The 72,089-nt window shown below is 39.4% G+C and overlaps 1 non-coding gene across 1 annotated transcript; it reads left to right on the top strand.

The window, feature by feature from the left end:
• Positions 1 to 70,888: 70,888 nt before the first annotated feature.
• On the top strand, positions 70,889 to 70,995 carry LOC148579699 (small nucleolar RNA R71). The gene has a single exon (XR_015896952.1). It is a non-coding gene; the product is annotated as a small nucleolar RNA R71 (small nucleolar RNA).
• The last annotated feature ends 1,094 nt before the right edge of the window (positions 70,996 to 72,089 follow it).

Below are 72,089 nucleotides of genomic sequence, written 5' to 3'. Positions count from 1 at the left end.
GATTGAGATTGAAACAGAATTTCTTCAATTCTCAAATCCAAGATCCAAGACAAAAGTAAAATGAAATCGAAAGCAAATGAAAACAAGAAATTAAAGTTCACTCAGTGACAAAAGCTTCCCAAAAACTCTTATGAAAATTCTAAAAGGAAAGCTCCCCTCATAACTTGAATTCTATCCTATTTATACACTTTCCAAAATGATCTTCAAGCCTTGAGTTGGGCCTTTGTTCCTGGTGGAATTGGGTTGAAAGAGGCCTTGGTTGATTGCTCTTTGAAGATTGAAGAAGAACCGAAGTGACCCAATTGAACCGGAAATGAAGTTGGCCAAAGATGGTCTCAACGTTAGGGTCAAAGTTAGGGGTCTAACTTTGCCCCTAACTTTTCATAGCAGCAAGCTTGATTTCCTGGTTTGGACGTTGGTGCCAACGTTAGGGGTCTAACTTTGACCCTAACGTTGGCAATGCTTGGTGCTAGTGGCGCCAACGTTAGCCTCCAAGTTAGGGGGCTAACGTTGGCGCAAACGTTGGCCTTCCCTCTTTGTGATTCAAGTGCCAACGTTAGCCTCCAAGTTAGGGGGCTAACGTTGGCGCAAACATTGGCCTTCCCTCTTTGTGATTCAAGTGCCAACGTTAGCCTCCAAGTTAGGGGGCTAACGTTGGCGCAAACGTTGGCTTTCCCTCTTTGTGATTCAAGTGCCAACGTTAGCCTCCAAGTTAGGGGGCTAACGTTGGCGCAAACGTTGGTGCCCAGGGGAGAAACTCTCAAGTTCCAACGTTAGCCTCCAAGTTAGGGGGCTAACGTTGGAGCTAACGTTGGCCACCTCCAGAGAGTGATTTACATGCCCAACGTTAGCCTCCAAGTTAGGGGGCTAACGTTGGGGCTAACTTCATGCAACCCGGTTCAATTTTCACTTATTCCATTGTCCTTTCTTCACTCCTAGCCATTCCTCTTTGCTTCAACCTTTCTCCAAGCCTTCTTCACCTATCATTGATCAACCAAACTAATCAAAGCTTTGCTCAAAATCATGAGGTATTCAATCTTCCACAATATGCAACAAATATAGCACAAAACCTCATGAAATGGCATGAATTCACATATGGTTGGTTCAATCAAGGGAAACATGAAAATCTACTCAATTAGCTTGCTTGTAGCTCAAGAAAGTGCACAATTCTAATGAAAACTAAAGAAAAAGACTAGCTAAAATGGGCTAAGATGACTTGTCATCACAACACCAAACTTAAAGCTTGCTTGTCCCCAAGCAAGAAATGAATTATTAAGAAGAAAGAATGAAATGGAAGAGGAAGTTCATGCTAGTAGAGTGTTATTGATAGTTCATGGGGTTTTATGTGGATATGCAAATGCTCACTTCTTATTGACTCCTAGGCTTAGAAAGTCTCCTTCAAGCTTCAAGTGACATACTGCTATGACCTCTTATTATTCCTTTATCCTTGGCTTTTACTTTATTCTCAAGCTTTATTTGAGTGTCATGTGTAGCAAGTTCATTTTCTTTTCTTTCTACTTGACACATTATTCACCATAGACACTTGGCTCACATTCCTTCTTAAAACATTGATGCCCAGCACCTCTTTGGGCTACTAAATGTTTTGTAGTTAGGTTGCTCTTGATAGTGGATTTTCAGCTGATGATCCCGGATTAGTTAACCCAAGTCATCAAGTGTTGAGGCACTCCTAAGAGCTTACTAATCCAAGCAGATCCTAGTACAAAAACATCACAGGCATATATTTCAGAGTTCAAGCTATTGGTGTCCAGCTTTGTTTCTTTTTGTTTTTCTTTTGTTTTGCCACTTTTTAGCTTTCTTTGTTCTTTCTTTCTTTTTTGTTTTTCTTTCTAACCAAGGAATTCTATTCAATTGAGATTCATAGACAGTAGGCCACTCTCTACTTAGAAGGAGATATCCTAGCTCTTTATTCACTAAAAGTGAGCTATTATACAATCACACACATACCACCACTTACTTTTATTCCACTTCTAACTAACAGAGACTATTATTCTTCACATTCAAACTGTTCTTTTATTGAAATAAAAGATGCAGGGGATAACATATGCTTCTTGTTAAGTGAAAGTGAACACACAAGCCAACATGAAAACCAGCCTTCTTAAAAATACAAAAACATAATTGATGCATACTACACTAACAGTTTCTATTAAAATGGGCATATTCACACTTCCAAATTAGAGCAATTTAATACTGATGGAGTTAAGTGACAATACAACCTCTTGGTGGCTTCTTCTTCTTTCATCTCAGCTAATGGTGAGTAGTCCTCCAGAAGAGTGATTGAATTTCTGCAGTGTTAATGGAAGTTGCTTGTTTCTCAAGCCCTTAGATGATTTGTTAGTGTGCAAGACTTTCTTGTAGGCGGTTGAACTTACTTTGGTGTGTGAACACCAAACTTAGTCTCTTGCCATGTTTCTTATGCATAACCATATGTGAAAGCCTAAATCTTTGCTAAAGGTAATAAAACTGAAAACTAGAAACAGACAATGCTTAAATGATTTGTCAGATTGCTTGGAGCTGGTAACTCTTTATATAGAAAGTGAGAATGTGTTTTTAAGTAAGATTTTGGTGGAACACCAAACTTAGAATCCTTCATTCTCTCTTAATATGTTTTGGTGTGAAACACCAAACTTAGCTCCTTGCAATACATACCACTCATTTAACCTTTTTATTGAACTAACTATGAAAAGAAAACTACCTCAGGTTGGGTTGCCTCCCAACAAGCGCTCTTTTATTGTCACTAGCTTGACATCTTTCAATTCTTTTTAAGAGGGCTGTAGGTGTTGAACCTCTTTTTCCTTAACCCATTGTCCTCCCAAGTACAACTTTGCTCTGTGACCATTTACAGTGAATTGATTCTTTGTTGCCTCATCTAGCAGTTCAATATTCCCATAGGGAAAAATCTTTGTCACCAAATATGGGCCAGTCCACTTAGACTTCAGTTTGCCAGGGAAGATTTTAAGCCTCGAATTATACAGGAGCACTTGTTGTCCTGGCTTGAATTCCTTCTTTGTGATCTTCTTGTCATGCCACTTCTTAGCTTTCTCCTTGTATATCTTCGCATTTTCATAAGCTTCCAGTCTGAATTCATCCAGTTCATTTAGTTGTAACAACCTTTTTTCTCCTGCAGCTTGGGGATCAAGGTTGAGGAGTTTAGTGGCCCAAAAAGCTCTGTGTTCAAGCTCTACAGGGAGGTGGCAGGATTTGCCATATAATAGCTGAAAGGGTGACTTGCCAATAGGAGTTTTAAAAGTTGTCCTATACGCCCACAATGCATCCTCTAGCTTTCTAGCCCAATCCTTTCTTGTGATTCCCACTGTTTTCTCTAGGATCTTCTTTAATTCTCTATTTGCAAGTTCAGCTTGGCCGTTAGTCTGAGGGTGGTAGGGTGTGGCTACTTTGTGAATTACTCCATATTTGTGAAGGAGTTTCTCCATTTGTTTGTTGCAAAAGTGACTACCACCATCACTAATAAGACTTTTAGGCACTCCAAACCTAGTGAATATGTGCTTTTTGAGGAATTGGAGGACGATCTGTGCATCACAGGTGGTTGTGGCTATAGCTTCTACCCATTTTGAGACATATTCCACTGCTACCAGGATGTATCTAAAAGAATAGGAAGGAGGAAAAGGCCCTATGAAATCAATTCCCCACAGATCGAACAATTCTAATTCCAAGATAAAATTTTGAGGCATCTCATTCCTCCTTGTTAATCCTCCTGCTTTCTGGCATTCATTACATTGGTGTACATATTCTCTGGCATCCTTGAAAATAGTTGGCCAATAGAAGCCACTCTGCAGTATTTTTGCGGCTGTTTTTTCTGGGCCAAAGTGTCCACCATAAGCTGAACCATGACAATGCCACAAGATGTCCCTCACTTCACTTTCAGGAATACACCTCCTGATCACTCCATCAGAGCATCTCTTGAATAAGAAAGGTTCATCCCATGAAAATTTCCTTGCTTCTTTAATCAACTTCTTCACTTGTTGCTTAGAGAATTCTTGCGGTATCTTCCTTCCCACTTTGTAATTTGCTATGTCAGCAAACCAAGGTGCTTGCTGGATCTGCAGAAGGTGCTCATCTGGGAAGCTTTCATTTATGGGCTGGGATGCTTTTTGAATTGTTTCATGTGGTAGTCTTGACAGATGATCAGCGACCTGATTTTCAGTGCCCTTCCTATCTCTTATTTCAATGTCAAATTCTTGTAGGAGCAGTATCCACCTGATGAGTCTTGGTTTAGCATCCTGTTTTGACATCAAATACTTAAGTGCAGCATGATCAGTGTAAACTACAACCTTCGATCCTATCAGATATGATCTAAACTTATCAAATGCATAGACTACAGCTAGCAACTCTTTTTCTGTTGTAGTGTAATTTCTTTGGGCCTCATTCAACACTTTACTTGCATAATATATGACATGATGCAAATTCCCCTTCTTTTGCCCAAGTACAGCACCAATTGCAATGTCACTTGCATCACACATGAGTTCAAAAGGTAATCCCCAATTTGGGGGTGTGATTATTGGTGCTGTTGTGAGTTTATTTTTTAAAGTTTCAAATGCATGCTGACAGTTTTTATCAAAAACAAAAGGGTTATCAAGCATTAACAGATTACTTAAAGGTTTGGCTATTTTTGAAAAATCCTTGATAAACCTTCTGTAAAATCCGGCATGCCCCAAGAAACTTCTAACAGATTTCACATTAATTGGTGGAGGGAGTTTTTCTATAATCTCAACCTTTGCCTTATCAACCTCTATCCCTTTTCTTGAGACTTTATGGCCAAGAACAATTCCTTCGGGTACCATAAAATGGCATTTCTCCCAGTTTAAAACCAAATTAGTTTCTTGGCACCGTTTCAAGACAAGAGTTAAATGGTTTAGGCAAGCATTGAAATTATCACCAAAAACAGAGAAGTCATCCATGAAGACTTCTAAAAATTTTTCGACCATATTAGAAAAAATGGAGAGCATACACCTTTGAAATGTGGCAGGGGCGTTGCAGAGCCCAAAAGGCATCCTCCTATACGCAAAAACTCCAAATGGACATGTGAAGGCAGTTTTCTCTTGGTCCTTGGGGTCTACCACGATTTGATTATACCCAGAATATCCGTCCAAGAAACAGTAATAGGCATGGCCGGCTAACCTTTCCAGCATCTGATCAATAAATGGGAGAGGGAAATGATCCTTCCTGGTGGCATCATTCAATCTTCTATAGTCTATGCACATTCTCCACCCAGTCACTGTTCTAGTAGGGATCAACTCATTCTTCTCATTAGTGATGACTGTCATCCCTCCCTTCTTTGGTACAACTTGAACTGGGCTTACCCATGGGCTGTCAGATATTGGGAATATTATCCCTGCATTCCACAACTTCATTACTTCCTTCTGGACAACTTCCTTCATTGTAGGATTTAGCCTTCTTTGTGGTTGAACCACTGGTTTGGAATTATCTTCCAAGAGGATCTTATGCATACATACTGCAGGGCTGATTCCCTTCAGATCATCAATGGTCCATCCTAAAGCATCTTTGTGAGCTTTGAGTAATCAAGAAGTTCTCCTTCTTCCTTCTTTGACAGGGATGAATTAATGATTACTGGGAAGCTCTCCGATGTGCCAAGGAATGCATATTTGAGATGGGTGGGTAAAGGTTTCAATTCTTGTCTTCGTACATCTTCTTTCTTATCTTGCCTTTCATATTGCTCAGTAAAGGTCTCAGCCACTTGTTCCTCTGTTGTTTCTTGATTTCCTTCTTGCTCTTGAAAATTTTCTTCCAAAGTTTCTTCCACCAAACTATCTATCATATCCACTCTCACATAATCTTCTTGCTCAGGAGCGTTTTGCATTGATTTGAACACATTTATAATCATTTGTTCATTATGGACCCTGAAGGTCATTTCTCCCTTTTCAACATCAATGATGGCCCTTGCTGTGTGTAGAAATGGCCTTCCCAGAATGATTGAGTCGTTTCCTTCTTCTTCAGTATCCAAAATTACAAAATCTGCTGGGAAGATAAACTCCCCAATCTTTACTAACAGATTCTCCACAATTCCATTAGGTGTCTTGATTGATCTGTCAGCCATGACTAGCGACATCCTGGTGGGTTTAAGTTCTTCTATGGCAAGTTTTCTCATCATTGAGAGAGGCATTAGGTTGATGCTGGCACCCAGGTCACAGAGGGCCTTGTTGAGAATTATCTTGCCAATAGTGCATGAGACTACAAAGCTTCCCGGATCCTTAAGTTTTGGTGGAATACCCCGTTGGATCACAGCACTGCATTCCTCTGTGAGTAATATGGTTTCCCTTTCAAGCCAACTTCTTTTCTTGTTGATAAGATCCTTCAGAAACTTGGAATACAGAGGCATTTGCTCAAGTGCTTCGGCCAAGGGAATATTGATTTCCAGCTTCTTAAAAATCTCAAGGAATTTGTGAAAATGCTTGTCATTAATCTCTTTGTTGAACCTCTGAGGGTAAGGCAGTGGAGGTGTGACACTTTTTCCTCTTTGTTGCTGCCCCTGAGTTACTTCCCTTGAGCTATGTGGCTGGTTGTTCTTCTCTTTGAGTTTCTCAGTGTCTTTGTTTGGCATCACATCTTGCTCCTTATCCTCATCTGCCTTTGTTTGATTCTTATCCTCTGTTGGTTCTTTGATGTTCTCTTCTTGCTTCCTTGTAGTGTCATTGTTGCTTGTCAATGCTCTTCCACTCCTTAATTGTATTGCCTTGCATTCTTCCTTGGGATTTGGAATTGTATCACTGGGCAGTGAGTTTGAAGGTCTCTCAACAGATACTTGCTTGGAGAGTTGCCCCATCTGTCTCTCTAGGCTCTTTATAGAGGCTTCCTGATTCTTGGCTACCATTTCTTGGTGTTTCAACATTTTGTCTATCATGGCTTCCAAGTGAGTGATTCTTTGGGCTTCCGGTGATACTTGAGGTGGGTTATGAGATGTAGGTGGTAGATGGTAGGCATTTTGGTTGGTGGGTTGGTTATTAGATTGGTATTGGTTGAGGTTGGGGTAGTTGTTTTGAGGTTTTCTGTAGGGGTTTTGGTTAGTCTGCTGCTGGTTGTGATTTTGGTTGTTTCTTGGGTTGTGTTGGTTTGAGTTTCTCTGCCATGGTTGTTGGTTTTGGGTATGGTTATCTCCCCATCTGAGGTTTGGGTGGTTCTTCCAGGATGGATTGTATGTATCACCATACACTTCATTTGGTCCTTGGTTGTGCATATACTGTACTTGCTCTTGTTGTTGTTCTTCTTGAGTTTCTTCACTCTGTCCCCATGTGGTTGATGGTTGGCTAGTGTTGACTGCTGCAACTTGGAGACTATCAATCCTCTTGGCCATTTGCTCAAATTGTTGTTGAATTTGCTGCTGCATCATCTTGTTTTGAGCTAGGATTGAATCCACTCCTTCTAGCTCCATAACTCCTCTCCTTTGTGATGGTTGGCGGCTTCTTTGATGAGCAAAGAAATATTGGTTGTTGGCCACCATATCCACAAGATTCTGAGCTTCCTCAGCAGTTTTCATCAGTTGTAGTGAACCTCCAGCAGAATGATCTAATGCTTCCTGAGATTTCAATGTAAGGCCTTCATAGAAATTTTGCAGTACATCCCATTCATTGAACATCTCTGGGGGGCATTTTCTGATTAAGGCTTTGTACCTCTCCCATGCTTCATACAAGGATTCAGCATCTAATTGAGTGAATGTCTGCACCTCGGTTTTCAGCCTGATGACTCTCTGGGGTGGATAGAATTTGGCTAGAAATTTAGTCACCAAGTCATCCCAACTAGTGATACTTCCTTGGGGAAAAGTTTCAAGCCATTGTGCAGCCTTATCCCTTAATGAGAACGGGAACAGCAGAAGCTTGTAAGTTTCAGGATTCACGCCATTGGATTTGACAGTGTCACAGATCCTTAAGAAGATAGATAGATGTTGATTTGGATCCTCCAATGGTCCTCCTCCAAATGAGCAATTGTTCTGGACCAATGTGATGAGTTGTGGCTTCAATTCGAAGTTATTTGCATTGACATTAGGGGTGAGAATGCTGCTTCCACAATGTCTAGCATTTGCAAAAGTATAGGAAGCCAATACTCTCCTCTGTTGTGGTGGATTATTAACTCCTCCTCCTGGATTAGATGTATCTCCTTCCATCTCGTGGAATTCTTCGTCTGATTCTTCTTCTCCAACAATACTTTTCCCTCTTTCGGCTCTTCTTAACCTCCTGAGAGTTCTTTCGTCTTGTTCATGAAAATTGGGTATGGCTCTTCTTGTACCTGACATACAAGCAGAACATAAGAGCACACAAACCAGTGATACTTCAATCTACTGCTAGAATGAAGTTTTAGTTAGCTTAAGCAAAAATTCAAACAGTTAGTGGGTTAATCAAAGGTTAAAGAAAAATAAAGAAAAAGTGCTTGATCTAGATCACCACCTCACTTAATCATTGTCAATCTAATCAATCCCCGGCAACGGCGCCAAAAACTTGATGAGATATTTTGGTGAGAAACGAATCTCTCCCAAAACACCCACAACTAACCGGCAAGTGTACCGGGTCGTATCAAGTAATAAAAACTCACGGGAGTGAGGTCGATCCCACAGGGATTGAAGGATTGAGCAATTTTAGTTTAGTGGTTGATTTAGTCAAGCGAATCAAGTGTTGGTTGGGTGATTTGTGATTTGCAGAATGTAAATTGCATGAAATTAAAGAGAGCAGGAAAGTAAATTGCTGAAACTTAAAGAACAAGAAATTAAATGGCAGAAACTTAAAGTGCAAGAAATGTAAATTGCAGAAACTTAAAGTGCAAGAAATATAAATTGCTTGGAATGTAAAGGGGTTTGGGATGTGGATTTGCAGAATTTAAACAAGGAAAAACTAAATTGCATCAAACAGAAGAAGGAAAGGGAATTGGGATTGAACCGGATCTTGAAGCAATAAAGTAAATTAACAGAAAAAGCAATAAACAGAGAATTGAAATGAGAAATTCAGATCTCAGGACCCAGAGACTAGAAAACCAAGTCTAGATCTCAATGCCTTCCTAGATCCAACAAGAACAATAGCAAGGAAATTGTAAATTGCAAAGAAAAGAGATGATGAACAATGAACCGGAAATGGAATTCAATTAAGCAGTAAATAAACAGAGAGATCCAAGATTGAGATTGAAACAGAATTTCTTCAATTCTCAAATCCAAGATCCAAGACAAAAGTAAAATGAAATCGAAAGCAAATGAAAACAAGAAATTAAAGTTCACTCAGTGACAAAAGCTTCCCAAAAACTCTTATGAAAATTCTAAAAGGAAAGCTCCCCTCATAACTTGAATTCTATCCTATTTATACACTTTCCAAAATGATCTTCAAGCCTTGAGTTGGGCCTTTGTTCCTGGTGGAATTGGGTTGAAAGAGGCCTTGGTTGATTGCTCTTTGAAGATTGAAGAAGAACCGAAGTGACCCAATTGAACCGGAAATGAAGTTGGCCAAAGATGGTCTCAACGTTAGGGTCAAAGTTAGGGGTCTAACTTTGCCCCTAACTTTTCATAGCAGCAAGCTTGATTTCCTGGTTTGGACGTTGGTGCCAACGTTAGGGGTCTAACTTTGACCCTAACGTTGGCAATGCTTGGTGCTAGTGGCGCCAACGTTAGCCTCCAAGTTAGGGGGCTAACGTTGGCGCAAACGTTGGCCTTCCCTCTTTGTGATTCAAGTGCCAACGTTAGCCTCCAAGTTAGGGGGCTAACGTTGGCGCAAACGTTGGCCTTCCCTCTTTGTGATTCAAGTGCCAACGTTAGCCTCCAAGTTAGGGGGCTAACGTTGGCGCAAACGTTGGCTTTCCCTCTTTGTGATTTAAGTGCCAACGTTAGCCTCCAAGTTAGGGGGCTAACGTTGGCGCAAACGTTGGTGCCCAGGGGAGAAACTCTCAAGTTCCAACGTTAGCCTCCAAGTTAGGGGGCTAACGTTGGAGCTAACGTTGGCCACCTCCAGAGAGTGATTTACATGCCCAACGTTAGCCTCCAAGTTAGGGGGCTAACGTTGGGGCTAACTTCATGCAACCCGGTTCAATTTTCACTTATTCCATTGTCCTTTCTTCACTCCTAGCCATTCCTCTTTGCTTCAACCTTTCTCCAAGCCTTCTTCACCTATCATTGATCAACCAAACTAATCAAAGCTTTGCTCAAAATCATGAGGTATTCAATCTTCCACAATATGCAACAAATATAGGACAAAACCTCATGAAATGGCATGAATTCACATATGGTTGGTTCAATCAAGGGAAACATGAAAATCTACTCAATTAGCTTGCTTGTAGCTCAAGAAAGTGCACAATTCTAATGAAAACTAAAGAAAAAGACTAGCTAAAATGGGCTAAGATGACTTGTCATCAATAACCGGCAAGTATATAGCGGGTCGTATCAAGTAATAAAAACTCACATGAGTGAGGTCGATCCCACAGGGATTGAAGGATTGAGCAATTTTAGTTTAGTGGTTGATTTAGTCTAGCGAATCAAGTGTTGGTTGAGTGGTTTGTGATTAACAGAAACTAAATTTGCTTGAAACGTAAAGGGAGAAGGGTAAAGTGCAGTAAATTAAAGAGCAGGAAAGTAAATGTGCTGAATCTTAAAGAACAAGTAAATTAAATTACAGAAACTTAGATTGCAAGAAATGTAAATGACTGAATCTTAAAGTGCAAGAAATGTAAATTGCTTGAATGATAGAAGGGAATTAGGAAGTGGAATTGCAGAAATTTAAATGAGAACGAGTAAATTGTAACAAACAGAAGACTAAAGATGAATTGAATTTCAAGTAGATCCAAACAGAAAAGTAAAAATGCTTTGAGAATTGCAAAGACAGAAAGGCAGTGCTTAATTTGCAGCAAATGAAAAGAAGTTGAAGATCTCAGGAGTGGAAGAGACTAGATAACAAGTCTAGATCTCAAATCCTTCCTTGATCCAACAAAAACAATTGCAAAGAAAATAAGGAAAAGTAAATTGCAGAAAGAGTAGAGGAAGAAGAAGATGCAGTGAAGTAAACAGAAATGAAATTCAATTATGCAGAAATGTAAACAAGAGATCTCAAGGTGAGATTGAAATAGAAGTTCTTCAATTCTCCACCCAAGATCCAAAGCAAGGAAATTAAAGAGTACTCAAGCAAGAACAAGGAAGAAGAGAGATCAATTCTCCTTCCCAATTCTCTGAAAATAAAAGTTCAAAGTTAAAATGTAAGTAAAAAGGAAAATTCCAAAAAATGAAGTCTAGAGGTTCTCAAAGGTAAAAAAAAAGAGAAAAGGTGTCCTAATTACATCAAACTAACTCCTATTTATACACTTTCTATTCTTGGATATTGGAATTTGGATGGGCTTTTGATTTGGTGAAGGAATGAAGTAAGTTGGAATTTTAAATTTCAATTTCAGCCCAAATGCATCTCCCAGGGGAATGCTCAGCTCACTTTGTGCCTTGCATAGCGTGTCTTGTTGGTTGGGAAGCATCAGGGGAGAGCTCAGCTCACTTTGTGAGCTGAGCGCTAGTGTCTTGGTGCCAATTTTGTGCGCGCCTTGTGCTCCCAGGACCGTGTCAAATGTTGCGCTTCATGCACCAAGGGCCTTGTCAATTTGTTGCGTGCCTCACTCCCTTGCCGTGTCAAGATGTGCCCCCATGCATCAAGGAGTAGCGCTCAGCTCACTTTGTGAGCTGAGCTTTGGTGCATCCAAGGAAGGGTCCTTGGTTCGAAACCCATGGGAAGCATGCGCTACCCTTTTTCTTGGTTGCCTTGCTTCCTTGCTTCCTTAAGGTGTGGGGTTCGATCCTTGGGGAGTGCATTTGGCCAATTTTGGCTTATTTTTCCATGTGAGTAGCGCCTCCCCTCTTCCCTTTGGTCATGGGTTCAAGTCTTGGAGCATGCATTTGCAAAACATTTTCCTTGAATTTTTCCTCTAGCGCTCTCGATAATGCTCACTTTGTGAGCTGAGCTTGGTTCCTCATTTCCTTATTTCTTGGCCTTGTGTTGTGCTCAGCTCACAAAGTGAGCTGAGCTTTGTGCCTTGGTCTCCTGGGAGTGAGTGTAGCACTCACTTAGTGAGCTTTGGAGGAAGCTTCATGGTTCTGTTGCACCACACTTCCTCTTTTCTTGGCCACACTTTTTCTTCTTTGAGCCACATTTCTTAGGCCATGCTTTCTTCTTTTCTTCTTTTCTTCACCTACAATTAATCAAAACAACCAATCAAAATATCACCAAATTCACAAGGTCTATTAATCATTAAAAATCAATTAAATTTAGCTTAAACCTCATGATTTAGCATCAATTTCATGGTGGTTGTTTGATTCAAAGAAGTCGTGAATTTTCATTCCAAATTACTTACTTAGAGTGCAAGAAAGTGCATAAAACCAAATGAAAGATAAAGAAAAAGGCTAGTAAAACTGGGCTACGATGACTTGTCATCACAACACCAAACTTAAAACTTGCTTGTCCCCAAGCAAGAGAAGAATTGTGCTTAAAAGTTCTTTCAATTAAAATGGATTTGAAGAATAACATGTACTATCCTGTGAGTGAAGTGATTAAGTGACAGTGGGGTGAACTCTAAATTATATGCTCATGCAAGGGCTTCAGTGCTTACTAGTCCCTACATCTTGGAAGTCTTAGGTCTTAGGACTTTCATCCAAATGATATCATGAAGATTTCTCTATAGGTAATCACCTTGAAGCAGCTTATGATTTGTGTTTTGGCTTTGACTCTAAGTGTCATGTCTCAAAGCGGCTCTTTAGATAAGCTTTCAATCAATACTCCTAAACCAGTTGGTTTTAAGGTATTAGGTGTTGAAGCACCCCTTAGGATTTACTTGCTCAAGCCTCTCTCTTTGACACAATTCGATCACAAGCATTTACTAGGATAACAACTCTTTGAGTTTTTATTTCTTCTTTCTTTTCTGCCTAGTAATTGATGCTCAGAACCTTGGGCCATGTTCTTTTTGTTTTTATGTTTTCTTTATTTTCTTTTGGTTGCTGCTTCTTGGATCAATGAATGTTTGAGAATCTCCACAATACTTCTTTGAACTCTATGTCCTGCCTATGAGCTCCCATGCAAGTTTTCATAAGCATGCAACCTCAATGCATAATCATACAACTAGAACCACCACTTCTCTTAATCTTTTGCTTGCCTCAAAATGGTTTAATTCCTCAATCCTTTTTTTTCAAAGAACTGTCATGTGGTGTCCCTTTTTTTTTTGAAATCTTGAGTGCATGCAAGTTTGAAAAGTGTAGTGTTGTGAATAATCAAACATCTTAATTATTGAATTACAGAAAAACTATACTATGCAGACAGACAGGGGTATTATATCACTTTCAATCACAGCAATGTCTGATGCAAAATAATCACTTAATAATATAACCTTTTGGAGTTTACTTGCTTTCCTCCTCCTCATCATCGTTATTGCTGATTTTAGCATTCCTCTTTCATTTCTTTGGGTGATGATGCTTAATCCTTCCAAAAGCTTGTATGACACTCTGCAATGATATTGAAAGTTGCTTGTTCCCCAAGCACTTAAAAAATTTGGTTAGCATGCATGATTTATTTGTGGGCCTTTGAACTTACTTTGGTGTGGAAACACCAAACTTAGTACCTTGCCAATGGTTCTCATGCATCAGATTAACCATATGTGAAACTCTTTTTTTTTTCAAAAGCAATAGAACTGAAAACTAGGAAACAACAAATTAGTTAACTAGTTTATCTAAATACTTGAAGCTAGCATTATGCAGAAGGTGAAAGTGTGTTTTATGATGAGATTTTGGTAGAACACCAAATTTAGAATCCTTCATTCTCTCTTATATTGTTTTGGTGTGAAACACCAAACTTAGCTTCTTGCAATATAGATAAAGCTAATTAACCTTTTTATTAAAATAGCTATAAAAAGGAAGTTACTTCAGGTTGGGTTGCCTCCCAACAAGCGCTCTTTTATTGTCACTAGCTTGACATCTTTCATCCTCGGATCATGGAAGTTGAGGCTTCTGTTGCCTTTGGTTTCCTCCTCTCACTATGGGCTTCCTTTCCTCTGTTTCTTTTTGTGGAATTCCTCTGTGGTGTCTTTCTTTGATGATTATTTCCTTTTCCATAGCCTTCTCACTTTCTTCCCTAACTGCTTTCCCTTTCAACCCAGCAGCTTTTTCACTGTTCTTTGGGTCATCTTCAGTGGCCCTTAGGGATATATTTGCCTCTCTCTCGCCCAATTCAGCAAGGTTTTGAACCAGTTGTTACAATTGCCTTTCAACTCTTCTGAGTGAAGCCTCTTGGTTCCTGCTTATCATCTCTTGATTTTTCCTTATTTCTTCCTGTTCTATTGTTATCATTTCTTGAACTTTCATGAACCTCTCCATCATCATTTCTAGAACATAGAGTCTTTGAGAGTTTGGAATTGCTTGTGGTTGTGTCAACTGTGATGGTTGATGAGAGTCATTTTGGGCGAGTGGTGAGGTAGGACGGGGTTGGAAGTGTGTGTATTGGGATGGTGTGTGATGATTGTTGTTGTGGGGGTGGTTTTTATGTTGGTTTTTGAAGTTGGGGTTGTTGCAGTTGAAGTCCCTTGGTTTTTGATTTTGGTTTTTAAACCCCCTCCAGTTGGATTGAGTTCTCCAGGGTGGGTTGTACACATCATTCTGAGTCTTACGTTGGAACATGCTTGAGGAGCTGTCTGGAGAGTGTGATCGCTCATAACTTTGTTGCTCATAGTTAATTACTCCAGAACCTTTTTCAAGTTGATTCCAACAATGAGGATTTTGAGGTGAGTTCTGTGCATTTGCCATAGCATGTTGCAGTTCCTCTATTTTTCTGTTAATCAGCTCCAATTGTTGCTTAAGCTGTTGATGTATCTGCTCGCTTTAGGCCATGATTGCACGAATACCTTCAATTTCTTTCTCTTGTGCGAATGGTTGCACTCCTGTTTCTGGTTTAACAATTCCCTGAGGTGGTTTCAGCTTGGCTAGGAGTTCACTCATTAGTTCTTCCCATCCTACGATGTTTCCTTGTGGGAAAGCTTCAAACCACTGAGCAATGTCGTTCATGGTGATGAGTGGTTGCTTATCATCTAAGGTGGGGATATTACTCCCCTGCTTACTGGAATTCGTTGAGTTCCCCTCCATGATCTGCACAATCACAAACTGTCCAAATGAAGATTGAATATATTCATGCCCCAAAATGTCATCAGAAAATTAGCTGACACAATGTATCAAACAGTTGATAGGCTTGAGAGATTAATAAAAGAAAATTGCTTCTCTCTTATATTCAACAAGCAAAAGCATAAGAATCACACAAAGCCAGAGAAACCAGGAAAACTTCAATCTATTGCTAGAATGAAATTTTAGTTAGCTTAAGCAAAAATTCAAACAGTTAGTGGGTTAATCAAAAGTTAAAGAACAGAAAATAAAAATGCTAGATCTAGATCTCCACTTCACTTAATCATTGTCAATCTAATCAATCCCCGGCAACGGCGCCAAAAACTTGATGCGCGAAAAATTTTCTTTCACGTATAACCGGCAAGTATACTGGGTCGTATCAAGTAATAAAAACTCACATGAGTGAGATCGATCCCACAGGGATTGAAGGATTGAGCAATTTTAGTTTAGTGGTTGATTTAGTCTAGCGAATCAAGTGTTGGTTGAGTGGTTTGTGATTAACAGAAACTAAATTTGCTTGAAACGTAAAGGGAGAAGGGTAAAGTGCAGTAAATTAAAGAGCAGGAAAGTAAATGTGCTGAATCTTAAAGAACAAGTAAATTAAATTACAGAAACTTAGATTGCAAGAAATGTAAATGACTGAATCTTAAAGTGCAAGAAATGTAAATTGCTTGAATGATAGAAGGGAATTAGGAAGTGGGATTGCAGAAATTTAAACGAGAACAAGTAAATTGTAACAAACAGAAGACTAAAGATGAATTGAATTTCAAGTAGATCCAAACAGAAAAGTAAAAATGCTTTGAGAATTGCAAAGACAGAAAGGCAGTGCTTAATTTGCAGCAAATGAAAAGAAGTTGAAGATCTCAGGAGTGGAAGAGACTAGATAACAAGTCTAGATCTCAAATCCTTCCTTGATCCAACAAAAACAATTGCAAAGAAAATAAGGAAAAGTAAATTGCAGAAAGAGTAGAGGAAGAAGAAGATGCAGTGAAGTAAACAGAAATGAAATTCAATTATGCAGAAAAGTAAACAAGAGATCTCAAGGTGAGATTGAAATAGAAGTTCTTCAATTCTCCACCCAAGATCCAAAGCAAGGAAATTAAAGAGTACTCAAGCAAGAACAAGGAAGAAGAGAGATCAATTCTCCTTCCCAATTCTCTGAAAATAAAAGTTCAAAGTTAAAATGTAAGTAAAAAGGAAAATTCCAAAAAATGAAGTCTAGAGGTTCTCAAAGGTAAAAAAAAAGAGAAAAGGTGTCCTAATTACATCAAACTAACTCCTATTTATACACTTTCTATTCTTGGATATTGGAATTTGGATGGGCTTTTGATTTGGTGAAGGAATGAAGTAAGTTGGAATTTTAAATTTCAATTTCAGCCCAAATGCATCTCCCAGGGGAATGCTCAGCTCACTTTGTGCCTTGCATAGCGTGTCTTGTTGGTTGGGAAGCATCAGGGGAGAGCTCAGCTCACTTTGTGAGCTGAGCGCTAGTGTCTTGGTGCCAATTTTGTGCGCGCCTTGTGCTCCCAGGACCGTGTCAAATGTTACGCTTCATGCACCAAGGGCCTTGTCAATTTGTTGCGTGCCTCACTCCCTGGCCGTGTCAAGATGTGCCGCCATGCATCAAGGAGTAGCGCTCAGCTCACTTTGTGAGCTGAGCTTTGGTGCATCCAAGGAAGGGTCCTTGGTTCGAAACCCATGGGAAGCATGCGCTACCCTTTTTCTTGGTTGCCTTGCTTCCTTGCTTCCTTAAGGTGTGGGGTTCGATCCTTGGAGAGTGCATTTGGCCAATTTTGGCTTATTTTCCATGTGAGTAGCGCCTCCCCTCTTCCCTTTGGTCATGGGTTCAAGTCTTGGAGCATGCATTTGCAAAACATTTTCCTTGAATTTTTCCTCTAGCGCTCTCGATAATGCTCACGTTGTGAGCTGAGCTTGGTTCCTCATTTCCTTATTTCTTGGCCTTGTGTTGTGCTCAGCTCACAAAGTGAGCTGAGCTTTGTGCCTTGGTCTCCTGGGAGTGAGTGTAGCGCTCACTTAGTGAGCTTTGGAGGGAGCATCATGGTTCTGTTGCACCACACTTCCTCTTTTCTTGGCCACACTTTTTCTTCTTTGAGCCACATTTCTTAGGCCACGCTTTCTTCTTTTCTTCTTTTCTTCACCTACAATTAATCAAAACAACCAATCAAAGTATCACCAAATTCACAAGGTCTATTAATCATTAAAAATCAATTAAATTTAGCTTAAACCTCATGATTTAGTATCAATTTCATGGTGGTTGTTTGATTCAAAGAAGTCATGCATTTTTATTCCAAATTACTTACTTAGAGTGCAAGAAAGTGCATAAAACCAAATGAAAGATAAAGAAAAAGGCTAGTAAAACTGTGCTACGATGACTTGTCATCAAGGATTACTTGACACAAGAACACCACAAGCATGTGACTAGGAAAACAACTCTTTGAGCTTTTAATCATGTCTGACCTTTCTAGCCATTGATGCTCAGAGCCTTGGACCTTGCTTTTATTTTTCTTTTGCTATTTCTTTTGCTTCAAGGATTAAACTTCCATTAATTTCAGAGAAATCATAATAATTCTCTAAATTCATGTTCCTTGTACATCAACATTCTTTGATTCAAATTTAAATATGCACTGTTTATGTCATGCATTCAGAATCACAGAAAATACCACCACATCTAAGTAAATAAGACTATTCTTCAATATAAACTCACTTTCTCATGCAATACATCACTTTTTTATTTTTTTTTATTTGAATTCAAGCTCAGTGAGTAATACATGAGACATCTTTTCGGAATTAAAGCAATTAAGAGAAAACTAAATTAGACCAAGAATTCTAACTAATAAAGGATCATGCAACAAACGAAGCAAAATAGCAGAAAACCGGAACATAATATAGTAAAAGTGAGAAGGAATATAGAATGAAAGGAACTCAACCACCTTAATTATCCTAGCGATCGTTTTATTCTTCAAGTTGTGCTCCTTCGTGAAGATGATTCGCCTCCCTTTTGGTGCCATATAAATAAACAGAAAACTCATAAGCGAAGCGTCAACACCAAACTTAAAGGTTTGCTTGTCCTCAAGCAAAGAAGAACTAAAAATAGAAAGAGACAAATATTATGATGAAAGAAAAAGAAAAGGATAAAAGAACAAGAGAGAATTAGGATTGGGAGAGGGAGAAAGAAAATTAAATATGGGCGGCGAACTAGTGTAGTTGTGTGGCGAAGGCGACGTGTACGCGTGCGGCACGCGTACGCGTGGGTCGCGAAATTTTCTTAATGACGTGTGAGCATCAGGCATGCGTCCGCATTCCCTTTGTTTTGTGCGATTCGCGCGAAGCCAGCCGCGCGCACGCACAACTCTCTGTACGCGTGGCTTGGGAACCAATAATTTCATACGACGCGTGCGCGTCATGCACGCACACGCGTCAGGGATGCGTACGCTTGAACAAGTTTTGTGCTTCTAGCACACTTCTTGCCCCAAGCCAGCATAACTTTCTGCCCAAATACTCATTGACGCCGATTTTCAAGGTCACGCGTAACCGTCGATGACACGTACGCGTGGATGGCTAAAATCACAAACGACGCGCACGCGTACGCGTTGGCGTGTTTGTGCGAAAGGCATCATTCCTACGCCACTCCCGCACAACTCTCTGTTCACTTTTATTTTTCACGCACACCCATCTGATGCGTACGCGTTGTATGCTCTCTTTTTTTTTGTGTTCGGCTCCTGTTCTAATATAGCTGCTGCATGATCTGAAAACAGTAAAAACATAGTAAAAATCAAATAAGGAAGAAAACTACTACTACGAAAATAGCTAAGGATACGAAATTATCGGGTTGCCTCCCGACAAGCGCTTCTTTAACGTCACTAGCTTGATGGTCATTTCTGCTAGTTCAGCAGATGAGTGGACCTCTGGCGATCAATCTCGCCTCCAAGATAGTGCTTCAGCCTCTGGCCATTCACTGTAAATTTTCTGTCAGAATTCTCTTCCTGTATTTCCACATGACCATATAGTGAAGCTCTGGTAACCACAAACGGTCCTGACCACCGGGATTTCAGCTTTCCGGGAAAGAATTTGAGCCTTGAATTATATAGAAGCACTCTCTATCCTGGCTTAAAGACTCTGATGGCAATCTTCTTGTCATGTAGTAGCTTGGTTCTCTCCTTATAGAGCTTGGCATTCTCATAGGCTGAATATCTGAATTCATCAAGCTCATTCAACTGAAGCATTCGCTTAATTCCTGCAGCTTCTGAATCAAGATTCAGATATCTTATTGCCCAGTAGGCTTTGTGCTCCAGCTCAACTGATAAGTGACAGGCTTTCCCATAGACCAACTGATAAGGGGACATGCCAATGGGAGTCTTGTACGCTATCCGGTATGCCCATAGAGCATCATCAAGCTTTCTAGACCAGTCTTTTCTTGAAACGTTGACGGTCTTCTTTAGAATCCTCTTAAGTTCCCTGTTGGAAACCTCAACCTGTCCACTTGTCTGAGGGTGATAGGGAGTTGCCACTTTATGATGGACTCCATATCTATACAGAAGAGAGTCCAGCTGTCTGTTGCAGAAGTGGCTTCCTCTATCACTAATGAGTGTCCTTGGGACACCAAACCTACTAAAGATATATCTCTGAAGAAAGCTTATTACCACATTGGCATCATTGGTGGGTAGAGCTACAACTTCCACCCACTTGGACATATAATCAACTGCCACTAGAATATAGTTGTTTGAATATGAGGGTGAAAAAGGTCCCATGAAATTAATACCCCACACATCAAACAATTCAACCTCAAGAATCCCTTGCTGTGGCATTTCATGGTTGGCAGGGAAATTCGTGACTTTTGCACATCTGTCACAGTACTTCACAAATTCTTTTGAATCTCTGAAGAGAGTAGGCCAGTAGAACCCGCTCTGAAGGACCTTTGTAGCTGTCCTTTCACCACCAAAGTGGTCTCCATATTCAGAACCATGATAGTGTCAAAGAATCTACTGTGTTTCTTCATCTAGGACACATCTCCGGATGATACCATCTGAACACCTTTTAAAGAGGTATGGTTCCTCCCAAATGTAGTACTTGGCATCAGTCAGTAGCTTCTTTACTTGTTGCCTGCTGTACTCCCTTGGGATAAAATTCATGGCCTTATAATTTGTAATGTCTGCAAACCATGGAGCTTGCTGGATGAGGAACAATTGCTCATCTGAAAATGTCTCAATCACAGTCGTGGGTGGTTGTACTCCTGCTTCAGGCTCAATTCTAGAGAGATGGTCAGCTACTTGATTTTCTGACCCTTTCCTGTCTTTTATCTCAATATCAAACTCCTGAAGGAGTAACACCCATCTGATTAATTTTGGTTTAGAATCCTGCTTGGTTAGAAGGTACTTCAAAGCAGCATGGTCGGTATAAACAATAACCTTAGAACCAAGTAAATAGGACCTAAACTTATCAACAGCATACACAACAGCTAATAATTCCTTTTCTGTAGTTGTGTAATTCTTTTGAGCATTATTTAACACATGACTGGTATAGTAAATGACATGTACAAGCTTACCATGCATCTGTCCTAAAACAGCTCCTGTAGCAAAATCACTAGAATTACACATTAATTCAAATGGCAAGTCCCAGTCAGGAGGAGCTATAATGGGAGCAGAGGTAAGGTTTGCTTTCAGAGTTTCAAAAGCATGCAGACAATCAGAATCAAAGACAAAAAGAACATCAACAACCAACAGGTTGCTCAATGGTTTCGCAATTTTTGAAAAATCCTTTATAAATCTTCTATAAAATCCTGTATGACCCAAGAAACTCCTAACTGCCTTAACATTAGTTGGTGGTGGTAATTTTTTAATTACGTCCACCTTTGCTCTGTCAACCTCAATCCCCTTACTTGAAATCTGGTGTCCAAGAACAATGCCTTCTGTAACCATAAAATGGCATTTTTCCCAATTTAAAACAAGGTTTGATTCTTGACACTGTTTCAAGACAATAGATAAATGTTTAAGGCAGGATTCAAAAGAATTACCAAAAACAGAGAAGTCATCCATAAATATCTCAATAAACTTTTCAACTATATCAGAAAAAATTGAAAGCATACACCTCTGAAAAGTTGCTAGAGCATTACAAAGTCCAAATGGCATTCTCTTGTAAGCAAATACTCCAAAGGGGCATGTGAATGCTGTTTTCTCTTGATCTTGAGGGTCTATTGTAATTTGATTATATCCAGAATATCCATCTAGAAAACAATAAAAAGTATGACCAGCTAACCTCTCAAGCATCTGATCAATGAAAGGAAGGGAAAAATGATCCTTTCTTGTAGCAGTGTTGAGCCTCCTGTAGTCTATGCACATTCTCCATCCTGTGACTGTTCTTGTAGGAATAAGCTCATTCTTTTCATTTTTGATCACTGTCATCCCTCCTTTCTTGGGAACTACCTGCACAGGACTTACCCAAGGACTGTCAGAAATAGGGTAAATAATACTTGCTTCCCATAATTTCATTACCTCTTTTTGGACCACCTCTTTCATAGTTGGATTAAGTCTCTTTTGTGGTTGCACAACTGGTTTAGCATCATCTTCAAGGAGGATATTGTGCATACACTTGGTTGGACTAATCCCCTTCAAGTCACTAATGGTCCATCCAAGATCTATTTTATGGCTCCTGAGCACTGAAATAAGCGCCTCTTCTTCTTCAGGCTTCAAAGAAGAGCTAATAATCACTGGATATGAATAATTTCCACCTAAGAACACATATTTCAGAGAAGGAGGTAAAGGTTTGAGCTCAAGCTTGGGGACTTCCTCCTCTTTTATTGGCGTGTTCATCAGCTCCTTTTGGGGTGGTGAATCATCAACTTCAACTAATTCATACTCAGAAATAGGATCCAGAACATCATCAAGTACCTCAGCTTCCAGTACTTCTTGAACAAGTGGTTCAATAACATCTATTTTCATACACCCCTCAGAATCATTAGGGTGCTTGAGGGCTTCAAAAACATTTAGGACCACCTATTCTTCATTGACCCTCAAGGTTAATTTACCCTTTTGCACATCAATCAGAGCTCTACCTGTAGCTAAAAATGGTCTACCAAGTATAATAGAGGGTTTTACCTCCTCTTCCATGTCTAATGTAACAAAATCCACAGGGAAAATAAATGGTCCTACTTTAACAAGTAAATCCTCAACCACACCCACAGGTAATTTAATAGAAAGATCAGCAAGTTGAAGAGAAATACGAGTGGATTTTACCTCCTCAATTTGAAGCTTTTTCATCACTGAAAGTGGCATGAGGTTGATGCTAGCTCCAAGATCACATAAAGCTCTCTGAATGGTGACATCTCCAATGGTGCAAGGAATGACAAAACTCCCTGGGTCTGGCATCTTCTCGGGAAGGTTGTGTTGAATTATGGAACTACATTCCTTGGTTAACACCACTGTCTCTTGTTCCTTCCAATTCCTCTTGTGGGTCAACAATTCTTTTATAAATTTAGCACAGAGAGGCATTTGCTCCAGAGCCTCTACAAAAGGAATGTTGATCTGCAGCTTCATGAAGACATCTAAAAATTTAGAGAATTGCTTTTCTTTGGACGCCTTCTGAAGCCTCTGAGGATATGGAATTTTTGGTTTGTATTCAGGACCCTTTGACAAGGTGGGATAAGTGTCAAGAGAGTCAGGAAACGGGTTGTCTGCACGTTTAGGAGGGGTGTGTTCTACATCTCCCTTCTTCTCCTCTGGAGCTTCCTTTTCAACTAGCTCTTCATTGGCCTTGGTCTCAGAGCCAGCTACTTTACCACTTCTCAATTGAATAGCCTTGCAATCTTCTCTTGGGTTCACCACTGTATCACCTGGAAATATACTTGCAAACCTCTCAGGTATTTGCTTGCTTAGTTAGCCCATTTGCACTTCTAAGTTTCTAATGGAGGCTCTGGTTTCCTGCATAAAACTTCTCATCATCTCCCAATTAGAATCTTCTTAGGACTTAGAGTTTCCCTGCTAAAGTGGTTATTGCTGCTGAGACTGAAATTGGCGGTTATTGTAATTGTTCTGTTAGAAATCGCCCTAAGAACTATTGTTGAAGTTCTGAGGTCTCTGAGGTTGGTCCCTCCATCTAAAATTTGGGTGATTCCTCCACCCCTGATTGTATATCTTATAATATGGATCATTGTTGGGATTCCTAGGATTACTCCCCATGTAATTGACCTGTTCAGAAGAGAGTTGAGCATAATCATAATTTTTATTTTGCACAAAGTTACCTGCCATGTCATAAGAGACTTCTTGAGGTGGATTTTGTGTGTTGATAGCTGAGACTTGCATGCCGCCCATCTGTTGAGTAAATAGATTTATTTGCTGAGACATAAACTTATTTTGAGCAAGAAGAGCATTAACAGCTTCTACTTCCAACACGTCTCTCTTCTGAGAGGTTTCAGAGTTCACATGATTCTTGTTAGATGAGTATAAATATTGGTTGCTTACAACCAGTTCAATCAGCTCAATAGTCTCCTCTGGTGTTTTCTTCTTATGTAGTGAACCGCCTGCAGAAGTATCTAAGCTCATCTTGGACATCTCACCCAAGCCTTCATAAAAGATATCTAATTGGGTCCATTTGGAGAACATGTCCGGAGGGCATTGCCTAGTCAGTAGCTTGTATCTCTCCCAAGCATCATAAAGAGTTTCACCCTCCTTCTGCCTGAAGATCTGAACCTCCAACCTAAGCTTAGTCAGCTTCTTTGGTGGGAAAAATTTAGTGAGAAACTCAGTAACAACCTTTTCCCAAGTATTCAAACTCTCCTTTGGTTGGGAATCTAGCCATAGCTTTACTTTATCCCTCTGAGAAAACGGAAAGAGCATGAGTATGTACACCTCTGGGTTCACTCCATTTGTCTTCACAGTATCACATATCTGTAGAAAATCAGAAATAAACTGATTTAGATCTTCATGAGGAAGTCCATGATATTGGCAGTTTTGTTGCACCAGGGTGACCAGTTGTGGTTTCAACTCAAATTTGTTCGCAGTTATAGGAGGCACCACAATGCTTTTTCTATAAAGATCTACAGTAGGGGCAGAATAAGAGCCAAGCACTCTCCTTTGTTGATCATCCCCATTCGGATTTACCACATTGGCATTAACAACATTATTATTATCCATAGTGGACTCTGCAACCTTGTAAAGTCTTGCTTGTTGTAAACGTCGCCTACAAGTCCTTTCAGGTTCAAGATCAAAGTCTAACAGAGGTTCCTTGTCCCTGTTCCTGCTCATAAACAGACAGAAGACAAGAAAAGATGGGATTCTCTACGTTAGAGCGCAGAGAAGTCCCCGTGAGGTAACCTGTGTAAAATAATAAAATAAAAATACTAAATAAAATTAAAAAAATTCGAAAATTCAGGTCGAAGTAAAAAAAATTCCAAATTAATAAGAAAATTAAACAGTAAAATTTAAAATAAAAATAAATAGGGGACACCAAACTTAAATTCAGAAATTAGAAAAAAATTACTAGTACTAAATTCGAAAAATAATAAGGTAGAAATTAAATAAAAAATTAGATTTATAATGCCTAATCTAAGCAATCAAGCAACTAATAGTTGTTAATCACAGTCAATCCCCGGCAACGGCGCGAAAAACTTGGTGCGAATTTTCTAACCACAAACTAACCGGCAAGTGCACCGAGTCGTACCAAGTAATACCTCAGGTGAGTGAGGGTCGATCCCACGAGGATTGATGGATCAAGCAACAATAATTGAATGATAGACTTAGTTAGGCAAACAAAAAAGAGTGTTTGAAGATTCTAAGAGCATTAAACAATCGTGCAGAAATTAAAATAGTAAAGTAAATGGGTTGGGAATAAAATATGGAGAAAGCAGTTAAGGTTTTAGAGTTATCTATTTTTCCGGATTAATTTTTCTTACTAACTATTTTAATCATGTAGGATTTAATTTATGGTAAACTATATGTGACTAGACCCTAATTCCTTAGACCTTTCTAGTCCCCTCTAAAATTCATCAACAGCCAATTCCTTGGTCAATTAATTCCAATTAGAGGGTGATGATCAAATTCCAGTTTATAGGCCACAAAAACTCTAATTACCCAAAAATAAAAGGATTATATGTCACGTATCCCATTAAATCCAGATAATTAAAATTTAAGAGAATGTGTTTTCAAGCTGTTGTTCAAGTAAAGAGCTTTTCCAAGTTATATAAGAACTCAAATATAAAGAGAGTCATACTTCTGTTCCACCCAAATTCATAAGATAAAGAGCGAGAACAATTCTTAAATTATAAATCCATACATGAATTAAAATAGAGAAAGCAATAAAATTAATTCATACAAATAGACAGAGCTCCTAACCTTAATAATGGAGGATTAGTTGCCCATGGTTCAGAGTAGAAAACTAGGATTGTGGTAAACTGTAAATTGGAATCCCCAAAAGAGAAGTTTCTTTTCCCTTTTATATCAAATCCTAACTAATTTAAAATATATTATCTAAAACTAATAATATCTTTTTCTAAAATTAATATTTGAATTTAAATTAGAATTAATTAACAATTCTTCAGTTGATGGATGGGGACCACTTGTTTTGTCCATTCTACAGCTTCTAATATGTGTTTTCTGGGCTGGAAACTGGGTCTAAACAGCCCAAAAATCGCCCCCAGCATTTTTCTGCTTCTTCTGCACGTGGCGCATGTCACGCGTACGCATTAGTCATGCATACGCGTCGATGGTCTTCTTTGCGTGTCACGCGTACGTGTCGCTGAGTGAATCTTCAAATCACGCGTACGCGTCAGTCACGCGCACGCGTCGCCATGGAAAGCTCCAATTCACGCGCACGCGTCAATCACGCTTACGCGTCGCTCCTCGCTGCCATCTCCTTTGATTCTTGTGCTGTAGAAACTCCATCAAATCCAGCTGAATGCTACCTAAATAAACAGAATTTGCAAAAGACTCAAAGTAGCATCCATATTGGCTAAAAGATAATTAATTCTTTATTAAACTCAACAATTTAGATGCAAATTCACTAGAAAAAGATAGAAAAGATGCTCACGCATCAAATACCCCGCACAACCATGCTATTAGTCCTAGCATGGCAAAGACTCTAAGAAAGAACCTGGAACTAAGCTTGCATGCCAAACGGATAGTTGAGATCAATGATCAAGCTGGTGTTACAATAAGAAACACCTATCAAAGCTTAGCAACTGCTGCTGGTGGCTATGATAAATTAACTTTTACTCAAAAAGATCTTCGAAATCATGTAGCAAGAAATGTCAGAGTGATAGAAGAAGATGGGGATGCACAATCATTAATGCAATATTTTCATAGGATGCAAGAACAAAACCGCAACTTCTTTTACGAAGTTAAATTAAACGAGCAACATCACATAAAGCATGTTTTTTTGGGCTAATGCTAGAAGTCGTGTTGCTGTGCATGATATACTGAGTTTGATTATGTACTCTTGTTTTTACATATATTTGATGTATAGATAGGTACAATAGAATGATTTTGCTACTACTGTGCATGTTATACTACGTTTGATTATGTACTCTTGTTTTTGTATATGTTTGATGTATAGGAATAGGTACAATAGAATGAATTTGATTATAGGTAGAATAGAATGAAACTGAGTTTGATTATGTATTCTTGTTTTTATTATAGGTATGATATGCCTTTTGGCACATTTGTTGGGGTTAACCACCATGGCCAATCATTGCTACTTGGTTGCGCTCTTCTTTCATGCGAAGAAGAGAATTTCTTTGTTTGGTTATTTGATTGTTGGATACGATGTATGGGTGGCAAGCTGCCTATTGGCATATTGACGGATCAATGCAAAGCTATGCAGAATGCCATTGAAAAATCGTTGCCAATGACACGATATCGATGGTGTATTTGGCATATCACGAAGAAAATTTCAGAAAAACTAGGAGCATGCAAGCAATTTAACAAGATTTGTGCTGATATGACACATATTGTATGGGATTCTAGGTCTAAGGAAGCATTTGAGAGCTCTTGGACTGATTTTATCAACAGATTCAGTTTGCATGATAATAATTGGTTAGCAGGTATTTTATATGAGTTTGATTATCTTATATCTACTGTTTGATTATTTATCATTTATTAATCAATATTCCTTACAAGTTTGATTATGCCCTGATGAGCGGATATTTTATACGCTTTTTGGGGTTAATTTCATATAGTTTTGAGTATGTTCTAGTTAGTTTTTAGTCTATTTTCATTAGTTTTTAGGAAAAATTCATATTTCTGGACTTTACTATGAGTTGTGTGTTTTTCTGTAACTTCAGGTATTTTTCTGGCTGAAATTGAAGGAGCTGAGCAAAAATCTGATTCAGGCTGAAAAAGGACTGCTGATGCTGTTGGATTCTGACCTCCCTGCACTCAAAGTGGATTTTCTGGAGCTACAGAACTCGAAATGGCATGCTTTCAATTGCGTTGGAAAGTAGACATCCAGGGCTTTCTAGAAATATATAATAGTTCATACTTTGCACAAGGATAGATGACGTAAACTGGCGTTCAACGCCAGTTCTCTGCCCAATTCTGGCGTCCAACGCCAGAAAAGGATCAAAAGCTGGAGTTGAACGCCCAAACTGGCACAAAAACTGGCGTTCAACTCCACAAATGGCCTCTGCACGTGAATTGCTTAAATCTCAGCCCCAGCACACACCAAGTGGACCCCAGAAGTGGATCTCTGCATCATCCATCATAGTTTACTCATTTTTTGTAAACCTAGGATACTAGTTTAGTATTTAAGCAACTTTTAGAGACTTATTTTGGATATCATGACATTTTAGATCTGAACTTTGTACCCTTTGACGGCATGAGTCTCTAAACTCCATTGTTGGGGGTGAGGAGCTCTGCTGTGTCTCGATGAATTAATGCAAGTATTTCTGTTTTCTATTCAAACACGCTTGTTCCTATCTAAGATGTTCATTCGCGCTTAACTGTGATGAAGGTGATGATCCGTGACACTCATCACCATTCTCAACCCATGAACGTGTGCCTGACAACCACCTCCGTTCTATATCAGATTGAATGAGTATCTCTTAGATCTCTTAATCAGAATCTTCGTGGTATAAGCTAGAATTGATGGCGGCATTCATGAGAATCCAGAAAGTCTAAACCTTGTCTGTGGTATTCCGAGTAGGATTCAAGGATTGAATGACTGTGAGGAGCTTCAAACTCCTGAAGGCTGGGCGTTAGTGACAAACGCAAAGGAATCAGGGGATTCTATTCCAACCGGATCGAGAACCAACCGGTGATTAGCCGTGCTGTGACAGAGCGCGTGAGCGTAGTTTTCACTGGAAGGATGGAAGGTAGCCATTGACAACGGTGATCCACCAACACACAGCTTGCCATAGGAGGACGTGCGTGCGTGAACGAGAAGACAGAGGAAAGCAGAGATGCAGAAGACAAAGCATCTCCAAAACTCCAACATATTCTCTATTACTGCATAACAAGTAACCTTTAATCCATGCTCTCTTGTTTATTTGCAATTCAACTGATAAACATAATTGACTTCCTGACTAAGATTTACAAGATAACCATAGATTGCTTCAAACCAACAATCTCCGTGGGATTCGACCCTTACTCACGTGAGGTATTACTTGGACGACCCAGTGCACTTGCTGGTCAGTGGTACGAGTTGTGAAAAGTGTGATTCACAATTTGTGCACCAAGTTTTTGGCGCCGTTGCCGGGGATTGTTCGTGTTTGGACAACTAACGGTTTATTTTGTTGCTTAGATTAGGAAAAATTTCTCTTTTTGTTTAGAGTCTCGTATTATTGTCGTGTTAAAATTTTAGAATCCTTATTTTCTTATTAAAACCTTTTTCAAAAATAATTTTTTCTATTAAATCCTGTGCCAAACTTTAAGTTTGGTGTTTTCTTGTTGATTTTTCTTAAAATTTTCGAAAATTTATTTTGGTTTTCTAAAAATTTTAAGTTTGGTATTCTTCCTTCATGTTCTTGTGTTCTTATGAGTCTTCAAAGTGTTCTTGAGTTTTCCTTGTGTCTTGATCTTAAAATTTTTTAGTTTGGTGTTCCTTGGTGTTTTCCCTCCAAATTTTTCGAAAATAAGGAGCATTAGATCTAAAAATTTTAAATCTTATGCTATCTTATTGTTTTTCTCTTTCCTCTTAAAAATCAAAAATATCTTTTCTCTCTATTTTAAAAGCAAATTTTCGAAATCTATTCCTAAAGTCCAGATTTTTATTTCAAAATTTAAAACCTTTTTCAAAAATCATCATATCCTTTTCAAAATCTTCTAACCACTTTCTCTCTCCTCAATTTTTTCGAAAATCTTTCACTCATTTTTATTTATTTTGTTTTGATTTATTTTGTTTTCGAAATAAATAAATAAATAAATAAATAAAAATATTTTTCCTATTTTACATCATCCCCCTTTCTCCATCATGGACCTAAGCGGAAATGAACAGTCCAAGAGGACTCTGGGGTCATATTCTAACCCCTCTACTGCTTCATATGGGAGTAGTATCTGCATACCCTCCATTGGAGTCAGTAGCTTTGAGTTGAATCCTCAGCTCATTATCATGGTGCAGCAAAGTTGCCAGTATTCCGATCTTCCACAGGAAGAACCTACAGAGTTTCTGGAACAGTTTTTATAAATTGCTGACGCAGTACATGATAAAGAAATAGATCAGGATGTCTACAGACTATTACTGTTTCCATTTGCTGTAAAAGATCAAGCTAAAAGGTGGTTGAATAACCAACCTAAGGCCAGCATAAGGACATGGAAACAGCTGACAGAAAAATTCCTGAATCAATATTTCCCTCCAAAAAGGATGACACAGCTAAGGCTGGACATCCAAGGCTTTAAACAAGGGGATAATGAATCTCTTTATGATGCCTGGGAGAGATACAGAGAGATGCTACGAAAATGCCCCTCTGAAATGTTTTCAGAGTGGGTTCAGTTAGACATCTTCTACTATGGTCTTGCAGAAGGAGCTCAGATGTCTCTAGATTACTCAGCTGGTGGATCTATCCACATGAGAAAGACAATTGAAGAGGCTCAAGAGCTCATTGATACAGTTGCCAGGAATCAGCATCTGTACCTAAGCAGCAACCCTTCCATGAATGAAGAGGTTAAAACAGTAACTACTGAACTCAGTCCTGTAAAACAAGCTGCTGAATTCAATCAGCAATTGGACTTTCTAACAAAGCAGCTAGCCGAATTTAAAGACAGGTTACAAGAGACAAGGATGGCTAATATACATATGGACGAACAGTTTAAGCAAACAAAGCAGCAGCTGTCAAGGCAAATAGCAGAAGAATGCCAAGCAGTTTAACTAACAAGTGGGAAAACATTAAATACCCCACCTCAAGGCAGCAAAAAGCTAAGAAATGAGCAAACCACCCAAAATTTACCTGAGGACAGTAAGAGCCCAGGGAAAAGTAATTCTGGAACTAAAACGCCAGAAAATTGGTGGAAGGCTGGCGCTGAACGCCCAGACCATGCTCAGGACTGGCGTTCAACGCCAGAAATAAGGCAGGACTGGCATTCAACGCCAGAAATGGGCAAGGATCTGGCGTTGAACGCCCAAAATGGGCAAGATCTGGCGCTGAACGCCCAAAATGGGCACAGTTCTGGCGTTCAGACGCCAGGAGCAGACAAGGAGCTGGCGTCCAGTTTCACTCCAGCTTCTAACTCTGGCACTCAATCGCCAGTGAGGGATCAGACACACACAAATGCTGATAACAACCCCTCTAAAAAGGCTTCTTCAACCACTTCTGTAGGCAATAAACCTGCAGCAACTAAGGTTGAAGAATATAAAGCCAAGATACCTTATCCTCAAAAACTCCGGAAAGAGGAGCAGGATAAGCAATTTGCTCACTTTGCAGATTATCTCAGGACTCTTGAAATAAAGATTCCATTTGCAGAAGCACTTGAGCAAATACGTTCTTATGCCAAGTTCATGAAAGAGATCTTGAGTCATAAGAAGGATTGGAGAGAAACAGAAAGAGTTCTCCTCACTAAAGAATGCAGTGCAGTCATTCTGAAAAGCTTTCCTGAAAAGCTTAAAGACCCTGGGAGTTTTTTGATACCATGCATATTAGAAGGTAATTGCACCAAGACAGCTTTATGCGATCTTGGGGCAAGCATCAACCTAATACCTGCATCCACTATCAGAAAGCTTGGCTTAACTGAAGAAGTTAAACCAACCTGGATATGTCTCCAACTTGCTGATGGTTCTACTAAATACCCATCAGGCGTGATTGAAGACATGATTGTTAGAGTTGGGCCATTCGCCTTTCCCACTGACTTTGTTGTGCTGGAGATGGAGGAGCACAAGAGTGCTACTCTCATTCTAGGAAGACCCTTCCTAGCAACTGGACGATCCCTCATTGACGTCCAACAGGGGGAAATAACCCTGAGAGTTAATGATGATGAGTTCAATCTGAACGCTGTCAAAGCTATGCAGCATCCAGACACATCAAAAGACTGCATGAAAGTTGATCTTATTGACTCTTTGGTAGAAGAGATCAACATGGCTGAGAGTCTTGAATCAGAGTTGGAAAACATCTTTAAAGATGTTCAGCCTGATTTAGAGGATTCAGAGGACATGAAAGAGCCTCTGAAATTTCTTTTGGAAGAGGAGAAACCTCCTAAACCCGAGCTCAAGCCATTACCACCATCCTTGAAATATGCGTTTCTGGGAGAAGGTGACACTTTTCTAGTGATCATAAGCTCTGCTTTAAATTCACAGGAAGGGGAGGCACTTATTCAGGTGCTAAGGACACACAAGACAGCACTTGGGTGGTCCATAGGTGACCTTAAGGGCATAAGTCCAGCTAGATGCATGCACAAAATCTTATTGGAGGATAATGCCAAACCAGTGGTTCAACCACAGAGGCGGCTAAATCCAGCCATGAAAGAAGTAGTGCAGAAAGAGGTCACCAAACTACTAGAGGCTGGGATTACTTATCATATTTTTGATAGCCCCTGGGTGAGCCCTGTCTAAGTTGTCCCAAAAAAGGGAGGCATGACAGTGATTCATAATGAAAAAAATGAACTGGTTCCTACAAGAACAGTTACAGGGTGGCGTATGTGTATTGACTATAGAAGGCTCAATACAGCCACCAGAAAGGATCATTTTCCTTTACCATTCATAGACCAGATGCTAGAAAGACTAGCAGGTCATGATTATTACTGCTTTTTGGATGGCTACTCAGGCTATAACCAGATTGCAGTAGATCCCCAGGATCAAGAGAAAACAGCATTCACATGCCCATCCGGAGTGTTTGCTTATAGAAGGATGCCATTTGGGCTATGTAATGCGCCTGCAACCTTCCAGAGATGCATGCTCTCTATTTTCTCTGATATGGTAGAAAAATTTCTGGAAGTCTTCATGGATGACTTCTCAGTATATGGAGACTCATTCAGCTCTTGTCTTGATCACCTGAAACTTGTTCTGAAAAGATGCCAAGAGACCAACCTAGTTTTAAACTGGGAAAAGTGTCACTTCATGGTGACTGAAGGAATTGTCCTTGGGCATAAAATCTCAAACAAGAGAATAAAGGTGGATCAAGCAAAAATAGAGGTAATTGAAAAATTACCACCACCTGCCAATGTTAAGGCAATCAGAAGCTTTCTGGGGCATGCAGGATTCTATAGGAGGTTTATAAAGGATTTTTCAAAAATCGCAAAACCTCTAAGCAATCTACTAGCTGCTGACACGCCATTTGTGTTTGACACAGAGTGCCTGCAGGCGTTTGAAACGCTGAAAGCTAAGCTGGTTACAGCACCAGTCATTTCTGCACCAGACTGGACATTACCATTTGAGCTAATGTGTGATGCCAGTGATCACGCCATTGGTGCAGTATTGGGACAGAGGCATAACAAGCTTCTGCACGTCATTTATTATGCTAGTCGCGTTTTAAATGATGCCCAGAAAAATTACACAACCACAGAAAAAGAATTACTTGCAGTGGTTTATGCCATTGACAAGTTCAGATCATACTTAGTAGGATCAAAAGTGATTTTGTATATTGACCATGCTGCTCTTAAATATCTACTCACAAAGCAGGATTCAAAACCCAGGCTCATCAGATGGGTGTTGCTTCTGCAAGAGTTTGATATAGAAATAAGAGACAGAAAAGGGACAGAGAACCAAGTGGCTGATCATCTTTCCCGGATAGAGCCAGTAGAAGGGACGCCCCTCCCCTCTCTTGAGATCTCTGAGACGTTTCCTGATGAGCATTTATTTGCCATTCAGGAAGCACCATGGTTTGCCGATATTGCAAACTATAAAGCTGCAAGGTTCATACCCAAGGAGTACAACAGGATACAAAAGAAGAAATTAATTACTGATGCAAAGTATTACTTGTGGGATGAACCATATCTCTTTAAGAGATGTGCAGAAGGAATAATCCGTAGGTGCGTGCCTAGAGAAGAAGCACAGAGGATCCTGTGGCATTGCCATGGATCTCAATATGGAGGCCATTTCGGAGGTGAGCGAACAGCCACCAAGGTCCTCCAATGTGGCTTCTATTGGCCCACACTCTATAAAGATTCCCGAGAGTTTGTACGTAATTGTGACTGTTGCCAAAGAGCTGGTAATCTTCCTCATGGTTACGCCATGCCTCAACAAGGAATCTTGGAAATTGAGTTGTTTGACGTATGGGGAATTGACTTCATGGGACCTTTCCCACCATCATACTCAAACACTTATATTCTGGTGGCAGTTGACTATGTATCAAAATGGGTTGAGGCTATTGCCACACCCACCAATGATACTAAAACGGTGCTGAAGTTCCTCCAGAAACACATCTTTAGCAGGTTTGGTGTCCCTAGAGTACTAATCAGTGATGGGAGCACTCACTTCTGCAATAAACAGCTTTACTATGCCATGGTTCGGTATGGAATTCGCCACAAGGTGGCCACTCCATATCATCCACAAACCAATGGGCAAGCTGAAGTCTCTAATAGAGAATTAAAGAGAATCCTGGAACGGACAGTAAATACCCGTAGAAAGGATTGGGCACGGAGCTTAGATGATGCTCTGTGGGCTTACAGGACAGCATTCAAGACCCCTATAGGTACCTCTCCATACCAACTTGTGTATGGTAAGGCATGTCACCTGCCCATGGAACTGGAACATAAGGCCTAATGGGCAACCAGATTCCTAAACTTTGAGGCCAAACTAGCAGGAGAAAAACGATTGCTCCAGCTAAATGAGCTAGAGGAATTCAGATTCACAGCTTTCGAAAATGCCAAGCTTTATAAAGAAAAATAAAAAAAGTGGCATGACAGCAAGCTGTCATCTAGAATCTTTGAACCAGGACAGAAGGTTCTGTTGTTTAACTCTAGACTCAGGCTATTCCCCGGGAAACTGAAATCCCAGTGGAGGGGACCATACGTGATTACAAGTGTATCACCATATGGTTATGTGGAGCTTCAAGATATTGATTCTGATAAGAAGTTCATTGTCAATGGACAGAGAATCAAGCATTATCTTGAAGGCAACATTGAGCAAGAATGCTCAAGGCTGAAGCTAGATTAAAAGCTCAGCAAGGTCCAGCTAAAGACAATAAAGAAGCGCTTGCTGGGAGGCAACCCAGCCATGGGGCATCAATCCTCTAAGCATTTTGCCCTATTTCTATTTTTATTTTTATTTGTTTATATAGAGTTCATTGATAACAAGGTAAATAATCAATTGCATAAGTTCACAGGGTTACAGAAGGAATCTGCACACAAAACAGAGAAAAAGAGCTCACTGGCAAGAAAACGCCAGTAAAAGTGTATTTTGGGCGTTCAACGCCCAAAATGGGCATCCACTGGGCGTTGAACGTCAGTAATGGTAGCAATCTGGGCGTTCAACGCCAGAAATGGGCATCCACTGGGTGTTGAACGCCAGTAATGGCAGCAACTGGGTGTTGAACGCCCAGGAGAGCAGCATTTGGGCGCTGAACACCCAAAACAGGCAGTGTTTGGGCGTTCAAACGCCAGGAAGGCAGGGAGGAGCCACATTCATTTTTTCCACACGTTTTTCCATTCTAATTTCAAATTTTATGTTTCAATGCATGATTTTAGATAAACATGTCAAGAACCCTGATTTCTAAATTCCATAATTTCTAAAAACCCTACCACAAAAAAAATATCAAATGTATTTTAATCCATAAGCACCAGGCATCTTTGCAAATTCAATCCAACTCTTTTCAAAAATTTTTTTTTATAAATCTATCTTTTTTTCAACTCATCAATATCTTTTTCAAAACCTCCACTTTATCTTTTTCAAAAATTAAATCTATCTTTCTCAAAAATCTTTCATATCCTTTCAATTTTAAACTATATCCTCTCTTATCATATCTTCTATCTTATCTTTTCCAAATAAATCTTTTTATCATATCTTTATCTTTTTTTTTTCGAAAAACCCACCCTCCCCCCTTATAAATTTGAGTTCGGCCTCCCTCCTCTCCCATCAACAATTGCACCTAGCTCTCCTTCTCTCCCTCTCCTTTCTTTTCTTTTGCTTGAGGACAAGCAAACCTCTAAGTTTGGTGTGTTTATCCGCGATCACTAAGATCATGGACCCCAAAGGAAAACAACCCACTCCAAGAGGCAAGAAAGAGAGCGTTCCAAAACCACTTTGGAATCAAGGGAAGTTCTTATCTAAAGAACATTCGGACCATTATAACAAAATAATGGGTCTGAGATCAGTGATCCCGGAAGTTAGATTCGATTTGAAAGAAGATGAATACCCGGAGATCCAGGAGCAAATTCAAATCAGGAGCTGGGAAGTCCTAGCTAATCCTGAAACGAAAGTGGGAAGGAACATGGTCCAGGAATTCTATGCTAATATGTGGCAAACTGACAAGCAGAAACTATCTGGGACTGCTCTCTATGACTATCGGACCGTGGTCAGAGGAAAGATTGTTCATACCCACCCTGACAGGATCAGGGAGATCTTAAAGCTACCTCAGCTGAAGGATGATCCAGACTCCTTCAACAGGAGGATGATGAGAGCAGACAAGGGCCTGGATAAGATTCTAGAGGACATATGTATCCCTGGAGCCAGGTGGACCACCAACACAAAGGGTGTCCCAAATCAACTCAAGAGAGAGGATCTCAAACCAGTCGCCAGAGGATGGCTAGACTTCATTGGGCATTCTCTGTTGCCTACTAGCAACCGTTCTGAAGTCACAGTTAAAAGAGCAGTGATGATCCATTGCATCATGATGGGAAAGGAAGTGGAGGTTCATCAGCTGAACTCTACAAAATTGCTAACAAAAATTCTAAAGAGGCCAGGTTGGCTTATCCAAGCGTGATTTCTCTGCTCTGCAAGGACGCTGGAGTAAGGATGGGAATAATTGAGTATATCTCAATTGAGAAGCCAATCACCAAAGCATCAATGGAAAAACAACAAGCACAGGATGATCCCATCAAGAAGAGAGCACAGGAATTCCTCTCAGAGATCCCTCAATCTGAATACTGGGAGTATCTTGAGACGTCTGTTACCAAGATACGGGAAGCTATGGAGAAAATAATAAAAGAACAGAAGGAACACAGTCAAATGCTGACCTATATGTTTAAAGAACAAGAGGAGCAAGGGCGTGACTTAAGGGAATTGAAGCGCCAAAAGTCTTCTCTTGCAGGACCAAGCACCCCAAGGATCAGAGGAACCCCCGTTCCCCCAGAATAAAGGTTGTTAATTTCTAATTTCTGCCTTAACTCTGTGACAGTGTCCTTATAGAAGTTTACCTTAGGAGTCATATAGTAGTAATTAGTATCTATTTTGATTTTATCTCCAATTAAGCTATAGTTTATTTTTCTCATCATCAGCAAACATAAATAAAGTAGTAGATCTTTTGAATAAGAGGCAATAAAATTTCGAGTTTTAATAAGAGAAATTCTAATTAGTTAAATGTGGTGGCAATGCTTTCTGTCTTCTAAATGAATGCTTGAACAGTGCATATGTCTTTTGAATTTGTTGTTTAAGACTGTTAAATATGTTGGCTCTTGAAAGAATGATGAACATGAGACATGTTATTGATAATCTGAAAAATCATAAAAATGATTCTTAAAGCAAGAAAAAACAGCAAAGAACAAAGCTTGCAGAAAAAAAAATATATATGTATATTAAAATAGGCGAAAAAAAATAGAAAGAAAAAGAAAAAGCAAGCAGAAAAAGCCAAAAGCTCTTAAAACCAAGAGGCAAGAGCAAAAAGCCAATAACCCTTAAAACCAAAAGGCAAGGGCAAATAAAAAGGATCCTAAGGCTTTGAGCATCAGTGGATAGGAGGGCCTAAAGGAATAAAATCCTGGTCTGAGCGGATAAACCAAGCTGTCCCTAACCATGTGCTTGTGGCGTGAAGGTGTCAAGTGAAAACTTGAGATTGAGCGGTTAAAGTCAAGGTCCAAGGAAAAAAGAAGAGTCTGCTTAAGAACTCTGGACACCTCTAATTGGGGACTTTAGCAAAGTTGAGTCACAATCTAAAAGGTTCACCCAATTATGTGTCTGTGGCATTTATGTATCCGGTGGTAATACTGGAAAACAAAGTGCTTAGGGCCACGACCAAGACTCATAAAATAGCTGTGTTCAAGAATCATCATACTGAAATAGGAGAATCAATAACACTATCTGAATTCTAAGTTCCTATAGATGCCAATCACTCTGAGCTTCAATGGATAAAGTGAGATGCCAAAACTGTTCAGAAGCAAAAAGCTACTAGTCCCGCTCATCTAATTAGAATCTGAGCTTCACTCAAAAACTCTGAGATATTATTGCTTCTCAACCTATTAGTCTTCTATTTTATTTGTCTAGTTGCTTGAGGACAAGCAACAGTTTAAGTTTGGTGTTGTGATGAGCGGATATTTTATACGCTTTTTGGGGTTAATTTCATATAGTTTTGAGTATGTTCTAGTTAGTTTTTAGTCTATTTTCATTAGTTTTTAGGAAAAATTCATATTTCTGGACTTTACTATGAGTTGTGTGTTTTTCTGTAACTTCAGGTATTTTTCTGGCTAAAATTGAAGGAGCTGAGCAAAAATCTGATTCAGGCTGAAAAAGGACTGCTGATGCTGTTGGATTCTGACCTCCCTGCACTCAAAGTAGATTTTCTGGAGCTACAGAACTCGAAATGGCATGCTTCCAATTGCGTTGGAAAGTAGACATCCAGGGCTTTCCAGCAATATATAATAGTCCATACTTTTCACAAGGAATAACGACGTAAACTGGCGTTCAACGCCAGTTCTCTGCCCAATTCTGGCGTCCAACGCCAGAAAAGGATCAAAAGCTGGAGTTGAACGCCCAAACTGGCACAAAAACTGGCGTTCAACTCCACAAATGGCCTCTGCACGTGAATTGCTTAAATCTCAGCCCCAACACACACCAATTGGGCCCCATAAGTGGATCTCTGCATCATCCATCATAGTTTACTCATTTTTTGTAAACCTAGGATACTAGTTTAGTATTTAAACAACTTTTAGAGACTTATTTTGGATCTCATGACATTTTAGATCTGAACTTTGTACCCTTTGACGGCATGAGTCTCTAAACTCCATTGTTGGGGGTGAGGAGCTCTGCTGTGTCTCGATGAATTAATGCAAGTATTTCTGTTTTCTATTCAAACACGCTTGTTCCTATCTAAGATGTTCATTCGCGCTTAACTGTGATGAAGGTGATGATCCGTGACACTCATCACCATTCTCAACCCATGAACGTGTGCCTGACAACCACCTCCGTTCTATATCAGATTGAATGAGTATCTCTTAGATCTCTTAATCAGAATCTTCGTGGTATAAGCTAGAATTGATGTCGGCATTCATGAGAATCCGGAAAGTCTAAACCTTGTCTGTGGTATTCCGAGTAGGATTCAAGGATTGAATGACTGTGACGAGCTTCAAACTCCCGAAGGCTGGGCGTTAGTGACAAACCAAAGGAATCAGGGGATTCTATTCCAACCGGATCGAGAACCAACCGGTGATTAGCCGTGCTGTGACAGAGCGCGTGAGCGTAGTTTTCACTGGAAGGATGGAAGGTAGCCATTGACAACGGTGATCCACCAACACACAGCTTGCCATAGGAGGACGTGCGTGCGTGAACGAGAAGACAGAGGAAAGCAGAGATGCAGAAGACAAAGCATCTCCAAAACTCCAACATATTCTCTATTACTGCATAACAAGTAACCTTTAATCCATGCTCTCTTGTTTATTTGCAATTCAACTGATAAACATAATTGACTTCCTGACTAAGATTTACAAGATAACCATAGATTGCTTCAAACCAACAATCTCTATGGGATTCGACCCTTACTCACGTGAGGTATTACTTGGACGACCCAGTGCACTTGCTGGTCAGTGGTACGAGTTGTGAAAAGTGTGATTCACAATTTGTGCACCATGCCCATTTTATGGTTTTAGGTTTGTACGAAGAACGTAACAGGTAGGTCCCTATTATTTTTAGCAACAGTTTTTGGACAGGCATGAGTAGCACTCAAAGGAGTGAAAGCATGCACTCTTTTATGAAGGGCTACCTAATCTCAAAGAGTAACTTGCAACAATTTGTAACACAATATGACAACTGTCTTGCAAATAAAGCTCAACAAGAATATGAATTGGATGCTGCCAGCTTCAATACCATTATCCCTTGTGCTACTACCTCTGCTATTGAAAAACAGTTTCAAAAGGAATATACTCATGAAAAGTTTAATGAGCTTCAAAAGGAGTTTAGAGCAATGGCTAATTGCTTTTCAACAAAAGAGCATGAAAAAGGATATGTTGTTACTTACAAGGTTATAGAAGAGATTGAGAATGGTGATAAGCTATTTGATGTTACTTACAAGGTATCATTTGATTCTTCAACTTCAGATGTTTCTTGCTAATACCATCTTTTTGAGTCAAAGGGAATCTTATACCTCCATACTCTTTCAGTCCTTCGTCTTGAAAGAGTGAAGAAATTACCAAATAAATACATTCTTGATCGGTGGAAGAAAAATTCAAGCACAGTAGCATCAAGTGTAGCCATGATCCAAGTCATTTGGAGCCCGTAAAGAAACGTTATGTTGAGATGTGCAAGCAATTTTATAATATTGCTGAAGTAGCCGCTGCATCCGAGGAGCTCACCGAGACTGTACATCGTATACTAGACTCGATTTGGGTTATGTTGGTGGAACTAAAGGCCTCTTCAATGGATAATGTAGATAATCAAAATTAGAATGAGGTAGATGAAAATGCAAATAATTTAGAGATTCACAACCCCTAACAAATATCACGAAAAGTTCGTAGGCGTAATAAAAGGCTTCAATCTACTGTAGAAAAAAATTATTAAATAAGGAAGGAAGAAGCATACAAATAATGTGAAAGAGAGATCACAAGCAAGTTCAGTGTTTGATTAATTTTATTATTATCGCTAAAATACTCTGTTAACACTTTATTGATTGCTATTTTTTTTAGCCACTTGTGGAGTTACCTTCAGAGTTGAGTATTACCTCTAACCAACCATATGACTTTGTATCCTTGCTGAAGTCAATGCAACAAAGTCACCATTTGGAAGAATAATAATTTTATTTTTTTTTTGTAATAGATTTGTTACATGTTGCAATAGAACTCTTGCATTTTTTCCAGTTGTAATCAAACTCCACAGTTAAATATAGCACTGAACTTGAATATAATCAAACTCGGTAAACAAGTATAATAAAACTCAAATTATAATCAAACTCAGTAAACATTTATAATCAAACACAATAGTCAAATATAGCACTAAACTTTAGCATAATCAAACTCAGCAAACACATATAATCAAACTCAGCAATTAAATATAGCACTGAACCTGAATATAATCAAACTCGGTAAATATGTATAATTAAACTCAAATTATAATCAAACTTAGTAAACTTTTTGTTGTTTACTTTGAAGTCTTATGCCTATGTTGCTGCTACACTCTCTGTTTTATTTCTTAATTAAATTAAACTATGGTGCTTTTTTACTTTCCCTTATTTCATTCATGAATATGTTAATTAGATTGATGATTAAAGAATAAATTTGATTTTTAATTTTAAAATTGAGACTAGATTGGATATATGTTTAAATTCAGGACAAAACTTATAATTAGATGGGGTAGTTCTACATTTATCCTTTCTGGTATGGGTATATGAACACTCATAGGATAGATAATGTATTAGCACATGACTACAGGTGTGACATAGCGGTAAGGTCTTGCTCGAAGTAAAAAAATACACTATCTATTCCGAGGGTTACCTAAAACTGTAGGTCGATCTCGGATGAGATCTTCTGTGCTGGTCGGAGATGATGTGTCGGCTGGCTGGTGGTGGCCGGAGCTGTTGTGTCTGACTTGTTGGACTGGCTTCACTTCTGATCCATGGTCACCGGAGGGTGGGGGGTACCTGCAAGAGACTCCGATGCTTAAGTTAGCACGGGTATTAAGCAGGTTTATTGTAGAATCAAAGTATGAGTTATACCTAGGTGCTCCAGTGTATTTATAGTGGTTGTAGGGTGACCTTTCTAGATAAGATAAGTTGGTTATCTTATCTTATCTTTAACTTTGAGTTGAGGTCAGCTTATCTTCAAGGGAACCGCCTTTATCTCTATAGGCTTGGATTACCTTTGGATTTAGGTTGTGTTCCTCTATTTGGGCCCTTTATTGGGCTTTCCTGTCGATTTGGCCGACCTCTTTGAGAAGAGGTCGGATAGCCTGACCTGAAGAGGTCGGTCGCTTTGTTACTGAACATCTCGGGTCGGATAGCTCAACCCAGGATGTGAACAGTGCCCCTGCTCGAGCTCGGTCTTTCTTTTTTGGGGTCGAGTCTTAGACTTCGATCCTTCTCTGGTGGAGCCGAACTCGAGCATTTGTTGACCTCTTTCTTTTTGTAGAATTTTTTGAATGTGGAACGTTTTCTTCTGAAAGCGCGCGCTTGTGTATTAGCGCTTTGTTCTTGGGAACGTGCGAGGGTTTAATACCTTCATTAATTGGTATTAATTGCCCCGTTTTCTTTGGCTTTATTTTGAATTTCTGCACTCAGAAAACGGTTTCTCTTCTTCCTCTTTCTTTGTAACTTCTCCCTTCGTTCTCTCACCTTCTGCTTTTCGCCTACATTTTGCCTTTGCGGCATCATTCAGCGATCCGGCGATTCCGTCTTTCCATCTTCAACCCTTCTGAGACTCTGCTTTTTTCCAGGTTGGTTCCATTTACACTTTCTTCTCGTCTTTGTTGCTTTGTCTTTAGTTTTATGGTGAAGTTTTGACTTTGCTTAGAGAAAGTTTGGATCTTTCTTGTCGCGCGTACTTGCTGTGTGTTCTGAGAGTTTCTTCGCCCTTTGCATGAACCTTTTCACCTTTCCTGTTGTTTGATGCTTCTAGGGCTTTGCATGTTCTACTGTCGCTTCTGTCCGATACCCAGAAAAAACTGCATCTTTACTCACTTAATCGAAGATTGCTCCTTGGTTTTTGCCCTATTGATAGCTTTTCCTGTTTGCTGCGATATTTGTTTTGGTTTTTGTTTGATTCTGAGAAAAGGTTGCGCCTTTGACGATTTCCGCTTGGTATGATGCTTTTTGCTGATAGACTGTAAAAAGATAGTGACTTTTTTTTGTTCTGTCTTTCTTTTCCGAAATGTCTGTTATTTGAAATCTTTTCTTGTTTAAGAGATGCCGGGACGTAAGCTGGGGATTTTTCCTGAAACCTTGCTTTGTAAATGCCTCCAAAGGATGCCCCAGGACTTTGGTTTGAGTCTTGGAGTTTTTCTTTTCTGTTTGTTCTTCTGTATACTAGTCGAGTTATTTTGCCCCTCGTCCGAGATGTTTTTTGGTAATCCCATCTTCTTTTCTTATTGTAGGATTAGTTGGCCTCATGTCTTCTCGCAATAACATTGTAGAGATGTCTTCTAAAGTTTCCGAGGGGATGTCTGATTGGCTGGACTCCCTTGTCTTGATGTGTGTCTCTGTGGTGGACGCTGATTTTTGTGTAGAGCTGAGGAAACGTCATAGGATTTGTGGTAGCAGCGCCCGGGAGAGGGATTATGAGCTTGTAGCGCCCGATTCTAATGATAGGGTTTGTTTTCCTACTTCGGTCGAGGGGGAGCATCCCTTTTTCTATGCCTATGAATATTTCTTTAGCCAGTTGGACATTACCTTTCCTTTTACTGCTTTCGAAACCGATTTGTTGTGGTCTTGTAATATTGCCCCATCCCAGCTTCATCCGAATTCCTGGGGTTTTGTCAAGATTTTTCAGTTGCTTTGCCAAGAGTTAGGCATAACACCTTCTCAGACTCTTTTCCTCTATCTTTTTGTTTCTGCCAAGCCCAGAGGGTCTTCCAAAAAGAAAGCTTCCTGGGTTTCTTTCAGGTCGGCCCAGGGGCATAAAGTTTTTGTCATGTATGATGAGTCTTTTAAAGATTTTAAGAATTATTTCTTCCGAGTCCGTGCTGTTGAGGGGGCCCGCCCCTTTTTTCTTGATGAAAATGATGAGCTTGCCTTTCCTCTAGAATGGCAAAAGAATGTGAGAGTGTCTCGCTATACCTGGGAGATGCTTGACGAGGTTGAACGAGCTTTTGTAGTTGTTCTTGAAGATTTATGGGGGCAACCACCCCATCTTGATATAAAAAGGTTTTTGAGTGACCCGTCTTTGGTTTGAACTGTTTTGGGTACTGTCTGACTTGTTTATATATTTGCTTTTTAGTTTTACTTATTCTTTTTGTGATTGTAACCCATTGCTGTGGTCGATTCTGTATTTTCAGAGATGTCAAAAAATAACGATTCTATGAAGGCCTACAAAAAAGCAAAGAAGGCTGCAGCTACTCAAAATATCTCGGCCAAGGTGGTGGGAGAGGGATCTTCCTAAGTTCTGGTGAAGCTGCCTGTGCCGAGTTCTCCTGGTCCGAGGAAGGTAATTCCCACTCCTAGGGTTCGCCTGGCCGAACCTCCGCAATCTTTCGCTGCTACTTCTGGTGCTCCTCCCAACAAGAAACAAAAAACAATTGAGCCTTTCAACCTTGATGCCCCTGATTTTGACGCGGTCGAGTTCGTAGATCAGCAGATCGGTCCATACGGTGTCCTTCCTATGAATGATGTATCACTTCTTCGTCATTTGGACTTTATAATGCGGAGTAGTTTAAAAATGGCACATATGGGAGCTGCCTTGTACCGAACGGCTCAAAATCTTCCTCTCCATGCCACCAAAGCCTTCATGGAGGAGGCAAAACAGGAATTCGACCAGATGAAGGGCTTGAAAGAGGAGCTTGAGGTGAAAGTAGCCAAACTGGAGAAGGATCTGGAGAATGAAAAAGCTAGCTCTCTTGCTCTGGCGGCTTCTGTGTGATTGGCCGAGGACACTGCGTTGAGGCATAAAGATAGTTATGTCACGTCTTATCGGGAGGTGATACGTCTGAGGGAGGAGTTGGAGTCCGCCCGAGTTGACTATTTCAAGCTCCAAGGTCACCTTGTCGGCAGTGTAAAACGCTGCTTATGATAATTTAAAGAAGCAGGTTCAAGTTCTCGCTCCTGAGGTTGATCTTATTCTTTTTAGCTTGGACAATATTGTGAGGGATGGTAAGATTGTCCCCGACGACCAAGATGATGATGATGTCGAACCTCCCTCTGCGCTTGCTGCTAAAGTGTCGACCTCTATAGTTCCTCCTACTGGGATTGCTCATCCAGAATGAGATCCTGATTGTCAAATTCTGAATAGGGACAACGGTACGGTGGATGCAGTGCCTCTCCAAGCTCGCCCTCCTTCACCCCAGACTGATGCTACCGAGAAGGCTCCCGATCTTAACTAATTTTTCTTGGATGTTTGTGTAGATAGCCCGACTTGTGGGCTTTTTTAAACTCTTTATTCTGTAGTTTTAATATTTTGCTGACTGTTGATACTCCTTTTGGTTGCTTATTTAGCAACTTTTTATTTTGAAAAAATAACAAGTAGCTTTTAAGCTTTGGGCCTGATCTTGAAGCTTGTTTATAATATTGCATTTTATATCATGCTTGTTTGCACTTGTTTTTGGCACCTTTCTGGGTTTTGAGAATGCCGAAGCCTTGCTGCTCAGCCTCTTTGAATTGCTTTGTACTTATTGCTTGTAGCTTGGATCCTTTGTGGATGTGTGGATCCAACTCGTGTTTCGGTTTTCTGGCTCTTACTTGTATTTATTTCTGGCCATCCATAACCAATTTCTTTACGTTGGTCCTCTTTCCAGTTATTTTTGTAGTCCTCTTTTTTAGACCTTTGTCAGGTCTCTTTCAGGGACTACTTTTATAACTTGTCTGTTGTAGGAGACCGACTTCTTTGCGTCATCCTTTTCTAAGTTATTTTTGTAATCCTCTTTTTTGGACCTTTGTCAGGTCTCTTTCAGGGATTACTTTTATAACTTGTTTGTTGTAGGAGACCGACTTCTTTATGTCGATCTCTTCTAAGTTATTTTGTAATCCTCTTTCTTGGACCTTTGTCAGGTATCTTTTAGGGATTACTTTTATAACTTGTTTGTTGTAGGAGACCGACTTCTTTATGTCGATCTCTTCTAAGTTATAGTAATTCCTCTTTTATAGGGTTGGCCAGACCTCTTTCCAGGGATTTGCTGATAACTTGGGTTGACCTGGTCCGACTTCTTAACGTCGGCCAGTCTTTAAGTTATTATTTAGCAATCCATAAGACCTCGTTAGGTTCTTTTTCCGGATCATGTTCGATAACTTTTTGCATTATTCTGTGTTCATCTTGCCGATTTGTAGAAGGTGGTTTCTATCTTTGTTTGGTTGACCTTTAGATGAATCGCGTTTTCATCTCTATTGGTCTTTATCGTGATCGTGTAGTGAATCTGTTTTTCACTTTCTGCCGATTTGTTGCTTTATAATCGGACGATGAATGCTTCAGATTAATGCGTCTTGAGAATTTGTAGGATATCTAAAATATATTTTATTTAAAAGAAAGTGCAAATATATACATGTGGGAGTTTTTCATCCCTGTAAGTCGGATAGTTTGTAGGTCCTAGCTTGGTACCTCATTAAAAAACCTTTTCAGAAAAAAGAGTGTACCTTATCCCAAGATCCTTTATCATTCCTAACTATAGTACCTTCTTAGGTTGCAGGCATGCCACGATCTGGGAAGCTCTCGTCCATCGAGTTCGGACAGTCTGTAGTAGCCCTTCCCAAGTACTTTTATGACTCGGTAGGGTCCTTTCCAATTTGCTGCCAGCTTTCCTTCTCCAGGTCGAGTTGTTCCGATATCATTTCGGATTAGAGTGAGATCGTTTTCTGCGAAACCTCGCGGCACTACCTTTTGATTATATCTCGAAGCCATTTGACGTTTTAATGCTTCTTCCCTGATCCGAGCTCTTTCCTGGACTTCTGGGAGTAGGTCGAGTTCTTCCCTTTGCAGTTGGGAGTTGGCTTCTTCATTGTAGTGTACTACTCTAGGTGACCCTTCCTCAATTTCTACCGGAATCATTGCCTCCACTCTGTATGCTAGTCGGAAGGGTGATTCCTTTGTGGTGGAATGTGGCGTTGTCTGATATGCCCATAGGACTTGTGGGAGTTCCTCAGCCCAAGCTCCTTTTGCATCCTGTAATCTCCATTTTAACTCGGCCAATATAACTTTGTTGGCAGCTTCAGCTTGTCCATTGGCTTGGGGATGTTCAATGGAGGTGAACTGGTGCTTTATGTTCAAACCGGCTGCTAATTTTCTGAAGCCTGCATCTGTGAATTGGGTGCCATTGTCTGTGGTGATGGAGTATGGGACCCCGAACCTTGTGACAATGTTTCTATATAGGAATTTTCGACTTCTTTGAGCAGTGGCGTTGGCTAGGGGTTCTGGCTCAATCTATTTTATGAAATAGTCTACTCCGACTATGAGGAATTTGACTTGTCCTGATCCCTGGGGAAAGGGTCCGAGAAGATCGAGTCCCCATTTTGCAAATGGCCAACGCGAAGTTACGCTGATGAGCTCTTCTGGCGGGGCGATGTGAAAGTTGGCATGTTTCTGGCATGGGGGACATGTCTTTACAAATTCTATAGGTTCTTTTTGTAGAGTTGGCCAGTAAAATTCCGCTCAAAGTACCTTTTTGGTGAGAGCTTGTGTCCCAAGGTGATTGCCACAAATGCCGCTGTGTACTTCCTCTAAAACTTCCCTTGTGTTAGAGGTCGGCACACATTTTAACAATGGTATTGAAATCCCTCTTTTGTATAGGGTGTTGTTTATGATGGTGTAGTATTGTGCCTCTCGTTTTAATCTCTTCGCCTCCTTTTCATCTGTGGGGAGTATTTCTGTTTTGAGATAATTAATTATGGGGTTCATCCATCCTTGATTCTGACCTGTTATGGCTAGGACTTTTTCCATTTCCGAGATTGACGGGTCTTGTAGCATTTCCTGGATGAGGCTTCTATTGTTGCCCCCTGGTTTGGTGCTGGCTAGCTTTGAGAGTGCATCAGCTCGGGCATTTTGTTCGCGGGGTATGTGGCGGATCTTATATTCTCTGAGTTGTCTGAGTTGTTCCTTGGTTTTATCCAAATACTTTTTCATGGTGGGATCTTGGGCTTGATAGCTCCCTGTTATTTGTGAGGTGACTACTTGTGAATCGCTAAAGATGTTGAGTTTTTGAGCTCCAACCTCCTTAGCCAGCTTCAAACCAGCTAGTAACGCTTCATATTCCGCCTGGTTGTTTGATGCTGTGAACCCAAATTTGAGAGAAAGCTCAACTTGGGTTCCTTGGTTGCTTTCTATTATCACACCTGCGCCGCTTCCAGTCATATTCGAGGACCTGTCCACGTAGAGATTCCATTCTGTGGGGGTTTCCACGGTATCTGTGAATTCTGCAATGAAGTCGGCCAAGTACTGCGATTTGATGGCTGTCCGAGCTTCATATTGGAGGTCGAACTCGGATAACTCGACTGCCCATTGTAAAATTCTGCCTGCTAAATCTGTTTTCTGTAATATCCCTTTTATGGGTTGGTCGGTTCGAACCCTAATGGTGTGAGCCTGGAAGTATGGGCGAAGTCGTCGAGATGTCAGTATGAGAGCATAGGCAAACTTTTCTATTTTTTGGTAGTTCAACTCGGATCCCTGCAGCGCTTTACTAATGAAGTATACATGTTGTTGCTCTTTGTCGTCCTCTCGAACTAGTGCTGAGGCTACTGCCCGACTTCCTACCGCAAAGTACAATACGAGTGGTTCTTCCTTTCGTGGTCGAGTTAGGATAGGTGGTCGTCCAGGAAACTTTTGAAATCTTAGAAGGCTTGCTCGCATTCCATTGTCCATTCGAAGTTCTTTCCTTTCCTTAGAGTAGCATAGAAAGGAAGGGATCTTATTGCTGATCCCGCTAGGAACCTGGACAAGGCTGCCAACCTCCCGTTGAGTTGTTGTACTTCTTTGACACAAGTTGGGCTCTTCATGTTGAGTATGGCCTAGCATTTATTCGGATTTGCCTCAATTCCTCTTTGTGTGAGCATAAAACCCAAGAACTTGCCTGCTTCTATTGCAAAAGTGCATTTTGCGGGATTGAGGCGCATGTCATGCTTCCTTATGGTGTCGAACACTTGGGCCAGGTCGAACAATAATATCTCTTCACTTTGTGTCTTTATTATCATGTCGTCCACGTAGACTTCCATGTTTTTTCCGATATGATCTGAAAAGACTTTATTCATTAGCCTTTGATACGTAGCTCCCGCATTCTTGAGACCGAAAGGCATTACAATGTAGCACTAATTTGCTTTTGGCGTCAAAAACGAGGTCTTTTCTTGATCTGGTGGATACATGGGGATTTGGTTGTATCCAGAATATGCATCCATAAACGAGAGGTATCTATATCCAGATGAAGCATCTACCAGAGCGTCGATACTCAGGAGTGGGTAAGGATCTTTTGGGCAGGCTTTGTTGAGATCGGTGTAGTCGGTGCACATTCGTCATTTCCCATTTGATTTTTTTACCAAGACGACGTTAGCTAGCCATAGTGGATACTTGACTTCTCTTATGAATCCTGCTTCCAATAGTGCTTGTACCTGTTCTTCCACAGCTTGGGATCGTTCTGGCCCAAGTTTTCTTCGTCTCTGCTGTACCGGCCGAGATCCTGGATAGATCACCAACTTGTTACTCATTAGCTTGGGGTCTATGCCTGGCATGTCTACAGCCTTCCATGCGAAGAGATCGACATTATCTCGTAAGAACTGTACTAGTAATTCTTTTGCATCTCCCTTCAGGATCGTGCCAATATTAGTTGTTTTGTCCGAGGTATCCCCAATCTAAACTTTCTCTATTTCTCCTTCGGGTTGTGGAAGGAGTTCTTCTTGTCTCTAAACTCCACCGAGCTCAATTGTATGGAACTCTTCTCCTCTGCCTCTGAGGTTTAGACTTTCGTTATAACAGCGGCGTGCCATCTTTTGATCTGCTTTTATTGTAGCTATCCCTTCTGTAGTCGGGAATTTCATGCATAGATGTGGAGTTGAGACTATTGCGCCGAGTTGATTTAGTGTTGTCCGACCTATTAGGGCATTGTAGGCTGAACTCGCGTCGACCACGATGTAGTCTATCTTGAGTGTTCTGGATTGGTTCCCTTTTCCGAAGGTTGTATGTAGTGACACGTATCCCAGCGGTTGTACTGGGGTATCTCCTAGTCCGAACAGGTTGTTAGGGTATGCTCTAAGCTCCTTTTCTTCTAAGCCGAGCTTGTCGAAGGCAGTTTTGAATAAGATGTCGGTGGAGCTCCCTTGGTCTATTAATGTGCGGTGGAGATTGGCGTTTGCCAGTATGATGGTGATGACCATAGGGTCGTCGTGTCCTGAGATGATGCCGGATGCATCCTCTTTGGTGAATGTGATTGCAGGGATGTCGGGAGCTTCCTCCTTTCCTTTAACATGATATACTTCTTTGAGATATCTTTTGTGGGATGATTTGGAGGTTCCTCCTTCTGCGAATTCTCCGTGTATCATATGGACATGTCTTTTTGGCGTACAAGGTGATCGCTCGTTTCGTCCGACATCGTCATCCCTTCTTCTCTTTCTTTGATCATCATCTCGGGTGGCCAGAAACCAATCTAGTTTTCCTTCTCTTACTAATTTTTCTATGATATTTTTTAAGTCGAAGCATTCGTTGGTGGAATGCCCTCGGACTCGGTGATATTCACAGTATTCGTTCTGATTTTTTCCTCCTCTTTTACCTTTGAGTGGTCGAGCTGGGGGTATCTTTTCCGTATGGCAAACTTCTTTGTAGACATCTACCAGGGATACCCTAAGAGGGGTGTAATTATGATATTTTTTAATTTTCTCCCCCTGTCGATCTTCCTTCTTTTTGGATTCTTTATCTTTGTCTCGGTAGGAGAATTCAGATTTTGAGGTTTCTCCCAACCGAGAATTTTCTTCCATGTTGATATATTTTTCTGCTCACTCCTGCACCTCATCCAGAGATGTGGGATATTTCTTTAATATAGATTGGATGAAAGGTCCCTCTCGTAGGCCATTGATGAGGCCCATGATGGCGGCCTCTGTTGGCAAGCTTTGTATGTCTAGGCACGTTTTGTTGAATCTCTCCATGTAGTTGCAAAGACTTTCCCGATCTTCTTGCCTGATTCCTAGTAGACTGGGGGCGTGTTTGGCCTTATCTTTTTGGATGGAGAATCTAGCCAGGAATTTTTTGGCTAGGTCGTCAAAGCTTGAGATGGACTTGGGAGGTAAGTTGTCGAACCATCTAATTGCTGTCTTCGTGGGGGTTGTTGGAAAAGCTTTGCAGCGAACAGCGTCCGAGGCATCGGTGAGGTACATTCTGCTTCTAAAGTTGCTGAGGTGATGGTTGGGATCTGTAGTGCCATCATACAGAGTCATGTCTGGGAGTTTGAAGTCCTTAGGGATTTTAGTTTTCATGATGTCCCTAGTGAATGGATCTTGATCTTTGCGTGAATTGCCCTCAGGGGTGGTCCGGGTAGCCTTTGCTTTGAGATCGGCTTCAAGTTGCAGGAGTTTATCTTCCAATTCTCGACGTCGCCTTACCTCTCTTTGTAGATCCTTGCCAACTTCTTGTTGATGCTGGCTTTCTTTTTCAAGTTGCTTTAGATGATTCTGAAGCGCTTCTATTACTCCCAGATGTGATGAGTTTTTGTCTCCGTTAGATTCCAGAGTATCTTTTGGTGTAGTGTCTGCGTTTTTATGCAGCGTTCTGTCCTCTAGATCTGAATCATGGTCGTTGTCATGGTCGTCCGCCATGATGATGGGATGATTTCCAGGTTCCTCGGAAACGGCGCCAATGTTCCGAGGGTTACCTGAAACTGTAGGTCGATCTCGGACGAGATCTTCTGTGCTGGTCGGAGATGACGTGTCCGGCTGGATGGTGGTGGCCGGAGCTGTTGTGTCTGACTTGTTGGACTGGCTTCACTTCTGATCCGTGGTCACCAGAGGGTGGGGGGTACCTGCAAGAGACTCCGATGCTTAAGTTAGCACGGGTATTAAGCAGGTTTATTGTAGAATCAGAGTATGAGTTATACCTGGGTGCTCCAGTGTATTTATAGTGGTTGTAGGGTGACCTTTCTAGATAAGATAAGTTGGTTATCTTATCTTATCTTTATCTTTGAGTTGAGGTCAGCTTATCTTCAAGGGAACAACCGTTATCTCTATAGGCTTGGATTACCTTTGGATTTGGGTCGTGTTCCTCTATTTGGGCTCTTTATTGGGCTTTCCTGTCGATTTGGCCTACCTCTTTGAGAAGAGGTCGGATAGCCTGACCTGAAGAGGTCGGTCGCTTTGTTACTGAACATCTTGGGTCGGATAGCTCGACCTAGGATGTGAACACTCTCCATTTTAATCAATCCATACTCTATAGTGGTAAATTGATGACTTTAGATTGAGACCAATCCAAATTTTGTGCATATCCTGAAATCAAATAAGACCAGAAAATAGTGTTCCTTTGGGGCATTTCAGCAAACAGCTTCTGTGCGCATACTAATCAAACTGAGTATAATCAAACTCATTCAGTATAATAATCAAACATACTCTAATTCATATCACAAAAATGCAGTTATAATCAATTAATAGTCTATTAATAATCAGTTGTTAAAATTAGCTAACTAAGACTTCAATTCAAAACCCTAACTTAAATATTTTTAGTAGAAACTATGCACAACACAAATTCATTTATAGAAACTCAAAATGAAGGAAAATGCAATTGAAGAAGCTGATAGAAGCTCAAAACAAACAAGAAAAATGCCATCGAAAAAGCTAATAGAATAAAACAAGAAAAATGCAAGGAAAATGCAGAATCAAACAAGGAATATAAATTTACCTTGCAGAATCAAACAAGAAAAATACAGTCGATGAAATTTGCGCCTGAGACAGAGAGCACTACGCTTGAGACCGAGGAAGGAGAATCGCAACCGCGCTTGAAAGAGAGCGAAAGAGAATCGTGCCACTGGAGAGAGAGGGAAGGAGAATCGTGCCGCCGGAGAGAGAGGGAAGGAGAGTCATGCTGCCGAAGAGAATTACCGTTGAAAATGAGGATGAGCAAGGAGAATCACCGTCGGAGAGTGAGAGTGAGAGTGAGAATAAGGGAAGTAGAGAAAAAGAATGTTGTTTCAGCGAGCGCGTGAGAGTAATATTAAGAGTGAGATTTTTATTTTTAAGTTTTGAATTTTGTATTTTGTATTGTATATGTATAAGAATGCAGTGACTAAATTGGTGGCTGAAAGTGGTGTGCATGTAGCACAACCGATTTTATTTTTAATAGAGTATAAAATCCATAAAATTTCTGTGTGAATTTAATGTATCTCAAGATCGAAAAGAATATATGTAGAAGCTTAATATATATTAGGCAAACTAAAGAATATATTTCGTTTTATATATTGTCTTTCTTTTAAAATTAATTTTTTTTCTAAAAATACCTTTTTTTCTTTTATTATTATTTTTATTTCTCTTATTCTTCGGCTATATTCATTTTCAAAATACTAGGACCATTACAATTAGTTTTGTCGCTACTTAAAAAATTATAAGAAAAAAAATACTTTTTAAAGAAAAAAAATGTAATTTTAATAAAAAAACTAAAAAAAATAAAATAAAATGTTCAAAATAAAAATAAAATATTTAAATATTAAAAATAGAATTAAAATTTAATTTAAACGTTAAAAAATAAAACAATACTTTAATTTACCCGATACAAAATTATCATCCACTAGGTAGATTATGACAAGACTTCATAGAAAAATACAAAAAAGGATATATATATAGTGCTCAATAATAATTTGACATAAATGAAAAAACTTAGGGTCGGCTAATCACGCAAGTTAATTACTTTAACTGAAGCAATTTATAAGTCTTTATAGTAGCGTTTGTTTTGAGATATTGAAATAAAGACTGAAAGACAGATTTAATATTATGTTTGTTAGTTTAGAGACTGATATTAAAATTTTAGTTACTGTTCTCAAAATTTTAGTATTTCAGTACCTCCAAAAAGTAAGGACACAAGGGACTAAAATTTTTAGAGATGGAGACTGAAATTTTAATAACATTTTATACCTAAAATATCTTCATTTCAATTAATTAATTCTAATTTTATTCTTTGTACAAATTAAATTAAAATTTCATTCTTATTTGAATTTTTGTCTCCCATTTTATACTAAATAATACAATACTGAGATTTATTTCAATTTTTATTTCTTAATTTTGTCTTTTAATATCAATCTTTTTATTTTTATTTCTCCACCAAATACTACCTATAAGAATGAGAGAAAGGGAGACAAAGTGCATGTTATGGAAAAGTTTAAAATGGATATATAAGTAGTGAAGGAGGTCCCTCCAACCACTAATCATGTATGTGATGTTAATTTAGCTAATCATTGAGTAAGAAAAAGCAAATGGAAATATTACTATTGTATTTTTTTTTGGTATACTATTACTATTGTATTTGATTGAGAATTAGAGAGATAATAATCAACCACAAAAGATCCAATGCTCCCACTTTTTGACTGATAGATAAAGCAGAAGTAGTTCACCAAATTCATTTCCAAACAACCTATTTTGCCAAACTTTTTTTTTCTTTTGACAAAAAGTGTGAACTACTTCCAAAATTCTCATGGCTTTGTAAATAGTCTCTCTCTTTCTTAGATCAAATATATAATTTGTAATAAGATCCCAACTTCTTCATTAAGAAATACTTCTAGAATTTTTCTTAAAAAAAAAAAATTATGCCACGTACTAAAAACTATTTGCTTTTAGCTACATGTGAATCATATTACTACGATAATCATGTAATTAACTGGCGCTATCCTAACTTAGACCATTCAGATTAGTTCATGGATTAATTGGTCAAATCCGAACTAAACTGAGCCAAAATTGGTAAGGAAATTGTAAGAACCTAAATCCAAACCTCCTGGCTAAGACCCTATTTTGTTTTTGGAAAATATATAATTTAAGTTAAAATTAATTTCACTTGGCCGGATACTACATTGAACTACGGGTGTTCAAGATTCGTGCCATCCCAAAACGTGATACAAACTCAAAGCATATTTTTGTCAGGTTTAAATTAATTATTTTTATTCCACGTTATTTTTGGATCGAATTTAGGTTATGTTTCTTGGATAACCATGTGATGCCAGGGTATTTTGGCTAGTTTTACTAGCCATTTTTTATATGCTTTATGTTGGTTTCATGCATTTTCTTAAGAAATAAGCAAGTATTTGGTTGAAAATGCATTTATACCATGATTCAAGCAAACATTGTGAATTTTGAATGATTTCATGAGAATTATGCATGAATTGAATAATAAAATGGATGATGCATGATCTCATGATTAAGAGCAAGACTTTGATGCACTTTGTTTGATTGATTTTAGGTAACAAGAAGCAGAGAAGAGTCACGTTAGTGGCTACGTTAGTGCCACTAACGTGGCCATTAACGTGGAAGGAAGGAAACTTTGCAACGTTAGTGGTAAAGTTAACACCACTAACGTCTTCGAAGGTCATCTCAGCCCACGTTAGTTGTCCCGTTAGCACCCCTAACGTGGGCACTAACGTGGAAGAGAGGAGAAGCCCCAACGTTAGTGGGAGCGTTAACAGCATTAACTTTGAAGAAGGGGAGCATGGAAAGTTAGTGGCAACGTTAATGCCACTAACTTTAGCAAGGCAAAGGAAGACCCACGTTAATGGCCACGTTAACGCCACTAACGTGGATCATTAACGTGGGAAAGAGGGACAAGGAGCAGCGTTATTGGTAAAAGTGAGTGCCAATAATCCTAGCGAAGGGCTAAGAGGATACATTAGTGGCCACGTTAGTGCCACTAACGTGGACACTAACGTGGGCAAAATCTCACCCGGCAGCTTGACCATGTCTTCTTCAAACAAGAATAACCTGAGCCACAAAGCTCCAAATGAAGTGATTCCAGTGGCATTGGAAAGTAGGATTCCAGAAATTTCCAAGCATATATGGAACTATATAGTGGACACTAAATTTGAGGGAGAAAACTCGCTCCGAAAGTGCATAGATGAACATGGTATCAACCTGTAGTAAGGCCAGCTGACCTCTTCACCTTCCAAGAAGTGTAACTCGAGCTGTAGAGCTCCAAATAATGCGCTTCCAAAGGCGTTGGAAAGTAGACATCCAGGGATTTCCAACAATATATAATAGTATGGGGTGGACATTAAGTTTGAGCTCCAGAACCGGGCAATATTAATCCCCTGAACACTAACGTTATTGTGGCTAAACATTGCCAATAATGCAAGCGACTATGCCAGCGACTCTGTCCCCTTCAAAGGAGCATAACTTGAGTTACAGAGGTCCAATTGAAGTGATTTTAGTTGCGTTAGAAATCTGACATTTAGAGCTTTCCAACGATATATAATAGTCTATAGTGGACATGAAATTAGAGTACAAACAAGAGGCATCTTTTAAGCCCCAAAAACACCAACTGGGTAGCAAGTGTGACATTAGCCACATTAACTTCAGCACTAACGCCACACTTGTAGCGTTAGTGTGGCTAACGGTAGTACTAACGATTAGCACCTGGACCTCAACTTGATTCACTTCTCTTTCAAGGACCACCCAACCACAAGGAAGCAAGCCCACAAGTGTCAACCAATCAAGGTCACAAGAAGCATCTAGAATAGGAAATTTTATTTAATTGTAATTTACTTTTAGTTTCATTTCATTTTGTAATTTAGGAGAGCCTATATAAAGGCCTTAGTTTTAACATTCAATTCATTAGGGGATTGGAGGGAGGACGGTATTCTGGGGGCTGGACACACCAGAGAAGAGGGGTCTTTGGACTCCCTTCCCTCACACACTTTTCCTTATTTTTCTTTTCTTAGTAGGAGTTTAATCTAGTTTGTACTTTTCATTTATGAACTTTGAAGTTTCAATTTCAGTTTTAATCTTCATCTTTATTTTTCTGCACTTTCTTTCTTTTCTGTTTTGGTAGAGCAATGAACAACTAACTCTTTTCATTGGGTTAGGAAGCTCTGTTGTAATTTGATGGATCAAATGTAGTTTTCATTGTTCTTCCTCTTTCTTTTCTCTTGATTTTACTTGAAAGCTTTCGTTCTTCATCCAATTGGTTAGCTATCTTGAAAGAGAAGCTCTCCATAATTGGATCTCCTTGGAATCTTGGAAGAGGAATTAGGAGATCATGCTAGAAATGCTTTCTCATGCTGGACCGAATTGGGGTTTGGATGGATATAGTGATATATAATCCTACCAACACTTTGATTTGGGAATGCATGTGGTATAATCAGTGACCAAACTTCATTTCTTCCCAATGAGCAATTAAATCAAGGAATTGGAAAATTTTTCAAGTTTAGAGAGATTGGATTGCCAAGGAATTGGGACCCAATCACTTAAGATTGCCAAGGAGATCAATGAATACATTGATTGAGGAAGAGATGAGAATGAACTTGATTCGGAGGATTGCAATATCTCTTGATCCCAATGTTCATTTTATTTTTAGTTCTTACATTTACTTTTCTTGCCATTTTACTTCTCTGCACTTTATAGTTTTTTCCTTTACATTCATGCAATTTACATTTCCTTGTTGCTTATCACTCCAATCTAATTCGTCTAACTAGGATAATCAATTAACCATTGATTGCTTAATCCGTTAATCCCTGTGGATTCGACCTCACTCTATTGTGAATTTTTACTTGACGACAATTCGGTATACTTGCCGAAAGGAAATTTGTTGAGAGACAAGTTTTCGTGCATCACCAGGTCCATCTCAAAATACCATTTTAGTTCCTAACGTGTTGGCCAAATTCTAATTTGGTTCCTAACGTTTCAAACTTCTTCTTTTTGTCTTAAAAAATTTCAAACAGTTTTAATATTATTCCACTGTTAAATTTGACACTAATAGTTAACAGAATGAGTGACATGGACTGTTGGACATTGTTGTCAAACTCGTGAATTAACTCGGACACAAACTCGTTTTTGGATAAACTCGGGTAGACTAGGCTGAACTCGCATAAACTCAGTGAAAGTCACGAGTTTGAGTGCAAGTTAGTGAGTTTGTGTTGGGTGCCCATTTTGGCCAAAAATGGCATCGTTTTGGCAAAAAAAAAAAATTAAAGAGGAAACCGTTACCAACTTACCCTAATTGGCTTGGTCACTCACTCTTCAGTCTCCCCTCACTCTCTGTCGTTCTCTCACTCTCACTCTTTCATTGATTTGACTTCACCCGTCCGTTGTTTGCCGCCATTATCCATTGGTTGGCTACGAATCCTTCATCTACTCGGCTTCGTGCACAGCGTCATGTCTCACTCTCTGCTCTGTGTCTCACCTTCTCCTCACTCTCGCCCTTTGTTTTGTTTTATGCAGGTTGACCCTCTGCCATCTGCCATGCTACTGTCGAGCCTCTATCGTCCGCCTCTGCCATTACACACAGTCGCATATGTCCGGACGTCCCTGGGTTACTCTCGCTCTCGGCTGATTTGCTCTGATTTGTTGTTGTCATTCGTCGTTTCTCTACCTGCATTGCTGCACGACTGCGCCACTTCTCTACCTGAACTGCTGCACAAATGGTGCTGCTTCTTTGCCTGCATCCAGGTATTTTTTTGAACAAAAATTCATAGTTGTTACTTGAGTTTGTTACGGACTTCTTGTAATTTTTGTTGTTATGTGATAGTATAACTTTGAATGTTTGAATTCTGATCATTATTAGTTTTATTAGTTCATTTTTCATAATTATAATTTGTAAAAGGGAAAAAGTTGAATTTATTTTAGTTTTCTTGGAGAACGATGTTGATTTATGTCATTGAAAGCTATTGCAGTTGTAAATTTAGTAAATTACAGTATTACTAGTTGATTATTTTAAACTAGATGTATACTTATGAAGGATTTGAATATGAATTATAAAGTATTTGTTGTAATTGTGGCACTACTATTTTAGTTTATTATGTGTTTTGAGATTGAACTTGTTCATTTTGAATGTCTATATTTAAGTACATACATATTATTTTTAAAAATTTATAATAGGTAAAATCGTACAAGTCTACAATCAAGTCTAGGTTAGCTCCACGAGTTTACTTAGACTCGCGAGTTTGACAACTTTATTGTTGGGTTTTAGGCTTTTTTTCTATGAGAAAAAAAGGTTCAAATGTTGGCATTCATGCCCATGGTTGCTGTTTCTTGAGAGTGAAGTGGCTGAAGTTGAGTTAGGATTGTAAGAGAGAGGTCTCATTTTGAGAGAAAACACCAAACACTAGAAAAGAGAAGAGAGGAAGCATTTTCATACATATAGAAAAGCTGTCTCTGTAAATTAGTCATTGCAGATTCATTATCCGTTGGATCGAGTTCAAATTTAGACAGTGTATTCCAGACACCTGGTTCTTCGTTTTCATTATTCAGATCTTTAATATAAGATCTATAGTTGGAGATATTATCCATGAAGCAGCAACTCTATTTTATGGTATTTTCACCTTCTTGGTTCTAGTTTTGCAAGGTTTGATGCTTGGGTTGTTTGGCTTGTTGCATGCACTTTTTGTGTAGTGATTTGTGACTCTCTTATACCCTATTTTGATCATAGTGAAGCTATTTCTATGGTCTTAGTGACTTGTGATTTTTACTTCTCACATTGAGAAGGTTTTTAACGTTAAGAATCTTGGTGTATTTTTGTCTCTATTTCTGGTTTTTCTAATACATGCTTGGGAGAACAATCTAGAGACCCTAAGACAAAAGGACAAAATGAAAATTTTATACTTTTAGAAGTCTCTATCACTAGAGCACGTGCAAAAAAGCTCAAACAAAGTTTTAAAAAATTGGCAGCACTTATACATGAGGAAATCCATCAACTTTTGACTGAGGGAGAAAGGGCAAGACCTATTGGGTTAAGTCATGATAGCAAAAAGCTCAATAGTACTTTTTAAATTTAGTGAAAGGAATAAATCTATCATTAATTTCAAAATTCTGTAGTCTTTATTTCAATTTGTTTTGTTGTTAAGAATTGTCAAGGATTTTATTTGGTTTTGATTTGCTTAGTGGTAATTTTTTAGGAATTTTAAATTTAAATCAAATTTTATTTTATCCAATGAGATCATATCTAGGATATTTAATTTAAATTAGATCTAATTTAAATTAATAGGGCTAATTTTAGAGTCATATCTAGATAAATTTGACCCACTTTTAAGCTAATATGTTAGGGCTCTATTTAAACACTTTTTGTGAAATAATTGGAAAACTTTTTGATGAATAAAATTTCTTTGTTATGCATATTTTTTTGTGTGATCAAGTGAGGTGAGTGATTTGCTTTTCTTGTTGCATGAAGAAATTTGAAGGATCTAACCTAAGGTAATTTCTAGTGTTAGTTCTTTCAATTTTAGGCCATTTGATATAGATTGTCAAAGACATGTTCTTTGAAGTTCTACTAGAAAAAATTCTTTCGATGATCTATATTTCTAAGAATAGGTTTCTTAGAGGTCTAGTAGGTAAACCCTTTATCTATCTATGTTTTTGCTGTGTGTCTTTTCTCATTCCTTTCATTCTTCGTTCTTTTTTTCTCCTTATCATTTTGTGCATTTTTCACCGCTATTGGTGTGTTATTGCTGCTGCTATTTATTTGTGAGTGGTGTTGTTGCTCCTTTAATTCTTGCAAGTAGGAAATTGTGTGTTTTTATTCCTATCATTTGGTATCAAAGCCAATGGTTAATTGGTATGGTGGTTTAATGAGTATTCAAAATGAATCATCAAAAGTCTTCCCAGTAAGGGTGATTCAGGCGATGTGTGCTGCGGTGTGATGGATGAATACTCAAATGTTGGTGGAGGGTTTAGAAAGAGGGAAATTTGATGCTTGATGTGGAGGCTCACACTTGAGGAAAAGATTGTTAATGTTGCAAATTTGAGTAGTGCATGAAATTAGTCCACATCAAAGAAAACAAGAAAGAGTGAGGAGTTTATAAGATGAAAGATCTATTAACTTGATATCTTATGATTTTGAGTTGGATGTGGTATTTTCTTATCTTATGTTCTCTCACTTGGTTCTTCTCCAAAATCTGTCTGGTGATCGAGAGCTCCCCATGGTGGCCCAACAAGCCAAATCTCCCCTTCACGATTATATGGATGTAACTGTCAATCCAGCGATTAAGCAACAAGCTTCAAACTTTCACCTTGGTAATGCCTTAATCATCATATCAGAATCATTCTCATCAGTGTGAACGTTTCCTAGTTCTAACAACTCAGCATCCAAAATATCACGTATCTAATGATACCTCACATCAATATATTTAGATCAAGAATGAAAAGTAGAGTTTTTACCAAGATGTATAGCACTTTGACTATCACCACATACCTCTCTTGAGCGAACCCGAGCTCCTTCAAGAATTATTTCGTCCAAAGCATCTCCATGCATACTTTGGAAATGATAATAAACTTGGCCTTTGTAGTAGACAAAGCAACATATTTTTTCAATCTAGATTTCCAAGACACAGCTCCACCCGCAAAGTTGATCAAGAAATCTGAAATAAACCTTCTAGAATCAATATCTCCTACCATGTTTAAGTCAGTATAACTAACTAGAATAGGCTTCTCACTTTCATAACACAACTTCATGCCAGGAATAGCACGAAAATATCTCATTTTGCATTTTACATCATTTCAATGCTCTCTTTCTGGTTTGAAACAAAATGGCTAACACAACTAACAACATGATCTATATCCAGTCTTGTGCATACCATAGCATACATTAAACTACCCATGATTGATGCATATAGAAATTTTTTCATGTCTTTCTTCACTTGATAGATTTTGCTTGCAACTTAGTTTGAAATGCATAGCAAGAAGAGTACTAACGGTCTTTGCTTTCTCTATGTGGAACCTATGGAATATTATCTCTATGTATTTCTCCTATGGCAGGAAAATTTTGTTCTCTTTTCTATCATGCTCGATTCTTATACCAAGAAAATCCTTTGCTGGCCCAAGGTCCTTCATTGCAAATGTCATTGTAAGTTTTTTCTTCAACATGTCAATCCTAGAAGTATTCTGACCAACAATAAGCATGTCATAAATATATATCAAAAGGATAATAAAATCATTACTAGCAATCTGTTTAACAAATACACAATGATAAAAAAATAGTCTTCTTGTAGTCTTGTTCTTCCACAATAGACTCAAACTTCTTGTACCATTGTCTCATAGCTTGCTTCAAACCATATAAACTCTTTTTCAGTTTGCAACTCCTCTTTGCCTTTTACCATGAAACCTTCAGGTTGTTCCATTGTAAATTTTATCCTTAAAATTACCATGAAAAAAAGTATTTTTCACATCAATCTACTCTATCTCTAAATTAAGACCTACAACCAGATTCAAAAGAGTTCTAATGAAAGATCTTCTCACAACTGGTGAAAAGATTTTGTTATAGTAAAATCCCTTTTTCTGCCTGTAGCCCTTGGCCACCAATCTAGCCTCATATCTTAGAGTTTGAGAGCTTTCTTCATGCTTCAAACTATAAATCCACCAGTTTCTACAAATGTTTCTTTCCTTTTGGCAACTTCACAAGTTCAAATATTTGATTATTATACAAGAATTTCATTTCATCTTGCATTGCGTCAAAACATTTCTTATTGTCATCACCTTCCATAGCTTCCTCAGAACATTCAAGTTTTCCCCAATCACTCAAGGTCATATACCCATTAGTAAATGTCACATACTCATTAGAAGGATACCTTGTTAAAGGTTGTCGTTCTTTAGTTAACCTCCTAGGATGAAGACTTGGTGGATCTTTAGGTAGCTCAAGTTTATTATCAACATCATATTCAATTGGAGCATCAAGTGGATCTCTTATCTACTAATCATCAGGAACCAAATGCTTATTTTGCTGCATATAATCCTGAGCTTGATCTTTTGCTAGTTCTAGTGAAGGAGGTGGCTGAACTGGATCTACATCAGTCAACTCACGTCTCACTTGTAATTGACTTTTCTCTACCTTATCAATATCTTTAATGGTTTAGTTTTTCAATAAACTCCACATCACGACCTTTTACAAGCTTATTTTCGATTGGATCATAAATCCTGTAACTAAACTCATCCTAACCATACCCAATAAAAATGCACTATCTTGTCTTCACATCCAACTTGGACCTCTCATCCTTTGGTATATGAACACATGCTTTGCATCCAAAGACTCTCATGTGATCATATGAGACATCTTTGCCCAACTAAACATGATCTGGAATATCATTGTCCAAAGCTGTAAGAACCACAATTAATTAACCGTTTAATTAAATAATTAAATTACCCAAAATAGGATCCAAAAATTTAGAATGTGAATTAGAAAATTTAATTATGATTTTCGGACTCAGTAGATTTTTCTGAGTTACAAAATGTAATTTTCTGTGAAAAATTACATAAAAATCTGAACCGGTAAATGAACCAGCAGTACCGACTTAAGTCTGTCTGCTACTGTGCGAGAATAATCAAAAACATTAGAAAATATGAGAAAAATGTTTAGAATTAAAAACCGGGCCCTAATTTTAAAGGTGATGCACGTGGAAACTATCTCTCAACAAATTTCCTTCGACAAGTGTACCGAATTTGTCATCAAGTAAAAACTCACAATAGAGTGAGGTCGAATCCCACAGGGATTGATTGATCAAGAAACTTTAATTAGAAGAATGTTCTAGTTGAGCGAATCCAGAATTTGGGTTGAGAGTTACAGAAAATAAAATGGCAGGAATGCAAATAACAGAAAAGTAAATGCTAGAATTAAAGGACTGGAAGTAAATGACTGAAAATAAATTGCAGAATTGTAAATGGGAATGGGAGATTTGCTCATAAAAGTAAATGGCAGTAATTAAAGAGAATGGGTAAGATCAGAGATGGGGAGTTCATTGGGCTTAGGAGATGTTGCAATTCTCCGGATCAAGTTCATTTTCATCTCTTTCTCAATCAATGCACTCATTGATCTCCTTGGCAATCTTAATTGATTGAATTACAATTTTTTGCAATTCAATCTCTCAAATCTTGATCAATAGCCAATTCCTTGGTCAATTGCTCATGAGAAGAGATGAAGTATGGTCATTGATTATACCACATGCATTTCCCAAATCAAGTATTGAGAGGGTTATAGTCACATACCCATCCAAACCCAATTTGGTCCAGCATGAGAAAGAATTTCTAGCTTGATCTCTTCATTCCTCTTTCAAGGTTCAGAAGAGATCCAAATTTGAATAGCTTCTTTTCCAAGATAACTACTCAATTGGATGAAGATCGAAAGCTTTCAAGTAAAATTAAGAGAAAAGATAGAAGAAGAATAATGAAAATTAGTATTGATCCATCAAATTACAACAGAGCTCCCTAACCCAATGAAAGGGATTTAGTTGTTCATAGCTCTAGAAAATGAAAACAAAGATGAAGAATATATCATAGAACTAGAAATTACAGAGAAATTAAAATACAGAGAGTAGTTCCCTTTTTTCCCCTCCTTTCCAGAACTCCTCAACAATTCAAAGCTACTCCTATATATACTACTTCTCTCAGCTTCTAGTTGGCTCTTCAAGTCTTGGGCCTTTGGATCTTGAGTTTGAAGCAGTTCTCTTCTTCATTTGGGCTTGGCTTTACTTACAGAGAGAAAATGTGAAGTGGGCAGAGACTTTAGCCCAGGACGTTAGGGGTGTTAACGTTTAGTGAAAATATAAGTTCGAGAACGTTAGTGACAATCAACTTTCTCACTAACGTTACTAAGTAAAAGCCACGTTAACTTCAACGTTAGTGGCATAAACGTTGCCACTAACGTTGCCTCTAAGTCCTTCGCACACATTATTGAGACTTAACATTTCCAATAACTTTGAAAAGCCCCCTTTGTTCCCACGTTAGAGCCCACGTTAACTTAGTTAACGTGGGCTTGCCATCCTTCGAAAACGTTAGTGACACTCAACATTGTCACTAACGTTCCAAGGTGTCCCTATGCCTCACGTTAGAGTCCACGTTAACTAGGTTAACGTGGCTTCTAACGTGGCCATGCTTAGCCATCCCCAACGTTAGTGACAATGTTGAGTGTCACTAACGTTGGCCATTCTTTCACTCATCAACGTTAGCTTCCACAATAACTAAGTTAACATAGAAGTTAACGTGGCTCCTTGGGGGGGTTGTGTGGTTGCTTACAACGTTAGTGACAATGTTGGGTGTCACTAACGTTGTCGACCATGCTTGCTTCTTACGTTAGCTCCCACGTTAACCAAGTTAACGTGGTATGTTGCTCCTTAGGCCAACGTTAGTGATAATGTTGAATGTCACTAACGTTGGCATTTCTCCCCCTTTCTAACGATAGAGGCCACGTTAACTAAGTTAACGTGGACTCTAACGTGGCCACTTATGAGCATTTGCCAACGTTAGTGACAATGTTAAGTGTCACTAACGTTGGCTCAACTTCCCCTCTCCACGTTAGAGTTCACGTTAACTTAGTTAACGTGACTCTTAACGTGGTCAATGATGGCTTTGAGAGCGTTATTGGCAATCACTTTTCTCATTAACTTTGCAAGTTACCTCCCATTCCTTGCTTCCTTTGGTCCTGAAATCAAGCAATAGAGCGCATCAAAGTTCTAGTCCAAGTCATGGGCAATGCAACATACAATTTTGTCACTAAACTTATGCAAAATCCTCATGAAATAATGCAAAATGCACAATGTATGCTTGAATCAAGGTGTAAGTGAATATCTACCCAAAACTAGCTTATTTCCTAAGGAAATGCATGAAACTAACCTAAAAACAGTAAAGAAAAGGTCAGTGAAACTGGCCAAGATGCCCTGGCATCACAACACCAAACTTAAAGCTTGCTTGTCCCTAAGCAAGTACTGGAACAAGAGAATGATGAATGAAATGCCGAGAGCAATGAGTCATTCTTGTGGAAGTCATATCACTGATTTTATGGTGGTTTCATACATAGCAACTTAGGTTCATTCCTGGCTTTCAGACCTTTATCATGTCTTAAAACACTCACTTTGCTTACATCCCATGAGACTTTTATTCATTGATCCCTTTATTGTCATTTCAAAGCTTATTGGTGTTCTTAGGCTAAGTGCTCTGTAAGGGGGCAACTTTTTAAGATAAGCTTTCAGCCAACACTCCCGAACCAGTTGGTTCAAGGTGCTAGGTGTTGAAGCACCCCTAAGGACTTACTCCCTCAAGTCTCTCCCCCATACATACACACCACAGGCATATAGTTCATTTATTTTCCTTCTTGAGACCTTGGTGTCTAGCACCTCTTTGGGTTACTAAATGCTCTGTGGTGAGGGTTACTCTTGATAATGGATTTTCAGCTGATAATCCCGGGTTAGTTAACCGAAGTTACCAAGTGATAAAGCACCCCTAAGAGCTTATTCATCCAAGTAGATCCCTCACACAGGAACACCACAGACATATATCTTAAGATCAAAACCATTGATGCCTAGCCTTATTGCTTACTCTTTTTCTTTTGTTTTTCCACTTTCATTATTCTTTCCTCTTTCTCTTATTAGGATCTTGTCATATACTTAGTCTCATGAGTATATTCAAAGCAAAGTATTAAGGCCAGATAGTTGTCATCCCACCTTATGGTTGAACCAACTTAGCTAACTTATGATCATACCACAAACTCATGAATGTACTCCATAGTGTGAACTCCACTCTGGTCTTTTGAAAAATAAACATTCTCTCTTCATTTGATTAAAAGGGACAAGCATACAAGTAAGTAAAGTAGGATGCAATGACATAAAGACTAGTGCACAAAGACTTTCTTCAATATGAAAAACTTAAAAGACATAATTGAAAAAGGTTTAAACATGGCATGGAAGCAAGTTCTATTTCATACAAGATCTTCCTTATTTAAAGCATAGAAAACATGGACCAAAAAAACTCCACCACCTGTCATTCATGTGGATGCCCATGCTCCCATCCTTGCTTGTCCTCATTGTGTCTCTCTTGAGTGCTTGTACTTCCACTTTCCTTGCCTTTTCCAAGCAGCTTCTTCCAGAAACCACCATCTTCCATCTTCTTCTTGAGTGTCTCCTTTTGCTGTTTCACTTTCCTCTCTTCTTGTTCTACAAAATCTTTTTGGACCTCATCATATGTAGGGATGACATAGTGTAGCTGATGCATATTACTGGTCATGTAGTTCAACTTGGCTTGAGTGTTCACATAGAACTCCTCCCTATGTAGTTGCCTTCCTTCATTGAGTACACTGAACTCATTGAAAGTTTTCATTTCGGCTATCTGCCGCTGGTTGAGTTCTTGCAAGTGCTTCTCTTGAAGCTCTTGCCTCTCATTCACTTGGTTGATGGCTTGAGTGAGCCGGGAGTAGTGTTCCTACTACTGCTCCATTTGTTGTTTTTGCCATGCTTCCTGTTGGCTCAGCCAGTTGGTTTGAAGGTTCAGTATTTGCTCTTGTCCTTCCATATGTCTCATTCCCAGATCCTCAATGGCTCTTAGAAGGTGATTCATGTTCAGGTTAGCTGGATCATAATACTCTCCTTGTTGATATTCCTCCTGATGAGGTTCCTCTTGGTGAACTCTTTTTTTTGCTTTTGGTTTCCCTATTTGTGGCCTTCTTTGTTGCTGAGCAGGTGTAGTATAAACCAATCGCTCGAGTGTAACTGGCCTCCCTGGGTTCACCCAGTCTGGGTTGCTGTCCTCAAATACTACCTTGGCCTTATTGTATAAGCGGAGAATGGTGCTGGGGTACCAAAGCCTGGCACCTGAATCAACCTTCTCAGCCGAATCTTGAATCCCCTTGGCGATGAGCTCATTCACTTTGATTTCCCCACCTTGTATTAAGCAATGCACCATAGTAGCTCGATTGATGTTTACCTCTGAATTATTTGCAGCTGGTAAAATGGACCTCCTTACGAGTTCAAACCACCCCTTGACTTCAGGGCTCAGGTCTCCCCTCTTGATGAACTTGGGTCTCCTATCTGTGTACCTCTCCCAGTCAGCTGCTATAACACAGATGTCTGACACTATCTCTGAGAGCTCATCATTATCAGGGCTTCTACTTATCCTTGCCTGATAACTATCCTCATCAAAATGAGGTGATTTCAGGTGAAGAACTCTTGTTATGGCATTTGGGCTGAAGTCCACCTCCTTCCTCTCACGTAACTTTTGAAGGTTGGGGCCTTGGTTTTATCTTCTCTTACTACATTTGCATAAAATTCTTTGATGAGGTTTCCATTGATCTTCCCCTCTGGACTTGTGAGCAATTGCCACCCCCTCTGTTCGATTTTCTCCAGAATTTGTGGTGACTCATTTGCATTGATTTGGAAGATTAACTCTGGCAATATCTTTCTGGCCCTTATCCGTTCGAATTCACGTTCATGAAAGGCAGTTTTGAATTTCTTCTCATCGAAAGAAACACTCTCCATGGGTTCCTTCCTTTTTTACCTCTTTGAGCTTGATGATGCCATGAATTGAGTTGCTATTTGAGGGGGGTTGGAGGATACGGATAGATGAGGAATAGGTTGGCTAGGACAGAGTGTGATGAAGGGGGTTGAGCAAGCCGAAAGTATGAAGTGTGGAGAGTGGGAATTTGAGTGTGAGGAATGATCATGCACTAAGGTTCACTTATATAGGGAGATCATAAGTGGATGGAAGGTGTGGATTGCAAGGATTTTTGCTTGATGGACGGTCGGGGTTGTGTATGAAGGGAGGACAAGGATCATCACTTAATGAGAGTGATTGGTTCGGTCTTCAAGGATCTTCCTTCTCCAATGTTGTATGGCAACGTTTCCCCATGCGTTCCCTCTTGAGACATGTGTGTAGTGCTCTTCATTAAGTGGCGGAATCTCCCCCCATTTAATTGTCCAATCAATCCTTTTTTATACTTCTTTTCTTTTTCTATAAAGATTTAAAATAAAGAAATTAATAACATAAAAATCAAACTCTACGGCTAGAGTAATAAAGAGAAGAAAAAGAGTTTGTTTATTTATGAATTTCAACTAACTAACTACTTGTGTATCCTTATGCATTTTGGTGGCACCATGGGGTGACACCAAACTTAGTTTGAAGTAATGTGATGAAAAGTTTTGTTCAAAGCTCCCAAGACTAGCGTGCATCTTGGTTTGCTTTGAACACCAAACTTGTTCTTCACTATATACTGCATGATAAAGATTTCACCAAGTGTTTTTCAAGTTTGGGTTGAAATTCATAAACATTGATTTATTCATTATTTTAAAAACATATAAAACATGGGTTGCCTCCCATGAAGCGCTTCTTTAGCGTCACTAGCTTGACGTTTTTTTCCTCATCAGGGTGGTTGGTAGTGCTTAAAGTTCTCCCCTTTTGCTGTGGACTTATATCCATTGATTGGATCAATGATCTCCACATGTTCCAGGGAAAGAACTCTGTTGATAGTGAAGACCTTGGGTAACTGAGATGGTACAGTAGGGAGATTAGGGGGAATATCTGAGAAGTAAGCTGAGACAACTCTATCCCCTGGAGAGAAGTCTTCCGTAGGGATCTTCTTGTTCCTCCACCTCCTTGGTACCTTCTTCTTTGTTTCTTTTGAGGTTTCCTTCCCCTTGGTGACCTCTTTTTCTAAAGGGGTTGTGATGCTGTCTTTACCTGCCTCTAGAGGTTTCGGTTCCTCCAATTTTTCCTTGAGCTGTGGCAATTGCTGTTTTTCTTGTCTATCAATTAAGGGGATCTCAGAATGAACTGGCTGTGCTTCAGTGCTTGTCTCCTCCTTCAGTGTCTCATTATCATTTGTGCTTAGTTCCTTGTCCTCTTGATCTGTTTCTTGTGAGAGTTTGAAAACATTGAAGCTGAGTCGCTCATCATGGATTCTCAATATTAGCTCCCCTTTTTCTACATCGATAAGTGCTCTGGCCGTAGCTAGGAATGGTCTTCCCAATATGATTGGGTGAGTGTGACTCTCTTCCATATCCAGGATGACAAAGTCTATTGGGAGAAAGTATTTCCCAACCTTTAGCAACACATTTTCCACCACTCCTATTGCTTGCTTTTGAGTTTCGTCAGCCAGTCTGATGATTACATCTGTGGGCATTATCTCATTGATCTACAGCCTCTTCACCAGGGATAAGGGCAGTAAGTTGATGCTGGCCCCCAAATCACATAGTGCTCTATCGAACATAGTTTCACCTATGGCACAAGGGATGTGAAAACTCCCTGGGTCTCTTCTTTTTGTAGGCAACTCAGGTTGAATAAGGGCACTACATTCCTTGTTCATCATTATAGTCTGGCCTCCTTTGAGTGAGCTTTTCCTGGGAAGAAGTTCTTTCATATACTTGATGAATGCAGGCATTTGTTGAATTGCCTTGATGAATGGTATGTTTACATGCAGAGATGCAAACAAGTCTAGGAACCTTGAGTATATTCTCTTTCCCACAGCACCATTGAGCAGTTGAGGGAATGGTGCATAGAGCTTCAACAGCTCTTGTTGTGAGATTTCTGGTTCTTGGTGATCTCTATCCTCCTCCTTTGTTGAGTTGTCTTCAGGTTGTTCGAAAAGTTTGCCTTGCTTGTCTTCAGTCTCTTGATCACTTGTAGTGACCATTTTGTAATCTTCCCATCTTACTTTCTTTACTTCTCCTTTGGGGTTTTTCTCCGTGTCACTTGGGAAGCTATCAGTAGGTTTGGGAATCTTCTCAGCTAAATATCCCACCTAGAATTCCAGCTTCCTAATGGTCTCTCCCTGGTTCTTAATATTGGCTCGCACCTCCTCTTTGAACCCCTTATTTTCTTGAATCTCTTGGCATATTCCTTCAAGTAAGGCTTCAATCTTAGAGAGCTTGTCATCAATTGATGAGTGATTCGGAACAGATGTGCTATTTTGGTTTTAATAAGCATGTGGAGAAGTGTTGTTGTGGGGGTGTTGAGATGTCCTCTGTGTGAATTGCTGGTGAGCTGCATTGTTGTTGGAGTTGTAACATCTCTGGCCTTGGTTTTGATCTTGCTCACTTCCCCACCCAAAGTTTGGGTGGTTTCTCCACCCAGGGTTGTAGGTCTTGGAGTATGGATCATAGTTTTTCCTTTGTGAATTCCCAATGTAGTTGGCTTGCTCCTGACTCCCCTCTGCTTCTTCATTCACTCTTTCTTGGGTTGTTGATGAAGTTGAGATTACTGCTACTTGGTTCATCTCCATCTTCTTGGTGAGGTCAGCCAGCTGCTGGGTAATGAGCTTATTTTCGGCCAACAGAGCGTCTACATTGTTTAGCTCCATTACTCCTCTTGTGTTCCCTCTTTCGGAAGCATAAAAGTAGTCGTTCTCTGCTACTGTTTCAATAACATCTATGGCTTCCTCAATAGTCTTCTTCTTGTTCAAAGATCCTCCAGATGAATGGTCTACGGCCTTCTTTGACTCATAAGAGAGCCCATCATAGAAAATGTGCAGCTGCACCCATTCGTTGAACATATCTGGTGGGCACCTCCTTGTTAGGTCTTTAAACCTCTCCCATGCTTCATATAGAGTCTCACCATCTTGTTGCCTGAAAGTTTGGACCTCAGCTCTCAGCCTATTGATTCGTTGAGGAGGGTAAAATCTTGCTAAGAATTTGTTCACCACGTCTTCCTAAGTTGTCAAGCTTTCTCTTGGGAAAGATTCCAGCCACTTGGCTGCTTTGTCCCTAAGTTAGAATGGAAACAAGAGCAGTCTATAGGTGTCAGGATGAACACTATTAGACTTCACTGTGTCACATATTCTCAGGAAGGTGGTCAAATGTTGATTGGGGTCTTCTTGAACACCTCCTCCAAACGAACAGTTGTTCTGAACAAGGGTGATGAGCTGTGGTTTAAGTTCAAAGTTGTTGGCATGAATTGTTGGCTTTTGGATGCTACTTCCACAATTGCCTGGGTTTGGATTGATGTAAGAGCCCAAAACTCTTCTATCCTCCCCAGCATGATTTGCTCTACCTCCTCCCCCATGGTTGTGATCCTATTCTTCATGATGGTTTTCCATGTTGTCTTCCATGTTTGGTTCAAAGAATTCCTCTTCTTCCTCAGCACCAACCACTTTCTTTCCTCTTGCCTCCCTCCTTAATCTAAGGAAGGTCCTCTCAGGTTCAGAATCGAAGGAAGTTGAAACCCCGCTTCTTCTCTCTGTCATACAACCATCAAGTGCAAGCAAGAAAAGATAGGTGCATAAAGTATTTTTGTCAGAATTACTATTAGTTGTGGGTGATGCAATATATCAAACAGTTAGTGGGTTAGCAAACAGAATTGAAAATAACAAAGAAAAACAAAAGAGTAGAGGGGGAAGGGAAGAAGTTTAGCTAAAACAGAAAGTAATTCACTCAAACAGAAAATGAAATTCACAAAGTAAAAATGCTCAATCTAGTGATCTTCCAATTTAATCATTTTTGATGCACAATCAATCCCCGGAAACGGCGCCATAAACTTGATGCATGTGGAAACTGTCTCTCAACAAATTTCCTTCGGCAAGTGTACCGAATTTGTCGTCAAGTAAAAACTCACAATAGAGTGAGGTCGAATCCCACAGGGATTGATTGATCAAGCAACTTTAATTAGAAGAATGTTCTAGTTGAGCGAATCCAGAATTTGGGTTGAGAGTTGCAGAAAATAAAATGGCGGGAATGTAAATAATAGAAAAGT

The sequence above is a fragment of the Arachis ipaensis genome, chromosome B10 (genome assembly GCF_059453495.1).
Source record: "Arachis ipaensis isolate K30076 ecotype BB chromosome B10, ASM5945349v1, whole genome shotgun sequence".
Lineage (NCBI taxonomy): Eukaryota > Viridiplantae > Streptophyta > Magnoliopsida > Fabales > Fabaceae > Arachis > Arachis ipaensis.
The sequence above is the reverse complement of the archived record's forward strand: the minus strand, read 5'-3'. Positions and strand labels throughout refer to the sequence as shown.